The 72,089-nt window shown below is 41.2% G+C and overlaps 1 protein-coding gene and 1 non-coding gene across 2 annotated transcripts; one reads left to right on the plus strand and one right to left on the minus strand.

Annotated features, from left to right (window-relative positions):
• Window positions 1–6,968: 6,968 nt before the first annotated feature.
• PTGDR (prostaglandin D2 receptor) lies at window positions 6,969–16,771 on the minus strand. Its single transcript, XM_056134397.1, has 2 exons — window positions 15,931–16,771; window positions 6,969–7,331 (listed from the first exon to the last, which is right to left on the minus strand). The coding sequence occupies exons 1-2, from the start codon at window positions 16,759–16,761 to the stop codon at window positions 7,092–7,094; spliced, it is 1,071 nt and encodes a 356-aa protein (XP_055990372.1). The 5' UTR covers window positions 16,762–16,771; the 3' UTR covers window positions 6,969–7,091.
• Window positions 16,772–44,969: 28,198 nt separating this feature from the next.
• Window positions 44,970–45,077, plus strand: LOC130042164 (U6 spliceosomal RNA). Its single transcript, XR_008795137.1, has one exon. It is a non-coding gene; the product is annotated as a U6 spliceosomal RNA (small nuclear RNA).
• Window positions 45,078–72,089: the final 27,012 nt, after the last annotated feature.

Here is a 72,089-nt window from a genome sequence, read left to right on the forward strand (position 1 = left end):
TCTTTCAGCTGAATTGAGAATTCTGCCCCCAAGAGAGAGTTTCCTGCCCCCATGCCTGGCTGTCCTCACCAGGGCGCCTTGGAGGGGGGCAGGTTGAGCCCCCCCCCCCCCCAAGCAGAGCCCCAGCAGCCAAAGACCTCCAGAACCAGCCACAGCTACGTTGAGACCACTCTCCACTCATCCAGACAAGCCTCATGCATGAAGGAACTGGGAGAGGAACCCAGACATGTGGGTCCCGGGGCTAAAATCTCCAAGCCTGCTCAGATCAGGACTGGGCCTTCTCCACCCAGATCCACCATCTTCCAGTAGGTAGGCGTCACACCCACCAGCTGCCGCCAGCGCCAGGTTGGTCCCATCAACGGCCAAGATGCAGAGACTATAAAACCCAGCTCCCGGAAGCGCGTGGCCACATTCGTAGCCACACGACATCTTATTATCTCATTTTTCCTTTGCAGAAAGTATCCTACCCACAGGGCAGAGTCTGGCAAACTTCCCGTGTCGTACTCAATATACCAAATACCAGTTACAATGATGGGTCTCATCCTCCTAACCCTGAAAAAGCATTGAATATGGCTCTTTTAAAATCTCAGGGCTAGGAAGAAGGAGACATTACTGGTGCCTGCTCAAGGCAATCAACGAACAACAGGATGATCATGATCGTGATCGTGATCATGATGGTTGACTAGGGTTCAATCCCTGGGACCCCATTTGGTCCCCTGAGTCCACTGGAAGTGATACTTGAGTGAAGAGCCAGGAGTAGGGTGTGGTCCCCAGACCCAAATCAATAAGCCAAATAAACAAAAAATCCCATAAATCATCTTTGAGGCTTTGTGTATTAAAATCTATGTCTCACTGAATTACATGGTAACATCTCACTACACTGTATTTAAATTTTTGGGTTTTGGGCTGCACCAGCAGTGATTAGAGGCTACTCTGGGTTCTGTGCGTATTTAAGGGCTATTCTCGGTAGTGTGCAAGGGGTCATGGGGTGACAAAAATCAAACCTGGCCTCCCACATCAAAGCGTATGCTCAGCCTGTTGAGTTCTCTGGCCTCCACACTGTAATATTTTTAAATTGTCCTGTGTTTCCAATTGGATTCTAAGCACTTCCTATCAGGTAAGGGTCATTGTAAGATTCACTTAACTTTGCTTAAAATATATTTTATCAGTCTTCACTTAACTAGACATTGTACTTGATGGCTTTAGCATTTTAGTAGCAAAAAGGAAAAAAATATCATTTCTTTATCTTCCTAAATTTGATTTCTGATACTCATAACAAAAGCCATGATGGAACAGGGACTATTCTCAGTGGTGCTGAGGTTTATGAGTCATTCCCTGCCATCTGTGGCTTGGTCCCAGCTGTGCTCAAGGGTTGAGATGTGTTGGATCTATCTCGGGATCACACACATTGTATGATGTAATGTGTTCCACCACCTTAGCTATCTCCCTTGCATCAAGGCAAATATTGTTGAGACTAGACTAATTCCTGAGTACAGGTAGATTTCAAAAATTCTCTGGAAGACTGAATTTTCACCTTACTGATATCAGGAAAGACCTCCTGATTTGCTTCCTTGATTAGGCATTTGCAGAAAGGCAGGGATTGTAGTCCACACCTTATCTTGAACCCAGCTTTTCTCTGACTGAACGCAGTATTGAGACTACCTAGAACTGCAATCCTAGTGTTGTAATTACAAGAGAAAGCAGGAAGGATTCTGTTTCAGGAAGACATGTTCTTTATGCAATGCTAAATTGTCTAATAAACAAAATTTTATCTGGTTAATTTTGCTGACTATGAGTGGCTATTACCTGAGTAAAACTGAAACATTTTAATTTACTTAATGTCTACAACAACAGCAAGAATATCTATATCCATAAGGAATTTTATCAGGCATTTATTATTTTCATCTTTGGATAGCCTATAAGAAAAAAAAAACTCATGTGCTACAATGAGAATATTCCTGTCATTTTTACAGAACTTCTGAGGAAGTTTTAGTAACCTCTTTTTGAATTTACTTATAGTTGGAAAAACACCTTTTACTTAAAAATTATAATATATTTATAGCCTTCTGTATTATGTGTTTGTTATTATGGGGAAAATGGTGAATTTGGAAGCTGCAAAGAAAGATGTAACAGATGATGCTTTTCTAAAAATAGTTGAAAAGGTCACATTGCAACAGCTTAATTTATTAAAATATGTATTTTATTATACAGAGAACTGTAGCACTGTTGTCCCATTGTTCATCGATTTGCTCTCCAGTAACGTCTCCATTGTGAGATTTGTTGTTACTGTTTTTGGCATATCTAATATGCCATGGGGAGCTTGCAGACACATAGATGGATTAATTAAGTATACATGGAACACTGTCTACAGGAAATCATTCCTTCATATCACATAAGGAAAAGGCACTAAAACAGAAAGGATTAAATTTCTGTTGAAATACTTCACATCAATAGCATAGTAGCACTGTCCTTTCGTTGTTCATCGATTTGCTCGAGCAGGCCAATAACGTCTGCATTGTGAGACTTGTTGTTAGTGTTTTTGGCATTATCGAATACATCATGGGTAGCTTGCCAGGCTTTGCTGTGTGGGCGAGATATTCTCAGTAGCTTTCTAGGCTCTCTGAGAGTATCATTCTTAATTTGGCCTCCCTGCCAAAAGGCAGATTCATACAGAGCAAGACTAATTTTCCATAAGTAAATTCGTTTTAAAAATCCAAATTAAAATGATGCAGGAAGGGAAAAACCCTCATTCTTCCAATGAGTGGAGTAATATGGCACTGCATCCATATGCTGATTATCTTTAAATTGCCATACCAGGCTTATTTCTGTTCTTCTTTTGTCTGTTTAAATAACATAACTTTTAGGGTTCCAATCTATAATTTTAACAAAATCATTAATATAAAAGTTTGCAACTAATCCTCTACAATTTTTCCGAGAGATCCAATAATATAAAATGTTTATATTCTCCAGATAGATATATTTGCAGCCAAAATATTTCCTTGTTTGGGGGCTGGAGTGCTAGCACAGCAGGCAGGACGTTTGCTTTGCACACAGCTGACCCGGGTTTGATTCCCAGCATCCCATATGGTCCCCTGAGCACCGCCAGGGGTAATTCCTAGTGCAGAGCCAGGAGTAACCCCTAAGCATCACCGAGTGTAACCCAAAAATTAAAAAAAAAATAAAAAAAGTTTTCTTATTTTAAATAGGTATCACTTCATCGTATCAGGACACACCCCTTAGTAAAGGTAGATTAGCAAGGTAAGTTCAATAGGTTAGATTTTGAGTAGAGGCACTTATTGTTTCATTAGAGATATGATAGCTAAAAAGAAAGCTTCCGGGGTTTTTCAGATTGGTTCATCGGGGCCCTATTTTCTGCCCCTGTTGGAATCGCCTCTTGTTGTGTTATTGGAAGGCCACTACGCTGAGGGAGTGCATTCTGGTCCAGATTCAGATCACTGATCCGGAGTTTTTTCATCTTTTCCGCTCCTCTCGGAGAGCCCGGCAAGCTACCAAGAATATCCTGCCCACATGGCAGAGCCTAGCAAGCTCCCCGTGGTGTATTCGATATGCCAAAAACAGTAACAACAAGTCTCACAATGGAGATGTTACTGGTGTCCGCTAGAGCAAATCGATGAACAACGGGAGGACAGTGCTACATACAGAGAACTAAAATATTAAATATCAAATGTAAGGTCACCTTTAGGTATAATCTCTGACAATGTTTTTGCAATTGAATAAACACCCTTTGGCTTTCTTTCATAGCACTACACTGTCAGACTTAGGTCTTATAAAGAGACAGCTACAGAAACTAACCACATCTCAGATTACATCTTCTCCTGACCTCAGTTCCTGGAGAAAGTTAAAAGATCAGTAAAGGCTGCTTCTATAAGAATGCAGCAACTGCCTTAAGAACATTATAGAGGGCTGAGAGAAAGTACAGCAGGTAATGTCTTGCACACAGCTGACCGAGACTCAATCCTTGACACACCACATGATCCTCAGAGTCCTGCTATGACCACTGGAGATCCCCAGAGATCCCCAGTGCAGAGCCAGGAGTAAGCCTGACCAGAGCTGGTTTGGACCCTAAATATTTCCCTTCCCTTTGAAAAAATGAAAAAGAACATTAGAGAAAACACATAGTTGGGAGTCAGGTATAAGTAATTACCTGTAGCTATACATAGCTAAAAATCAACAGAGAAATATTCTAAACAGTCTACTGTATATTTTCTTATTTAAATTTTTAAAAATTGTTTTCTTCTTCCCTTCTCTTTCCTTTTCCTTCACTATTCTCTCTCTCTTCACACCTTTCTCCCCCATGCCCACCCACACTGACCCTCTCTGTCTGTTTCATTCTCAAACTTGAACATGCTTGAGAATCACCCAGAGGGTTATCAACCCACAAGCAGCTGGCTCCCCTGACAGAGGGTCTGATTCAGCAGGCCCGGGGTGACACCAGAGAATTGCATTTCAAACAAGTTCCAGCAGGTGCTGATGGTGCCTTTTGAGTCACAGGTCCAGAGCGTGGAGATTTTCAGTTCAGAGAGCATGAATTTAGCATGGCAAGTGTATGCCTGGTTCATCCGAGTGCTTGGGTTTTATGGGATTCCTTCTCTGTCCTAAAACTTGAGTAATACCTGGTCTACTTAGTTTCTGACGGACTTTTGGAACCAAAATAACAGTTCTAACTGTTATCCTTTATTAAATTGACTGAACAGCCTAAAATTAAAACCCCAAAATATTCCAGAAACATCACAGAAATCAGTATCTGAAATTTCTGTTCAGACACCCTGGGGATGTAAGAAAAAACAAGAGAGAAAGATAAACTCCCCCAATCCATAAAATTTCCTCTTTTCTGCTCTTGTTTCTAAGTACACTGAGTCTAAGAACAGAAAGAAACTAAACACATTTGAAAGGACAACCCAGGCAGCTCTGAGTCCCAAGCTGAAAGCCTCCTGTTCTATCTCCTCCCTGAGAGTCCACGTATCCTCTCTCCCTCCCAGTACTCCGGTTCAGTGCTCATCTTTTTCCTTCATGCAGCAGAGAATTCCTGGGCCTGCACATGCAGTGACTTTATATGCTCTCTCCTCTCCAAGTAAAAAGAACATGAAAAATAGATTCCTTTATCTAGCAAATGTAGCCAAAGCCAGTACAGTGGGACCAGGTATGAAGCTGCTCTATTCCCAGCCTTACTCAGCAGCCTGGTCTGATACATAGAAGCAGGACTGCATGAAACCCTACACCCACTGGCACCCTACTGGGTGCCTCCACCTGCCAGGTTCACATGGATTTCATCAGGTAGGGTATTATATGCTGTAATAAACAGAAAGGGTCACTTAGTTCTTGGATAAAGCTATACAAATTCGCTTAATAGTAATAGAAATGCTAACAGAAGGGTACAGAAAACTGTTCACCATTAAACTACTAGGGGATGAAAGACTGTAGGCCACTGTTTACTCAGAAAAGTCCAACCTCTTCTTTCATTTGAACAAAAGTCATCTCCTCCCAAAATATAACAAAATTATGTTTATTGATTCCCTTGAGACCTTTTAAAATTGGCTTAACAATATTTATGCTATTACTTCCAAAATGAGAACATGACATATGCACTTTCTCTGACAATGAAACACAGACATATGGACACACTACGTTCAATGGACATTCGACTTTGAAAACCACTACATTTCCATCATATCGTACTCTCAATTGTTTCTGATATTTGGCCATTTCACAGTTTAAAAAATTACATGTGCAAATACAGGTTAATGCCATCACTGACATAAATCAGAGGTAAAATAGAGGTTGCCACAAAGCTGTAAATAAAGCAAATACTCCTAACTTTGGAAAGGATGGCTGTGTGGGGAGCTCAGGAGATGGCTCTCTGTCCTGGCAGCTGTGTCCATGAGGCATGCAGGGACTCTAGTATGCTGACATCCCTCTTAAGCTTCCCCATTTGTTCTTTCATCAAAGAAGACAGCTCATACAGGCCCAGAGGTTTCAACATCTTTCTAAAAATGCTGCGCTTACAGTTGAATCTAACAGCTTCAGCTGTATTTCCCCACTTTTTCCTTTTGGTTATAGTGTTGTTAACCTTTGTAAACATTTAAATGTACCACTAAAGTGCTTAGGTGTGCTTTAGCTGAATCATATTCAGCTCTGAGTTTGAAAGCATGTCACTCTCAGGATGCTCAATTAGTCCTGAGGATATCCATAGAGCAGAATAGGGCTGTTGGTAGGAGGCTGTTGCCTGTTAAAGTCCTTGCCTCCACCCTGGGCCAAATGCCCTACTGCTTCTCAGAGTTATGGCTATGGGTGGATCTCAGGTAAGTTAAATAACACTGCTTTCCAAAGAACTATAAATCTTTCTCCTCCAGTGAATCGATCGATATGATAAAACTACAAAAGAAAGGTCCCCAAAATTGAAGTAACATTTTGTCCCTCACTCCCAAATTTGACTCCTATGGGCATCCCTGCATCAATATACAAAACAAAAAAATCAATTCTTCTTTTCAGATGTGGGACATAGTTACATCTTATCTTGAACCCCCTTATTTTAACTTCTTTCCATTATAGGCAGGAAGGTGCTCCCAGATGGTAAGTGGAGCAGGTCCTCGGGGCTGCCTGCACTATTCTCTTTCCCACCTCAGTTCTCCGAGTAGAACTGAGTTCTGTGAATTCAGGTAGGCCTAATTCAGGTGGCAAGGGACAGAATTAAACAGGGACAATTCTTATATGAAAGAAACAAGTAACTGCACTAGAAATGGAAAAGGTAAGAATTTTTAAGAATGTGCATCATGTATTGCCAACAATGGTGCTCCTATTGGATTCCAAGGCCCAGAGGTCTCAACATCTTTCTAAAAATGTTAGGACACCAAGCACACACGTTGAGATAATTAGCCTTATCACTTTAAGACTAAACTTGTCCATGAATGTGGAGTGACAATAGAGTTAGGTATAGCAAATGTTTTTTGCAAATACAGTTGAATGTTTTGTTGCAGAAAATTACCTTGAAGAAGTTAAAATGCAGATTTTTTTCATCATGTTGTTGATGTAAAATGTCAGTTCTGCAGCTTACCAGAGAGCATAAAATATTGTCACAAAGTGGATTCCACTTTTGTTTGGCAGGAATGGTTGTACCAATGCCTATGTGTAAGAGGCCTTATGAAGATCTTGTGGAAAAACATCCGAAATACTGATGTTCTGAAAATGATGAAAATCCAGGGGTCCACGATTGAAATCACAGAGAAAAAACGTAAGGCAAGGAGGTCGTCTGATTCATTATAAGCTTCACTTTTCTCAGCGTCAACTTTAAATGCTCCATAGTAAGCACGATACTGTAGAAAGAAAAAATGTTCATTATAATATGAAAATAGTTCATGATAGTGATAAATTCACTTTACTTAGGAAACATCCCTTTTCTCTAAGAATAAGGCAGCTCCTCTTGAAAGAATTATTTTTTGATAAACTTAGGAGCAGCTAAAACTGACGCAGATGAGGGTTGCAAGAGAGGTGTCTGAACGGTTCCGGGCACACATGGAAGGTCATGGAAGTGGGGTGCTCCAGAGAGACCCAGAAGAATGTCCCAAAGTTTGTCTTAATCTGCTGTGAAGCTGCAGGGCTGGAGCTCCCCACTCCCATCCAGCCATGAAGGGGAATAGCTGAAATAGGAAAAAAGCAGTTTGCAGACTCCTTCTACTGATATAAAAACAGATTCTCTTTCCATAGACTGTTATGTTTCACTCTCTTTCTTACTCCTTCTTCCTATTATCATCTAATATTACTACATAAGTATAAGTCCCTCCTTTGGAATGTTATATGTATTAAGATGTCAATGAAACAGAAGTTTTTCATCAAGGTGTAGGGGACTGGAAACATTCCAATGAAAAGCCAGATTTGCAAAAATGATATGTTAAATTCACCTAGGTTATTCTTCCTATTCTTTTTAGTGGTTGGCTCCCTTTGTTTGGACTAGGGAAAGGGAGAGAGAGAGAGAGAGAGACAAACAGCAGTCAAACAGAGAATTAAGTCTAGGTGTCTATGCCCAGCCATTTCTATTGTCTTGATCTTCTCCTGAGATCACTACATTTCCTCACAGCACCATCCATGGCAGGAAGCCATTAAATCAACACTATCTAGACCTGCACTACCACTTTCTCCCATGCTATTAAGCCAGCCACTTTTTCTTGATTATATTATATTCCATGTGCTATTGAGATTCAAAACCATACTGGGACAAGTGGAATCTAGTGAGACAGATAATTTGTAAACAAAGCATTTGTTTAAGAGTGCACAGAATAAGTGCACAGATTAGGGCAATCAAGGAAGATCTCTTGGAGAAGGCATACTTTCCCATGTTTCCTTATATTTCTATTTTATTTTCTATATTATTTCATTTATATTTCATTTTATTTCAGCATATTTGCTGCTTCTACCACATGCATTTAGAAAAGCATATTCTCTGGAAACCGTTATTATCATAGCTTAGTGATGACTAATGTCTACCTAGGACTACTTTTTCCAGAATCTTTCCTGACAATTTTTACTTTATTAATTTCAGCCTCATAAAAGTTCTGTAGAATACAGTCATTACCTCTATATTATAGATATAGACACTGACTACATGTCCCAAGTCCTATCTCCTATCAAGATTCAACTCAATCAGTACCCCTTTCATATGGAATGTAATGTTTTCCCTTTCAGGAAGCCTCTCTTGTGTAGCAACTTAGCATATCAGCTTTAGAGTTCAACTGTCTGAGTATGATTGAATCCCCTTATTGGAGTTAGATTTAAATGATGCTGTGAGTATTGACAAAGGTCCTAGCATATCATTAGCATGTAACACAATAATTAGCTATTATCATTGTATCGGTTAGGAGGAACTCCTTCTAACCTCCCTTATGGGTTAATCCTCCTTTCCATCCCTGCTGTTATAATATATGTGGACAGAGGTGATGCTGTCTTTATTTTTTTTATCTCCCCCAGAAATTGCAGTCTTGAATGCTTTAGGGATCAGATATGTGCTGGATGGATAAATGGATGACAAAACGCTTTACACTTAACTAGATTTCAAAAGCTTTTTATGAGCTTGTCTTTACATTTGTTCCCTTTTTTCCTCCTCAAAGGATAAGGGTAGTAAATTATAATTCTAATTATTTGAAAGTGCTTGACTGATTGGAATCTGATTAAGTAAATGAAACTTAAATGGTTCTAAAAATTTTTTAGGGTTTTTTGGGGACCACATGCAGCTGTGCTCTGGGCTTACTTCCAGAGTTGCACTTGAGATCACATCTGGCATGACTTAGGGGGCCATTTGGGGTGCTGGAGAGCAAACCTGAGTTGACCCGAATCCAGGTTGACCACAAGCCAGACAAGCACCTTTTTTGTTGTACTGTCTCTCCAGACCCCAAATGAACCTTTTTGTTCTATAAAGCACTTACTCCTGTGAAGTCTATTACATTTTATTAGACTATTTGTATTTTCAAGCTACTTGATTTGTCTTGGAAGTCTTTTAAATGTCTTATATCTTAATATATTTATTTGTTTGAATTTACTAAAAATATTATAATAATGTATAATCCACAATATTATCAATGGATATATTCTATTAATTTACACAAATTATTTTGAATACAATTTAGACCTTTGAAGAAACTTATCAATAGTATTTTCTAGAATACACTTTATAAATTGCTTCTGTTCAGAGATGGCTAGAATAAGGAATAATTGCAGAATGAAAACCTGACATATTTAAAGGAGATTTCAATTTACATGGAATTTAACCCTTTGTTGGATTTTAAAGTCTCCCCCAAAATGTTGGGCTGGAGCAATAGCACAATGGGTAGGGCATTTGCCTTGCACGCAGCCGACCTGGCCGACCCGGGTTCGATTTCTCTGCCCCTCTCAGAGAGCTCGGCAAGCTACCGAGAGTATTTCACCCGCACGGCAAAGCCTGGCAAGCTACCCATGACGTATTTGATAATGCCAAAAACAATAACAACAAGTCTCACAATGGAGATGTTACTGGACCCGCTCGAGCAAATCAATGAACAATGGGAGGACAGTGTAGTGCTACAGTGCCCCAAAATGTTACTGTGATCTATCTACCTCCTCGAGATGTGCTTTTCTTGGCTGGGCATCCCAGCTACTGTCCTTGATTTTCGTTCACTCTTCTCCTTAGTTCCTTCATCACTATGCCCTAGAAAATCTGTTTTTCTTTTCCTTTAAATCCACTTATGACCCTTTACCTCTGAGCTAGTCTCTTGCTCACCATTCCAGGCTTTGGCAGCTGCCTGTGGAAGGAACATCCAACAAAAGGAAGCTCACACAGGCACTGAGTTTTCTGCTGGACATCCTCTCCCACTTTTCTGACTTATGTGGGTTCTGATTTGCGCCATTACGCAAGTTTGTACTTGTCCCCACTGGCTAAGAATCCTCTATTATATCTAATCTATACATAAAAACCCATCATCCATTCCTCCCGTCTCTGCCCATCTCCAAAACATTTTGTGGCTGTTTAAAGTAAATTTTGATGATTATATATGTATTAGAGAAAGTGCTTCAACTTGTATTCCCTATACTTTTTTCCTACTGTGTCAAATTGGAAATTTGGAAATCTAACCTAGTTAAGTATCTTGCTTTAATCAGTGTGAGAGCACTGTAGCACTGTCCTCCTGTTGCTCATTGATTTGCTCGAGCGGGCACCAGTAACGTCTTCATTGTGAGACTTGTTACCAGTTTTGGCATGTTGAATACTCCACGGGGAGCTTTCCAGGCTCTACTGTGCGGGCGGGATACTCTCAGGAATCAAACCCAGGTTGGCCGTGTGCAAGGCAAACTCCCTACCTGCTGTGCTATAGCTCCAGACCATCAGTATGATAGAAGATTTGAATTTAAAAAATAATCACACTCAAAGAAATTTTTAATGGAGCTGATGAAACAATATTTATTCTAAGATGCTTTTCAAAATCTGCCCTCTTCCACAAGACACAGCTTTAATTTTCCCAGTCCCCAGATCAATACCTTAGAACAGTAATTTTCAGAGTGGAGCTCTCCAGAATCCTTTTAGAGTGTCCACAGGTTCAAAGTTATTTTTATGAAGCAATGTTTCTCAGATTTTCTATTTTCATCCTCTTCTATGTAAGTTTACAATGCACTTTATGGAGGCAACTTGAGTGTGATAACAATAACAACTCCCCTGACTGACAGAGTATGTGCTTATATATCCTTCTTTATGATTTCAAGATCTTTCTATGGTAATAGGTTTAGGATATACATGTGTATTTTTAAGAATATGTTCTCATATTCTGAGCATTTCCCCTATTTTTTCCCCTTTATTTTATTTTATTTTTTTTAAAGTTGTAGATTTACAATTTTTTGTGCTTTGGTTTCAATTATACAATGATCAGATACCCATCCCTCCACCAGTGCCCATTTTCCACCACCATGGATAATATCCCTCCCACCCCCATCCCCCCATCCCCCCGTCTCTGTGGCAGGGCAATCCCCTGTGTTCTCTCTCTCCTTTTGGGTGTTGTGGTCTGCAAAAGAGGCATTGAGTGGCAAACATGTTCAGTCCATAGTCTACTTTCGACATGCATCTCCCCTCCTGGGAGGATCCTCCAAACATCCTTTATTTGGTGCTCCCTTCTCTATCTGAATAGCCCTTTCCTCTAGGATACCCGGCTGGCCTCTAAGTTATGGAGTAATCCTCCTGGTGCTGATCTCAGCTATTCTTGGGTATTAATCTCATACTTTGTTACTTTATATCCCCCAGATGAATGCAATCTTTCTATGTCTATCCCTCTCTTTCTGACTCATTTCGCTTAGCATGATACTTTCCATATTGTACCACTTGTATGTAAATTTCATGACTTCATCTTTTCTAAGAGCTACATAGTACTCCATTGTGTAGATGTACCAAAGTTTCTTTAACCAGTCATCTGTTCTTGGGCATTCAGGTTTCTTCCAGTTTCTGGCTATTGTAAAGAGGGCTGCAATGAACAAACAAGTGCAGATGTCACTTCGACTATACATTTTTGCCTCTCTGGGATATATTCCCAGGAGTGGTATTGCTGGGTCAAATGGGAGCTCAATTTCTAATTTTTTGAGAATCGTCCATACTGTTTTCCAGAAGGGCTGAACCAGTGGACATTCCCACCAACAGTGAAGGAGTGTCCCTTTCTCGCCACATCCACGCCAGCATCGGTTGCTTTTGTTCTTTTGAATGTGGGCCAGTCTCTGAGGTGTGAGATGGCATTTCCCCTATTTTGTCTGAAGTCATCTCTGTAACTTTATTATCATTAGCTAAATAATTTTGAAATCTGAAACTTTACCTGCAGAAACTTACAAAGCTCTCCCATAGTTATTATGCAGAATCCAATATCAATGCATGTAGTTGTTATCTGCATTGGTCACAGCATGGGTAAGGAAACTCTATTACTTTGGAGAAGGGGTTTATAAATTTTCAGTAAAGGTCAGACAGCAACTATTTTAGGTTTTATGAGCCAACACAAAATGAGTGAATATTTGTTAAGAACTATAACAGGAGCAAAAATACATTCTATGTAAAACACAAGAAGTAACTATATTTCATTAGTTTTTCAATAATGTTTTAAATTCTTATACATTTAGAATATTAATTTTTATTGATAAATTCTGATAGATATAATCCAAGTAAGTTAAAGCTCCAGGATCCTTAATAGTTTTTAAAACTAAAAAAATAGTTCTTAGACTAAAACAAATTTGGTAGTCACTACATTAAATCACCACACTCTCTCTTTTGAGATCATAATTTTCATAATTTTCTACTTTTACAGGCAATAATAATACATAAAAGTTACAAGCAGTAATGCTAATTTTTGAGATCAGTGACTTAGATAGGCTCCTTATAGATGCTCACTGGGTATTTTATCTTTGTTTTAAAAAACAGGGGAAAAGTTGGAAGAGATAAACAGGCCACTATCATAGTGGTAGTATGACGCCTTATCTGAGCACAGGTCACACACTGAAAGCCTTATCTTCTCTAGGAGAGAATATATCTTGGGGAAAATGCTGCCTGCATTGCACACCTTTTTGTAATTCATGTCCTTCAATTCTCACAATCTCTTATGCGTTATTAAATTTCTTTTAGTGTGTTTTAGTGTGAACACATACTGTGTTCTTTCTTTTGTATATTGCTGCTTTCTACATTACTCTTATAAAAATATTTAATATCAGGACATGACATCTATATTTTGGCTTTGTTTGCATTTATCTCAGTATTGATAAGTAAAGCTGTTAATGTAGAAAACAAAAAAAAATGTAGAAAACAAAAAAAAATCTATAAATGTTTTCTGTAAATATTTTTGGTTTTATTGGTCAAAGGGAAATGGATATTTGATAGATAGACACTAAGAGAAAAAACGTGATTTTTATTAATGGATTCCAAATTATAATTATTGAATCCAATTTTTAGTCCATTTTTTTTTTTTTGCTTTTTGGGCCACACCTGGTGATGCACAGGGGTTACTCCTGGCTCTGCACTCAGTAATTACCCCTGGTGGTGCTCTGGGGACCATATGGGATGCTGGGAATCGAACCTGGGTCAGCTGTATGCAAGGCAAACGCCCTACCCGCTATGCTATTGCTCCAGCCCCACTAATTTTCTTTATATATATATATATATATGTATATATATATATATCTGTCTAAGGAAAGGAATGAAAGTCTTCCCTTTGGAACAGTATTTGACTTAACAGACGATAGAAGTACACTTAGCCTATCATCAAATTGATTGTGAACATTCATCTGTAAAAACTGTCCTTAACTTTACAGTTGTGTTTGTATTTTGGGGCCATGCCAGTCAGTGCTCAGGGCTTACTCCTAGCACTGCTTCCAGAGTTAACTCCTGGAGGACTCCTGGGATCATACAGGGCACTAGGGACCAAACCCAGGTTGGCCTCATGCAAGGAAAACACCCTACCTGCTGTACTATCTCTTCAGCCTCTCCTCAGTTTTTTATTAACCATATATTCAGTATTCATGTGGTAGTCATTTGGTAGCCATGTGTAGCTGATGGCTGTTATATTGGAATATTCAGATTTGAACTAGTTTTATTATGCAATGGTTCATTGAATATAGAATACAAAGTTTAGGAAATTAAAGATACTCACTTTATACATAATATTGATTAGTTTTTCAAAAGAAGTTGCCATACTCATTAATTGTCAATGGTTGCTATTTTCTCAGTGGTATTTCCATAACACTTTATAGTACATTGGATGTTAAGGATATTTATTGTGGTTAATTCACTACATGGGCTGGAGTGATAGCACAGCGGGTAGGGCATTTGCCTTGCACATGCCCTACCCGGCCAACCCGTGTTCGATTCCTCCACCCCTCTAGGAGATCCTGGCAAGATTTCAAGAGTATCTCACCCGCATGGCAAAGCCTGGCAAGTTACCCATGACATATTCAATATGCCAAACACAGTAACAAGACTCACAATGGAGACGTTACTGAGCCCGCTCAAGCAAATCGATGAACAACAGGAGGATAGTGCTACAATGCTAACTCTACAGTTAGATAAAAACTGCAGGACAGATTTGCCCTGTGCATTGTGATGTCCCAACTCTAACTTTAGAGTGTGGCTCTCCAAATGTGGTCATCAGCTTCCACCTAACCTGGGCACCTGTGAAAGAATTACTATAAAAAAAATCAGATTTGGAAACTGCAGGGAATTGAGCATAGTCATCTTTTTTAAAAGTCTGGTGAACGACTGAGAATGCTCAAGTTTGAGAACCATTGTTTAATATGGATGTCTATATCCATATTTATATACTATGTAGGAGTGGATTTATTTGCTGTAGGAAAGAGTTCTGATCCTAACTTCACAGACAACTCTTTCCCCACAAATTAAGAGTTATTTTTTGTTTGTCCTGGGAAAGCAACATCACTAACGTCAACCCTGCATAAGAAAATAAGTAACCTTGCTATTTACAGGAGTGTCAGAACTCCAAAGACGCTCTGTGGACAATGAACTTATTCAAACTTTGTTGTTCAAGTTGAACCAATAACCTGGGGTTGGGGAGTGAGGGACAGGGGCAGGAGCAATGATGAAAAAGTACCTTAAATCTCAGTTCCTCTTTGGCGTCTTGGCTGGGAGTCCAGGAGCAAAGAGCTTCAAAAGCACCAGGGTTTTCAAAACCCCACTACCAACCAACACCCTCATCAGTTCATTAAAACCCAAGATGATGACATTCCTATCACCTAACTTGCCAAAACAGCAACAAAACCTGCCAAGACACCTTCTATGGGGACGGAGAGATACACATGGGTCTCCGCAACATCACCAGTCCACCGCAGCCGTCCGCAAAGCAGGGCCCACTACTTCTCCCCAGTCTAGTTCAAACCTACGAGTTTAGGTTAGTCACTCCCCTCTAGAAATCTCCGTGCAAGAGGATCCCTTTGCTCATTCCCTCTGCACACTTGCCTCTGAGAGCGGAAATCTCAGATGCCACACATCCATTTCTGAAGGCACAGAAATTACTGTCCAGTCTGCTGAAATTGCAAAAAAACACGCTATCATCAGCCGACTAGTACTGCCCAGAGGAACGAAATCTGTTCCCTACTATTCTAAGATACAAAAATAATCACCCAGAGACCTTCCCAAGGGCAGGCAGACAGAGGGACACTGTCACCTTGAGACATTTTGCCCTTCCTCTCCAGGGTTTCCTTTTCCTCTCTCAATAGTTGGGGGTTCTAACTCCTCCAGTCTGGGGAAGTGAACCTGATCTGCCGAGCTCAGCTCAGGCATACGCTCTCCAGCGCAGGGGTGGGCAGCTCCCTTAGGCGCTAGGAGGGTCCACATTCTCCCTCCCCTCCTCACCCCAACGGCGGCGGTGCCGCCGCGCACCGTTCCCCACCCCTATCGCCCCTTGGTCCCGAGCCACTCACAACTAAAGGCAGCGAGCACATGGTGAAGAGCACCGTCATGAGCCCCAGCAACAGGAGGTGGTCCAGCTCCTCCAGGGGCTTGGCCGCAGCGGGCTCCGCCGGGTCCTTGGCGCAGCCGCGCGGGCGCCGCCGCAGCCGCCGGTGCATGGCGTAGAGGTTGCGCATGGCGCTCAGGTTGCACAGTACGATGGCGAGGATGAGCAGCGCCATGAGGCTGGCGTAGAGCACCGAGTAGCCCAGCACCGAAGGCGATCGCTCCTCGTGGACCATCTGGAAGAAGCACCAGGTGCCGGGGCAGTGCTGCACGAACTTCCCGAAACCCACTAAGGGCAGCGCGCAGAAAGCCAAGCAGAAAGCGCCCACCGCGGGCGCCACCAGCGCGCCCCGGCGCAAAGTGATGTGCCGTCGGTAGAAGAAAGGATACCCGAGCGAGAGCCAGCACTCCAGGGCCATGGCCAGCAGCTGCATCGTGGAGGCAAGCCCGAAGAAGGTCATGAAGAAGGCGAAGGTTTGGCACAGGGAGCTCTCGGCGCCGCTGGGCGCCAGCCCCCGCAGGCTGCGGTTCTGCGCGTACGAGACCAGCACGAAGGGGCTCACGAGTGACTTGCCCAGCAGGTCGGTGACCGTTAGGCCCCACACCAGCACGTAGAAGACTGAAGGCGACCGGCGCTTGGAGCGCGGCGGGCACGACCCCAGTCCCGAGCGCGCCAGCAGCCCCAGCGCTAACAGGTTGCCCAGGAGGCCCGTGCTGAACAGCACGCAGCTCATGGTCGCCGTGTTGCCATTCTTCACCTGGGTAAAATTATGACACTGGTGAAGCGACGGTCTCATGGCGAGGCGACGCGGCGGAGCCGGAGGGAAGGCCAGGAGGCTGCAGAGGGGACGCCCCGGGCCGCTCCTCCTCGCAGGCCTCCGGGTGGTGAGGCTGCGCCCCAGAGGAAACTCCGCGGATCTCTGGGTGTTCCGGACAGCTGGCGCTTCCTATTTAAATTCTCGGGTCACACCCCTCCTCTAGGGGCGGGATCCTACCCCGCAGCTAACTCGTGCAGGCTTTGCAGAGTTGTGTTGAGCTGGCCTGCAGTGCTCCTGGAGCCTGGGGGAGACAAACATCCGGTCCAGAATCAGAGCAACCCAGGCCAGCCCTGCATTTGAGGCAAGAGAATGAGAAACTAGTAGCCACTACGGAGGAGTGAGTATGAGGAGGTGATGATGGGACTGTGATGGTGGTGGAACTTTGGGAGTGGACAAGAGAACACAAATGCACCACAGCAGGGAGACCTAGAAGGCGCCACCAATTTTTTTTTTCTTTTTGGGTCACACCCGGTGATGCACAAGGGTTACTCCTGGCTTTGTTCTCAGGAATACTCCTGGCAGTGCTCAGGGGACCATATGGGATGCTGGGGATGGAACCTGGGTCCTCTGCGTGCAAGGCAAATGCCCTACCCGCTGTACTATCACTCCAGCCCCAGCCTCCACCTTTTTGAAGGTTGAAATTAATGTATTTAGAAGGGGGTAGGTGTAACTGATATTGCATGCCACTTAAGTCTAACATAGAATTGTTTTCCTTGGGACCTGAAAGATGGTGCAGCAGTTAAGAGAGAGGGACTCATGAGTTCAGCCCCAGGCATTGCATCAGCGAGTAGTCCCTGTTCACAGCCAAGAGCCACCCAAGCACTTCTTGGTATGGTTTACCCAGAAAACAAAAGCAGATTTTTTTCTAGACTGAAACAGGTATGGTTATCTTAATTGCACACACCAAGAAGAATGAAGCCTTGGACGGTTAGGTGATCTCACAGAGCGAGTATTCAAACCCTTGAGAGACGAGAGTATTCAAACCCTTTGAGAGACGTTGGCCAGATTTCAGGAAAGGCGTTCCAAGAAAACCAAGAAAAGATGCTATTGGCTTGGGCCTCATGGCTTACAGAGTGTTTATAGGGTGTAAACCACTGAATATTGTCACCAGCTAGAGCTGGGTTCATGGTCTGGATTCATTGCTTACTAAAGAAGTAACCTAGCCAGGCTGTGACAGGGGGATGAAGAGCAGGTTCAAAGGAAGTACTCAGTGCAGTTTGTCACGATTCTTGAGCTTTTAGGAAGGATGCTTAAGTGGCTGGTGTTCAATTGCCAGTTTTTAGAATAGATCTGGAAACCAGAAAATATTAGCAATAATTTGTTTTTCAACTCTGACTGCTAGAAAACATTTCTCCCCTTTTGACCTTTAACTTGGCTCCATCAAGAGGCAAGAGAGTTTTCTGCTTTGCTTTATTTCTTGTGTAGCAACTTGAGACCCTGGGAGAAAAATTGGCATTGAGTCTGGAAATTGGGTGGGACAACCAGGGCCTATTAAAGTGATCAAGTAGATAATGCCGTGGTGTTAGGCTTAGTGCCTAACAGATGACAAACTCAGGGAGTGGGGTGGGCAAAACTCTTGAGTTTTAGTTATGAAAGTCTTAAGCAGAGCCAGAGTCTCGTCTCTTCAGACAGAAAGCTTGGCCAGTAATTAAGTTTATGGATGGAGACAAAAAGTTCACTCTTTGGAATTAGACAATTCTAAACAACACCACTAGTTGTTTATACATCTCTCTAAATGTACCCTCATAAATAGAATATGAAACTCATACCAATCTCATAGAGCTATTATGGAAACAGAAGGAAACAGAAGGGCTTGTATGGAGTTGTACTGATAACAGTGATAACATCTATAGGTCTTTCATGTGCCCGGCATGCTCTTAACCCAGTATTGATTCCGTTAATAAGAAGCTTCACGCAGGATTAGTATCCTTATCTTCTACTTTCTCTTCGTGTCCCTGCCTTTTACCAGACTTCTAACCACTGATAATGTTGAGCATAGAAAGTGTCACTTGATGCCATAGAAAAAAGGAGCAGATCCTCTAAACAAAAGGCACAAAAATTAGATGAAATCTGAGTTGTCATTCTGGGTGGATGTGCTTGCACACAAACACACACACACACATTCACACACTCTCTCTTTATACTTGTTCACTGTTTCTTAACATCTCACTATTATAGCTATATAAGATCAATAAAATCTTGTTTAAGATGATCCCTCTAAAGACATTGGAAGAGTAGTATACTCTGAATCACACCAAGTTCAATCCTCTGCAAACTTATATTTGTGTTACAGCATCTCTACCACCATACTCCATTCCAAGGAAGAGAGGAGGCAAAAACAAAACCCCATTGTGACCAAAGGTATAATTGTAGAATGCTCACATGATATGTGTGTGTGTGTGTGTGATGCTTCAAAGGATGGTGACTTCAATGGTACAATTCAGGAAACCACACATTTCCTCCAGGCCAGTGAAACTGGCCTTTGCCTTCGGATTTCCGATTGCTTTCCTCACTGCCAGCTCTTTTGTAACCTGCACCATTCTCAGGCTTAGTTTTGGAGTCTTTTCCCCTTCTACTTTCTACTAAGAACTCCTATAAAGGTGCTCTAGTTTATGTATCATGTGTCTTTTACATTTTACCTTTGTGCCAGGCATGGGAGAGATGTTTGTGGGAGTGACATGTGTGGGCATGGGACAGGAGGGGTGGGGGGAGCAAACAGAAAATAAAGGAAAGGGCAAAGGACTTTTGCATGGTTTATATCAGCTTTCAGGGTAGCAGACTAGGCACTTCCTTTTTATAAGAGGGAAATATTTATCTACTCTTTTGGGGTAAGTGGTGATTAAATTATTTAAAAAATAGGAATGCCGGAGATTATTCAGAGTAAGTTAGAGAATTGTGGCTCAAAATTTATTTTAAATGAAATATATGAAGAACACATACATTTTAAAAGAGAAACCTTTAATGAAAATCACTTGGGTCCAGTTACATGATAAGTTTATCTCCATCATCTGCAAAGCTGTATTAAACTGCCCTATTGGCATGTACAGAGAAATAGCTCAGTGGGTTGAGCAGATGCTTTGAATGGGGGAGGCCTGGGTTTGAGCCCTGACACCACATAGGGCCCTGAGCACCAATCGGAATGACACCTAGTACCAGGAGTAGTCCTTGTACCAGAGTTTCTCTTGCATTATCTTACTTTTCAGATAAGGAGAATGAGATTCAGACTAGTAATTTCTACATCTCCATATAACTAGTAACTCTTGAAGATAGATGACATTCAGGCCTTTTGGATACCTTATGAGTGTATTTTGAAGAAATATTTTTAAGAAACAGAAGACAAGAAAGTGAGAAAATAGGGAGCCTGTCATTTCCTGTATTTGTTCAGAAGTTAAACAGAACTGCTGTTGCATATCAATTTCCTGCTTTGCTTTTCTTTGTGCAATGTCTATTGGCCATTTCTGCATAAAAGTCCTTGCAGCATCTTGTACTAAGATTTGCAGATGGCTGAGTGATGTCTTCATTTGGGGAATGGGAGAGGGCACCCCTGGCGTTGCTCAGGACTTACTCTTGGTTCTGTGCTCAGGAATCACTTTTGGTGATGCTCCAGGGACCACATGGGGATCGAACCAGGGTCGACCATGTGCAGGCAAGTGCCTTGACTATCTCTTTCACTCTAAATGTTGATTTTTGTTTAATTCTGATTTGTGTCTTTTCAACAACCACTCCCACCACCTTTTGTTCAGCAATAAATTTTATTTTGATGGTTATCTTTTCCAGTCAAAGGGAGAGAATAAACCCTCCAGATAACCCGGGAAGTAGGCATGCCTGGACAAAATTTAGTTGACTTGTATACACATATAAATCAAGATTAAGCTCACTTATGTCCAGGACTCAGAGAAAATTCAATTTGGCTTAGCTATAGTTTAATTTCTAAAGATCAACATTTTAAAAGTATTGTTAGGTGATTACCTGGGAGTAAATAGGTCATGAGACAATTCACTTGCAAACCCAATTATAGATTATGATGGTTCGCTTATTACTGTAATAGCCCAGTGGTTTTCTTGTGGTTGTAAGAGAAGTAGTTGGCAGGTGTGGTAGGGACTGGTTTCTTGAGAAGTAGGCTCTGAGATCATGTATGTATGAATCATGTAGGATGTTTATTAGGGAGTGCTCTGAAGATCAACACTAAAGGGAAGGAACAGAAGCAAGATTGGATAAAGAGAGAAACTGGCTCCAACAAAATTTCAATAAAGGTTTTAAACAACCGTAATGAAAACTTAACTGACAGGGACCCCCAGAATTTTCCTGATTTAGGGAATAGGGGACTTGGTGAGGCCCTAGTTACCAGGAAACAGCACATGGCCCTTAGTACAGCAATTCTCTTGAGACAAAATGGTGGGGTTGATAGGGCTGGAGTGATAGTGTGGCAGATAAGGTACTTACTTACCTGTAGGCCCAACCTAAGTTCAATTCCCAGCACACCATATAATCCCCTGAACCCTGCCAAGAGTGATCTCTGAATGCAGAGCCAGGAATAAATCCTGAGCACAGCAGGGTGTGCCTTCCCCACCCTCCCCCCAAAATGAAAAAGACAGTGGGGCTGCATTAACACCTAAGGGCTGTGTGTCTGCATCAGGAAGACTAAGTCACTAAGTGCTGAAGTAGATTGTATGGTCCTTCAGTACAATGTTGGTAGGTTTCTCGGCTGAGATACAAGGGTAGTGGGCCCTTACCCTCTATCTATATATACCTTCCTCAGGTATAAAGAAGTGTCTCTAAATATCTCTGTAGATAGCGCCAGCCAAGTTAGGACTGTGTACATACCAACATTTCTTTTTTTTTTTTTGGTAACAATTTTATTTAACTAGTCTTTCAGTTAAATAAATTATAGTACATCCATACAACAGAATAATACAGAGCAATGTAAAAAGAATTTTTTAAAAAATGAACTATCTGGACATGCAACAACCAGGACAAATTTTTAAAAACATCCCAACATTTCAAAGTTATTTTGCTATTCATAGAATTTTTTGCTCTAGCTTTCCTTAGCATAGTCTTAACTTTTAATTTTATCTCTATGATTTCTTAACAGTCTTCCCCATAAGTTTCTCATCCTCATCCTCAAACTTGACATTCTTGGGATCCCTCAAATGCTCCATAGCATTTGCTATAGTATATGGTGTTGTGTATTTGTTTGTTGGGGTGTGAATGATTCTAAGGCAGGGTCTATGTCTTATTCAACTATGTCCTCCTGTATCCTAGCACATGACGACAAAACGCTAAAAAACAGTAGACATGAGCTGGCGAAGTTAAGGCACTTGCCTGGTATACCGACAATCCACCAATCCCAGTACAATCCCTAAGGACCACCAGGAGTGTCTCCTGAACACAAAGGCAGGAGTAAGCCCACTAAGTGTGGCCCAATTCTCCCATACCACCAATAAAAGAAAAAAAAAGAACACAGTAGACTTTTAGTAATTGTACTCCTTGAATCTTAAACAATTTTGAACTTACATTCTAAGAAACAAGAATATTTTGTCTTTATTAAACTACCCGGCAGAAACCCTGGTTACATAACCAGGTTACATAAATAGAATGATTTTTGTTTACCTGGATGTGACTCTGAAGGAAAACCTAAAGGAAGTAATTGAGGCTAACTTGTAGTTCATAGTTTTTTATGGTCATGCTAAATACATAGAAGATGAATAATGTAAAATAACATAATTTTCACAAGAAAGTGGAAATTTATTAAGAACAAACAATTGGAAGTGTTGAAACTTTCAACTTTAAAACATTATTGTTACATTTATTTATTTGCCAACATGGTTTGGTATGAACCTCAGGCAATCACAAGCTAACATCCGAGCTCACAAAGCTCTGCGGAGAAGCGATAAAGGAAAACCTCAAAGAGAAAAGAGCAGCAGTTTTGGCCAATGCGGCAGAAGCCGGGAAAAGTATTCGTAATGCTCACCTGTCCTTCACCAACTACAAGACCAAGATGTGTGCCCTCCAACAGCCTGATGGATCTATCACATCTTCCAGAAGGGCAAGGAGAAGATTAACACGACTTCTACTTGGATCTCTTAGATAGCCACATCTACCTGCCCACATACCAAATTCCACAGGATGGATATGTCGTTCCCAACATTCTCCCTTCTGAAATCTGACACATCATTTTGTCGGTACGGAAGAATACAGCACCCGGTCCAGACAAAGTCAGACCTGAACACATGAAGAATCTGCCACCAGTACTCGTCAATACACTGACTCGGCTCTTCACAAGCTACCTGTCTGAATGCAAGGTTCTGTCCCAATGGAAAACCAGCAGGATCGTTCTGTTGTACAAGAAGGGAGACATCCGTGACATTGGCAACTCGCCTGATCTGCCTTTTGTACATCATCTACAAGTTGTTCACTTGAGTCATCCTGAATAGAATAAGCAGAACACTAGACAAAGGACAACCATGCAAGCAAGCCGGGTTCTGAAAAGATTTAGCATGATTGACCATATCCACACGGTTATCAATCTCATTAAGGTTCCATGAGAGTTCAAGATGCTGCTCTGTCTAACGTTCATCCATTTAAAGAAGGCCTTTGATTCTGTTGAGACTGATGCAATCATCAAAGCCCTAGCCAAATAGGGCATTCAAACTCAGTACATCAGTATCCTCTGCAAGCTGTATTACGATTACACCACCAGGATCTCACCATTCTACAAGGAAGTAATCATCGAGGTCAAGAGAGGGGTTCGGCAGGGTGATACCATTTCACCGAAACTTTTCAGTGCCCCCCTCAAGAATGTTATGTGATAACTGGAATGTGAAGGAGTGGGAGTGAAGATAGATGATCGGCAAGTACACCACCTCTGCTTTGCTGATGATATCATTTTAATAACACCAAATATTAGTCAAGTGGTACAAATGCTGGCCGACTTCGACCATGAGTGTGGAAAGGTTGGACTGCAGCTGAACCTCACCAAGACAATGTTCATGAAAAATGAACTAGTCCCTGGCGTTCCATTTGCTCTCAGCTGAACGAACATCTTTGAATGCAGCAGCTATGTGTACCTGGGTCGAAAACGCAAGATGGGGAACAACTTGGCGCCAAAACTGCACAGGAGGAAGAGAGCATCATGGAGCACCTTCAAGAGCATCAAAGAAGTTGTTAAGAGATTGAAGAACCTTTGACTCTGGGCAAATCTTTTCAACTCTATCATTTTTCCTACACTAACATATGCCTCAGAGACCTGGACCCTATGAAAACTGGATGAGAACGCTATTCAGGTATCTCAAAGAAGAATTGAAAGATCTATGCTTGGAGCTATCTCACACTTCACTCAAGTGAGAGAAGGAATCTGAAGTTCTGACCTCTGTTGACAATCAAGAATCAGGGATGCTGTCTCATTTGCCAAGGCATCAAAAATCAGATGGGTGGACATGTAATGCTATTTAGAGATGACCGCTGGACGAGAGCTACTACCGACTGGAGTCCATGGGATGTCAAAAGGACGCATGGCTGCCCACCTACAAGATGGTCAGACTTCTTTGTCAAAACCCTGAACAAATGGTTTGAGGCTCTTTGTGTTTTGGAGCGAACAGATGCCATTGGGCTACACTAGAAGGCGACAGGGATGAATGGAGACGTTACTAGCATCCATTCGAGCAAATCTACAATCAAAGGGATGACAAGTGATGACAAGTGACTTTTAATAAGATGGGATAAAGAGGTAGAAATTATTTGGTTCAAATGTGTCTGTGATCATCTCCAATTCACATAAAGATAAATACCTTTTTATTTTTAAAAAATTTTTATTAGTGAAACACCATGAGGTACAGTTGTAGACTTAAATTTTTTTTTTATGTAGGAGTACTGCTATTTATTCAGTCACCTATTAGGCTGATTGAATTTTTCATGAACTCCACCATACTTTTTTCCCCATTTTTTATAATTTTATTTATTGAATCACCGTGAAAGCAGTTGCAAGCTTTCAGGTTTAAGTGTCGGTCATACAATGAAACACCTATGCCTTCACCAGTGACCATTCTCCACCTCCAAAAACCCCAGTATACCCCCATGTCACACCCTCCTTCTACATGTGGGGCAGATGATTTCCAAATCACTCTCTCTATACTTTGATCACATTCGACCACACCCACCATTCTTATTTGGGATTTTACCCCAACACTCAGATCTGCCGAAAAGGCAACAGTAGACAATTTTTTTTCTATTGCTGGTCATGAATAATATATGATGTTTCATGGTTGCAGTAGTGGCTGCGCAATTTTGAAATTCCGAAATTTTAACAATTAAATCTGGAGAGATTTCCTGCCAAAACCTGCTCGGTTCCAAGATCTATTCCTAAGCCTCTGGGATCATGGCCATTAAGCAGCTTGCTCAGGAGCCAGAGAGGCTGTTCATGGGCGGTGACTCACGGTCTCATTGGGGTGGGGAGGAAAGGGCTGGCTCCACCCCCATCCCATGAGGCTCCGCGTGTCTCATAACTGCATGCCCAAACCTCACTGTCCAATGGTCTATGATGGATGGCAGCCACCAAGCCACCAAGGGGGAGCCAGCCAAGGCACAAAATCTATTCTCACCTGGGGTGGCCCAGAACAGGTAATCTACTCCTTGGCCCACATGCATTTCTGCCAAAAGCCGTTGGGTTTCGAGATTTGTTTCTGAGACTCTGGGATCATGGCTGTTAAGTAGCTTGATCAGGAAACAGAGAGGCTGTTTGTGGGTAGCGACTCAGGGTCTCGTTAGGATGGGGAGGAAAGGGCCAACTCCACGTCATCCTGTGAGGCCCCGCGTGTCTCATCATTGAGGGTCCAAAACTGACTGTCCAATGGCCTCTGGAAGATGGTGGCCACCAGGCCGCCAAAGGGGAGCAGGCGGAGGGATAACACCCTTTCCCGCCTGGGGTGGCCCGGCAACAGTAACCTACTGTGTGCCCCACACGCATTTCTGCGGAAAGCTGCTGGGTTTCAAGATTTGTTTCTCAGTCTCTGGGATCATGACCATTAAGCAACTTGATCAGGAGCCAGAGAGGCTGCGGCAACTCGGGGTCTCATTGGGACAGGGAGGAAAAGGCCGGCTCCTGAGGCCCCACGTGTCTCATCACTGAGGGTCCAAACCTGACTGCCCAGTGGCCTCTGGAGGATGACAGTCACTGGGCCACCAGGGGGAACAAGCAAAGGCACAAAATCTATTCCCACCTGAGGTGGCCCAGCACTGGTAGCCTACTGCAGGTACTGGACACATTTCTGCCAAAAGCCGTTGGGTTTCGAGATTTGTTTCTGAGTCTCTGGGATCATGACCGTTATGCAGTTCAATCAGGAACCAGAGAGGCTAGGCCTCCAATTATATAGCTGAGCCGGAGGTGGTTTGTGGTTGTGTCTCCCACATACCTAACTTTTGGCCATTTACTTTCTTGGAAAACTTTGCCCCAAGGTTTTGGAGTCTGACCAAAGGCACAGCAGCAATTTTGGGGTATATAGAAGTCTGAAGGCGACATGAGGCTGCAGATGCACTCGTCTCACAGGTTCAGATTGACCTGCTGGCAGCACCATACCCCCAGACTTACAAATGTTTGTGCTTGGGTTTCAATTATACAATGTTTGCGTACCCATCCCTCCACCAGTGCCCATTTTCCACCACCACTGATTCCAGTATCCCTCCCACCCCTCATCCCCCCATCCCACCCTGCCTCTGTGGCAGGGCATTCCCTTTTGTTCTCTCTCTCCTTTTGGGTGCTGTGGTTTGCAAAAGAGGCATTGAGTGGCTATCATGTTTGGTCTATAGTCTACTTTCAGCATGCATCTCCCATCCTGGGAGGATCCTCCCAACACCCCTTATTTGGTGCTCCCTTCTCTATTTGAACTGCTAAGATAAGTACTAGGAGGTTCACTCCATGGCTTGGAGGTCAGCTGTACATGCTAGGGGAAAGGGCAGCTCAGATAAATACCTCGTAATTAGAGAATAATCTAATCTGAAGGAATTGTCAATAGAAAGAATAGACAATAAATTTCCAGTAAATATGGTAAGACAGTAAATATGATAAGGTGGTATAGGTCAGGACATTGATTTAAACTTTATAGTGTGAATTAAATAAATGGAGAATTGTTGATCTGATCAATGAGACATTATGATATCTGTATGTCATATAAACCACATCTGTACTTTCGTTTTTCAATTGGAAAAAAATTACTGTGGTTAACACCCAAATGACTTAAATTTTGTAGTCGTGACTCTCACTGGGGAAGGACTTCAAATGCATGATACATCTGATCTCATTTATTTATATCTCAACAATTTTCAAACTTTGTTTTCAAAACTTGTAAACCTCAAGAGTCTGATTCGTTGGATCTAATGACTGGATTCAGATTGACTTGTGATTTGTGAAAATAATTTAAAAAATTAAGAGTAATAAATTATGACAGAGACTAAAGAAGGGATTGCTCTTTGGCTTAAAAGCTATCACATTAGCTTTCTGCTCTAGTTTGCCTTGTTAAGTATGACCTATTTCAATAATGCCTGATGATTTGATAGGACTAGAATCTTTTATTAAGTGTCTTACCTATGGAACAAGGACTTACTAGTTGATCAACAAACCTGTTTCCTCCTCCTGGGAATTCAGGTAAATTAATTTTATGCCCTTCCTGAAGCTATGTGTCAACCTATTGCTAAATTATAACTTCCACATACTTTTCTTCTTCTTTTTCTTTTTTGTTTTGCCACACCCATTGTTGCTCGGGGCTTACTCCTGGCTCTGAAATTAGGGATCACTGTTGGTGAGGCTTGCAGGACCATATGGAGTGCCAAGGATCAAACCAAACCAAGGTTGGCTGTGTGCAAAGCAAGCACCTTACTATCTGTACTGTCTGTCCAGCCCCATTCATAATTTTGTTCATAGCCTTCCTCTATCAACTAGGTAAAGAATTTTGAGAATCTAGAAAGAAATAGATCAGTTTATGGAATGACCACGGAGCAGATTTGCTGCTGCCAAGAACATACATTGTGGGCATTATATGAGTAAAAATTACTATTGTGTTAAGTGTATGAACTTTTATAATTTTCTGTTACAGAGCTGGCTTTAACCTGACTAACCTGATTAGTACAAGAATGTTGGCTTAATTTCATAAGCTTACATTTCAAGGTCATATCAACTACGGAGAGGCTGAGATATATTCCCTCTGGTTTGTCGTGTCACCATTTCTAATAAAATTGGGGTTATGTTGTAAGGAAGTGGAAAAGAATGGGAGATTGGTGGTCAACAAGTAGTTGCTGCCATTCTATATAATAACTCAGATATTTCTGAGAAATCAAGGGAGATCTGAGGAAAGCATATCTAACTTGATAAGTAGGAACTTGCTGATGACCTTTAGAGCCCAAGAAGGAATGATTATCATATTGCAAAAAATTAAAGGGTTTATGGACTCTGAGTCATTTGGGTCAGTAATTAAGTCTGGCTATAAAAGATAAGAAATAAATAAAAGGTGTTTATGATCAAGAGGAAGAAAAAAGCTTTTCCAAATGGAGGGGAAATGGTAACTGTTTTGAGAGCTGACAAAACAAAACTAATGGAAAAGGAGAATGTAAAAATGCTGAAGAAAGAGAAAATTATTAAGGAAGAAAAACCAAAAGATGAAATATAGTGACAAAGGAATGAACAATGTGGGGTAGGGAGGGTGATCTTTCTCCACCTCAGGAGTTAAGAATGTAAAGGTGCGCTGGTGGAGGGATGGGTACTTGATCATTGTATAACTGAAACCCAAGCAAAAAAATTTGTAAGTCTATAACTATACCTCATGGTGTTTCACTAATAAAAAAATTAATTAAAACAAACAAAAAAACAAACAAACAAAAAAAGAATGTGAAGGTGGTACATGTAGACCAGGAGTTGTTCTTAAAGGTGGAAGCATCTGATAGAACTGACGTTACATAATATTATTTGTTCATTTAAAAAATACCTAATATATGTGTTGTGTAATCCCATCAGTGGCCAAGACTCAGAGACTATAAAATCCAGCTCCCAGATGAGACCAGTGCAGTCTCCTGCCCCCGCGCCTGGCTGTTCCTCGCCAGGGCCCCTTGGAGGGGAGCGGGTTGAGCTTTCCTCCCCACCCCGACCAGGGCTCCAGCAGCCGAAGACCTCCAGGACCAACCACCACCATGCTGAGACCACTCTCCGCACACATGAAGGTACTGGCAGAGGGACAAAGCCACGCGGGTTCCGGGGCCGAGATCTCCAAGCCTACTCGGATTGGAGTCAAGCATCCTCCACTCAGATCCTCCAAATTCCAGTAGGCGGGGGTCACACCCACCACCTGGCCCCCTGGTGCCGTGTAATCCCATCAACGGCCAAGACTCAGAGACTATAAAATTCAGCTCCCAGAACCGCTCAGCGCAAATCTTATCAGGACATCTTTTTATGACATCTTATTATCTCATTCCTACTTTGGACAAACTTGCAGGCTATTGAATGTAGCCTGCCCACAGGGCAGAGTCTGGCAAACTCCCCGTGGCGTACCGAATATGCCAAATACCAGTAACAATGATGGGTCTCATTCTCCTAAAGAGCCTTGAATATAATCTCAGGGCTAGAATGAAAGAGACGTTACTGGGGCCTGCTCGAGGCAGTCAACAACAGGATGATGAATGAATGAGTGAATATGTTATTCTAGTTTGAGTTGATAGCTATAATTTTTACATTACAATTGAGTTTTACATTACAAAGAGAAAAAGTGAGTAATTTAAAACTGATTTTACATTAATTACTGTGGTGAAAATATGAAACTCGTCTCCTGTTTTCCCCGGATACAGAACTTAATGGCATTTCCCAATCTTGCTTAAATGCAGATATAACTGTTGACTGAGAATTGATTCATAAAATGTTAGTGGAAATGATTTACACCATTTGTGAACTCATTCCATGAAAACTAATCATTAATGATCTTCCAGCTACTCTTTTCTCCTGCTGGCTGACTATAAGCAAGCAATCCCTGATCGCTACGTGAGTGCAAACATTTATTGTGTTAAGTCTCTAAATTCTGAGATTTGTTATGGCAGCTAGTTTTTTCTGCTCCTAAAGCATCAAGTTATTAATCAGATGGGAATTTGGATTACTTAATAATGATGTTGCTCTCTGAACTGAGATATAGCAAAGCCTTCCCAGCCTCTATTTCTATACACCAAGTTTTAAGACATATTAATTTTCTTAATACCTTTGCTATAATTATAGAACTATTGGATTAATATGTATATCTATTTCATGTTACTAATATTGAATATTCAAGTAAAGTTCTCTGAGAAAATTTTCTGAGAGGAGGTGAAGTGTATGAGGTGTTTGAAATGTGGCAATGGAAAGTGAAAGAGCATGAAGCCATAGTTTTTCTGGTCTCACACCTACATTCTGACAGCACCAGGGGAATGCAACAAAGCAGCCTGTGCAGTGATATGCTGATGTATACTGGAGGGAAGTTTTCCAATATGCATGGAAGTGCCAAGTTACTTTAAATTCTAGAAACAGGAAAAGGAGACTAAGAACTACCCCTGTGTGCCTACCTGATATTCTATAGGCAGCAAAAATATTCTTCAATTCAGAGTCCATTCTTGTTGTTGCAAATGGCAAGACTTGACATTTTAAAGCAGAACAGTATTTCATTGTGAGTATATATGATATAGATATACATACTATATATGTATGTATATCTATATCATATATACTCATATCGCTGGAGCGATAGCACAGCAGTAGGGCGTTTGCCTTGTACGCAGCCAACTTGGCTGACCCAAGTTCGATTCCTCCTCCCCTTTTGGGGAGCCCAGCAAGCTACCGAGTGTATCTCGCCCGCACGGCAGAGCCTGGCAAGATACCCGTGATGTATTCGATATGCCAAACACAGTAACAACAAAGTCTCCAATGGAGACGTTACTGGGCCCGCTCGAGCAAGTCGATGAACAATGGGAGGACAGTGACAGTGACAGTGATATGTATATAGCATTTAAAATTTTTGAAATTTGAAGCACTGTGATTTACACTATTGTCAATGACAGGTTTTTTTTTTTTTTGCATAACACCACACCCTCCAGAAGAATGTCTGCTTCCCTTCATTCACCATTATCTTTGTATTCACCCACATCCCCCTGACTTGGTGAGTTCAGTTCTGTGTATATGACATTTTTATCCATTTATCACTCAATAGGCATTTAGGTTGTTTTCAATTCTTAGATATTGTAAATAATGCTGCAATAAATGTGGCAGTGTATTCAGTTTAGAATTTTTGTTTTCTTTGGGGGTGGGGGTTAGTTACCCGTGTATTTTAATGAAATTCCTATTTTTAATTCCCCCACCCCTGTCCATCCCTCTGTTACAGGGGTTATGCATATGCTTGTTTCAGGTGCCTACACATGGTCATGGTCATTGTGGTGCTTACCACAGGTCACACATCAGGCTGCAGTACATGAGCACAGGACTGCAGGACTCATTGATCCCCCCCCGAATCTTACCCCCGAATTGTGGTACTGTCATACATGCCCACCAGAAGGCTCATGTTCTTTTTGTGGTGCCTGATGGGAGTTGCTGCAGTGCTCACACGTGGGCGTTTTAGGGTTTATGATTCGGACCACCACAGACTTGCACATCCTTTTAGTGGAGGTGCTCACCAGGGATTGATTCCTTCAGCTACAGTATTTGCACACCTGGTTATGGGGCAGCTGGAATTACCTGTGATGCTGGGATCACAGACAGCAGAACACCAGGTATAAACAGCAGAGCTGCCTGAGTCACATTCAGTGAATATTGGGAATACTGGAGATCAAACTCACAGCCTCACATATTACATAGTGTCTAACTTGACCACTATCTTCAGCATTTGGCTCTCCAGTTTTCCTAGCACCATTTATTGAAATATTTTCCCCTTGCTCCTTTGAAGATCTTAGCTCATTTGTCATAGATTAGTTGTCCATATATCTGTGGTTTTGTTTTGGGACTCTCAGTTCTCTTAATATTGATTTGAATGTCAATTTTTATTCCTATTTCATGTCGTCTTAATTACTATTATTTCACAGTATTGTTGGATCAGGGATACCTCCATTCTTGTGCCTTTGTTTTTTCACTAATGTTTTTGTTACTTGAGGTCTTTTATAGTTCCAAACAAATTTCATGAAAGATTGTTCTATTTCTGTGAAGAATACCACTGAGAATTTGGTAGGGGTTGTAATATTGACCTTATATGTTAATTAATAAGATAGCCTTTTAAACATTATTAATTTTTCTAACCCTTAGGCACTTCATATCTCTCCATCTCTTAGTATCTTCTATCTTTTTAACAATGGCTTATTACTTATAGATCTTTCACTTGTTTGGTTAAATTTATTGTCAGATTTTTTTGATTCAAATATAAATGGTATTGTAATTTTTTCTAGTTTCACTATTTGCATATAGAAAGACAACATGGTTTTTATGTATTAATACTGTAGTCTGTCACTGTGCTGTTTTTAAAAATTTCTAAAAGTCTTTCATTTGACTTTTTGGAATGCATATCATTATATCATGATAAAACTGTAGTTCTATTTATTTATTTCCATTATTCCTTATAAGATCCCATTCTAGTCTAATTACTCTTGCTTCTAATACTATATTGAATAGTGGTTAAAATGGACTTATCTTATTCTTGATCATAGAGGAAATTTTTTTTGTTTCTCACCATTAAGAATGATAGTAGCAGTCTATTTGTTACATATGGCCCTAATTATGTTGATTTACGTTTTTTCTATACTATTTTGTTGAGTTTTTAAAATCATAAATTAATTTTGTTGTCTAATGATTTTTTTATTTACTGAGATGATCATATGATTTTTGTTCTTTGTGGATATGTCATTTTCTATTTAGTGTTTTGTGTCTATCAAACCATCTTTGCATCATGGAATAAATTCTACCTGATCATGGTATAAAATGCTTTGAAAATATTGTTGAATTTTATTTCATAGTATTTTACTGAAAATTTTTGTATCTATATAACAGAGAGGAGTCTATAGCCCTTATCACAATCACCTTTTCCTTCTTCTCCTTTTAGTTCTTTGAAAGTTTTAAAATTTTCTAACAAAGCCGATACAGCCGAATAGAAGGGCCACATGGAGGGCTGGCTCCACAGCCCCCGGAGAAAAAACCAGGTTCCAAAAAGAGCTGAGATCATCAGGAAGTCCCAGATGGGGTAGGTGCCACATCCCGCCTCCCCCAAATGGAACCCCGGTGACCAGAAGCCTCTACAAGCATAGCTCGAGTATAGACATCTCTCTATATACAAAGTGATCAATGGGAAGTAAATCACCCAACGTTTCTCCCTGAAAATCAGAGTTAAGTTTGGAGCACGGCCACAGTCCCAGAAGCACAAGGACTTAATGCAGAACCCAGCAGCTTGGAGCAGAAAAGTGAACGGACTATGCGTTAATCCAGGCCATCATGTCTGCCCGGAGGGGAAAGGGTGTTGCCCCATTCGCCCTCTCTTCTCTGGAAAGAAGGATGGCGGCCGCATGGGAGCCTTGTGGACAGCAGGTATGAGCCGGGGGTGTGGGGGCAACTAAAACCTCATGGGAAGGGGGGCGTTCCGGTCCGTCCTTCACGCCCTGCTGAGGTCACCAGTTGCCCCCCACGAGCGGCTCTCCAGCACGGCCCCAGAAGCACAAGGACTTAATGCAGAACCCAGCAGCTTGGAGCAGAAAAGTGAATAGACTATGCGTTAATCCAGGCCATCATGTCTGCCCGGAGGGGAAAGGGTGTTGCCCCACTCGCCCTTTCCTCTCTGGAAAGAAAGATGGCAGCCGCATGGGAGACTTGTGGACAGCAGGTATGAACCGGGTGTGTGTGGGCGACTAAAACCTCATGAGAGATACAGCCAAAGAGAAGGGCCACATGGAGGGCGGGATCCACAGCTCCCGGAGGAAAAAAAAAACAGGTTCCAAAAAGAGCTGAGATCATTGGGAAGTCCCAGATGGGGTAGGTACCGCATCCCGCCTCCCCCAGATGGAACCCCGGTGACCAGAAGCCTCCACAAGCACAGCTCGAGTATGTGGGAACTAGAACTTTTTCTCAAATCTGCCGGGACTACAGCTCCCAGGTAACCTCTGATTCCAGAAGTCACGCCCACAGCCCGCCCCCCAGCGCCATCTTTACAGCATACAGCCGAAGAGAAGGGCCACATGGAGGGCGGGATCCACAGCTCCCGGAGAAAAAGAAAAAAACAGGTTCCAAAAAGAGCTGAGATCATCGGGAAGTCCCAGATGGGGTAGGTACCGCATCCCGCCTCCCCCAGATGGAACTCCGGTGACCAGAAGCCTCTACAAGCACGGCTCAAGTATGCGGGAACTAGGACTTTTCCTCAAAACCGCGTGGCCGCTTATGCGGCCGCGCGACATCTCTCTATATACAAAGTGATCAATGGGAAGTAAACCACCCAACGTTTCTCCCTGAAAATCAGAGTTAAGTTTGGAGCACAGCCACAGCCCCAGAAACACAAGGACTTAATGCAGAACCCAGCAGCTTGGAGCAGAAAAGTGAACAGACTATGCGTTAATCCAGGCCATCATGTCTGTCCGGAGGGGAAAGGGTGTTGCCCCATTCGCCCTCTCCTCTCTGGAAAGAAAGATGGCGGCCGCATGGGAGCCTTGTGGACAGCAAGTATGAGCCGGGGGTGTGGGGGCGACTAAAACCTCATGGGAAGGGGGGGGCGTTCCGGTCCGTCCTTCACGCCCTACCGAGTTCAACAGTTGCCCCCCACGGGCGGCTCTCCAGCATGGCCACAGCCCCAGAAGCACAAGGACTTAATGCAGAACCCAGCAGCTTGGAGCAGAAAAGTGAACGGACTATGCGTTAATCCAGGCCATCATGTCTGTCCGGAGGGGAAAGGGTGTTGCTCCCTTCCGCCCTCCTCCCTCTGGAAAGAAAGATGGCGGCCACATGGGAGCCTTGTGGACAGCAGGTATGAGCCTGGGGTGTGGGGGCGACTAAAACCTCATGGGAAGGGGGGCATTCCGGTCCGTCCTTCACGACCTACCGAGGTCACCATTTGCCCCCCGCAAGCGGCTCTCCAGCACAGCCACGACCCCAGAAGCACAAGGACTTAATGCAGAACCTGGAAGCTTGGAGCAGAAAAGTGAACGGACTATGCGTTAATCCAGGCCATCATGTCTGTCCGGAGGGGAAAGGGTGTTGCCCCATTCGCCCTTTCCTCTCTGGAAAGAAAGATGGCGGCCACATGGGAGCCTTGTGGACAGCAGGTATGAGCCGGGGGTGTGGGGGCGACTAAAACCTCATGGGAAGGGGGGCGTTTCGGTCCGCCCTTCACGGCCTACCAAGGGCACCAGTTGCCCCCCACGAGCGGCTCTCCAGCACGGCCACGACTCCAGAGCACAGAAACCAATTTCTTAACTATCTGACTTTCAGTAGAAATACTTCCAGGGTCAATAAGTAAAATAGCAGAAATCCAAAACCAACATTTTATTCTTGAACCCAGCTGTAGAAAGCAAATCACTTCACAATGCTTTTACAGCATGTCTGATTTGGGGGTGGGGGGGTAAACTCTAAATAATAGTGTTGAATCTTTTATTGAAACAATGAATCTAATCAAAGCAGATAGAGTGTTAACTAGAATTCATCTGCCTCACAGGGACTGGGAGGGGTGGGGGGTGGGTTCTTATTGGGGTTCTTCATGGTAAAAAAATAAGTATTGGTAAAGGGAAATGTGTTTGATATTTGCATGACTGAGACCTAAACCTGAAAGCTTTGTAACCTTTCCCACAGTGATTCAATAAATAAATAAATAAATAAATAAAAATAAAATAAAACCTCATGGGAAGGGGGGTGTTCCGGTCCGCCCTTCACGCCCTACCGAGGTCACCAGTTGCCCCCCACGAGCGGCTCTCCAGCACGGCCACAACTCCAGAGCACAGAAACCAATTTCTTAATTATCTGACTTTCAGTAGAAATACTTCCAGGGTCAATAAATAAAATAGCAGAAATCCAAAACCAACATTTAATTCTTGAACCCAGCTGTAGAAAGCAAATCACTTCACAATGCTTTTTCAGCATGTCTGATTTTGGGGGGGGGGGGTAAACTCTAAATAATAGTGGTGAATCTTTTATTGAAACAATGAATCTAATCAAAGCAGATAGAGTGCTAACTAGAATTCATCTGCCTCACAGGTACTGGGAGGGGTGAGGGGTGGAGTTTTATTGGGGTTCTTCATGGTAAAAAATAAGTATTGGTAAAGGGAAATGTGTTTGATATTTGCATGACTGAGACCTAAACCTGAAAGCTTTGTAACTTTTCCCACAGTGATTCAATTAATAAATAAATTTTAAAAAATTTTCTAACAAAGCCATCTGGACTTGGACTTTTGTTTTGTGGATTTTTTTACTACTGACTCAATAGTAGTATTTGTGATATGTCTGTTCATGCTTTCTATTTCTTCCTTTGGTGGTCTTCATGTTTCTAAAATTCTTTCTGTTTCTTCTGTGTTGTTCATTTTATCACCATAAAATTGTTCCAATAATTACTTACAAATGTTTGTATTTCTATGAATATCCGTTATTTATTTGTCCTTTATGATTTATTTATTTGTGTTTTTTCCTCCTTATTATTCTGGCTAGAATGATTTATTCTGGTTTTCAGAATTTATTATTTGGTATTTATTGTATTGTTTATCACATATATTTACTATTGGTGCTTATTTATTATTGGTATTTATTAATATTGGTATTGACATAATTATTATTGGTATTGGCATTATCAGTATTGATACTGGTATCATTGGCATTATTGGTATTTAATATTGGTTTTTATTATCTAATATATAATGTATTTATTGTATAATATAATTTATCATTATAATTTATTATAATTAATATATAATTTATTATATGTTATATAAATTTATTTTTCTGGTATTCAGAATTTATTATTTTGGTTTCTTTATTTTGTTAATTATCTTAAAGAACCATCTCATGGTTTCATTGTTGTCTTTGATAGTTATCTTTAACCTCCATCTTGTATATTTCTGTTGAATTTTTAATATTTCCTTTTATCTACTGACTTTTGGTTTTATTTTTTTCTTTTAGGTGTAAGCTTAGATTTTATATTGGTTATTCTTCTGATTTACTGGGATTTTCCTATTTCTACTATAAATTTCTTTCATAGTACTGCTTCTGCAACATCCCATAGATTTTGTTGTTGTCTTTATTTTTATTCAAGAAATAGTTTCCTTTGAGACAGGAGTGCTGTGCTTTCTTTGCCTGTGTCTATTCCTTTGCTCAACAGTTCAGTTTCTTTTATGTTATGGTTAGAATTGTTCATTGCTTCCCATCACCACATGAAGGATCTTGGTTTGAACTGACAATTCCTTATGTATATACATATATATATATATATATATATATTTCAAATATCTTTCCCCATTCCAACTTAGAAAATGTAAATACCTCTAGTTTGCCTCCAGCATAACTCAGTGCACAGCTGCTCTAGCATCTCCATTCTCTCCACACTGCAGTATCAGAAATGAGGTACAAGACCTAGGAAGATTTTACTTCAGATTTTTTAATTTTCCTATGGCTGTTTTTCAAAGACCTTTTTTTGTTGCTCTGTCATATAAATGATTTCCACTATTTTTCTTTTTTTTTCATTTTATTTATTTATTATTTTTTCTTTCTTTAAAATTTTTTTTTATTTTTTTTTTATTAGTGAAGCACCATGAGGTACAGTTGTAGATTTGCAAATCTTTGTGCCTGAGTTTCGGTCATACAATGATCAAATACCCATCCCTCCACCAGTGCCCATTTCCCCCCACCCCCCCTCCCACCCTGCCTCTGTGGCAGGGCATTCCCCCTTGTTCTCTCTCTCCTTTTGGGTGTCGTGGTCTGCAAAAGAGGCATAGAGTGGCAATCATGCTCAGTCCATAGTCTACTTTCAACATGCATTTCCCCTCCTGGGAGGATCCTCCAAACACCTTTCATTTGGGGTTCCCTTCTCTATCTGAACTGCCCTTTCCCCTAGAATATCCGGCTGGCCTCTAAATTATGGAGTAATCCTCCTGGTGTTGATCTCAGCTATTCTTAGGTATTGATCTCATATTTTGTTACTTTATATCCCCCAGATGAATGCAATTTTTCTGTCTATCCCTCTCTTTCTGACTCATTTCGCTTAGCATGATACTTTCCATATTGTACCACTTGTATGTAAATTTCATGACTTCATCTTTTCTAAGAGCTACATAGTACTCCATTGTGTAGATGTACCAGAGTTTTTTTAACCAGTCATCTGTTCTTGGGCACTCAGGTTTCTTCCAGTTTCTGGCTATTGTAAACAGTGCTGCAATGAACAAACAAGTGCAGATGTCACTTCGACTACACATTTTTGCCTCTCTGGGGTATATTCCCAGGAGTGGTATCGCTGGGTCAAATGGGAGCTCAATTTCTAATTTTTTGAGAAACGTCCATACTGTTTTCCAAAAGGGCTGAACTAGTCGACATTCCCACCAAGAGTGAAGGAGTGTCCCTTTCTCGCCACATCCACGCCAGCATCGGTTGCTTTTGTTCTTTTGAATGTGGGCCAGTCTCTGAGGTGTGAGATGGTATCTCATTGTGGTTTTGATCTGCATCTCCCTGATGATTAATGATGTAGAGCATTTTCTCATGTGCTTTTTTGCCATTTGGATTTCTTCTTTGAGAAAGTTTCTGTTCATTTCATTGCCCCATTTTTGGATGGGGTTGGATGTTTTCTTCTTGTGGAGTTCCACCAGTATTTTGTATATCCTTGTTATCAACCCCTTGTCAGATGTGTATTCGGCGAATATCCTTTCCCATTCTGTAGACTGTCTTTGTATTTTGGTCACTGTTTCTTTGGAGGTGCAGAAGCTTCTTAGTTTAAGATAGTCCCATTTATCTATCTCTGTTTTTACTTGCTCGGCCAGTGGCGTGGCATCTTTGAAAGTACCATTAGCCTCAATGTCATGGAGGGTTTTGCCAACTTTGTCTACAATGTACCTTATGGTGTCTGGTCTGATGTTGAGGTCTTTAATCCATTTTGATCTTATTTTTGTACATGGTGTTAGGCAGAGTTCTGAGCCCATTTTTTTGCATGGAGCCGTCCAGTGATGCCAGCACAATTTGTTAAAGAGGCTTTCCTTACTCCACTTCACATTTCTTGCACCTTTATCAAAGATTAGATGATCATATGATTGAGGGGAGATGTCAGTGTATTCAACCCTGTTCCATTGGTCTGCAGTTCTGCTTTTGTTCCAGTACCACGCTGTTTTAATTATTACTGCTTTGTAGTAGAGTTTGAAGTTAGGGAGGTTGATTCCTCCCATTTTCTTTTTCCCAAGAATTGCTTTAGCTATTCGTGGGGGCTTATTGTTCCATATAAATTTCAGAAGTGTTTGCTCCATTTCTTTGAAGAATGACATGGGTATCCTTATAGGGATTGCATTGAATTTATACAATGCTTTCGGTAGTATTGCCATTTTGACAATGTTAAGTCTCCCGACCCATGAGCAGGGGATATCTTTCCATTTCCTCATGTCCTCTTTTATTTCCTGAAGTAGCGTTTTGTAGTTTTCTTTGTACAGGTCCTTTACTTCCTTAGTTAAGCTGATTCCTAGGTACTTGATTTTCTGGGGCACAATTGTGAACGGGATTGTTTTTTTCATGTTGCTTTCTTCTCTCTCACTGTTTGCGTATAGGAAAGCCATGGACTTTTGGGTATTGATTTTATAGCCTGCAACTTTACTATACGAGTCTATTGTTTCTAGTAGTTTTTTGGTGGAGGTTATTGGGTTCTCTAAGTATAGTAACATATCATCTGCGAATAGTGAGAGCTTGATTTCTTCCTTTCCTACCTGAATGCCCTTAATATCTTTTTCTTGCCTAATCGCTATTGCAAGTACTTCCAGTACTATATTGAACAGCAGTGGAGAGAGTGGGCATCCTTGTCTTGTCCCTGATCTTAGAGGGAAGGCTCTCAGTTTTTCCCCATTGAGGATGATGCTTGCTGTAGGCTTGTGGTAGATGGCTTTAACTATGTTGAGGAAAGTCCCCTCTATACCCATTTTGGCTAGGGTTTTCATCATAAAGGGGTGCTGGACCTTGTCAAATGCTTTCTCTGCATCTATTGATATGATCATATGCTTTTTATCTTTTCTTTTGTTGATATGATGGATTATGTTGATTGATTTCCGAATGTTGAACCATCCTTGCATCCCTGGGATGAATCCTACTTGGTCATGGTGTATGATCTTTTTGATGAGTAGTTGGATTCTATTTGCTAGTAGTTTGTTGAGGATCTTTGCATCTGTGTTCATCAGGGATATCGGCCTGTAATTCTCTTTCTTTGTGGTATCTCTGTCTGCTTTTGGTATCAGTGTGATATTTGCTTCGTAGAAACTATTCGGAAGTGTTTTTGATATTTCAATTTCGTGGAAAAGCTTAAAGAGGATTGGGAGTAAGTCTTCTTTAAAGATTTGGAAGAATTCACTAGTGAATCCATCCGGGCCAGGGCTTTTGTGCTTGGGGAGACTTTTTATTACCATTTCAATTTCCTTGATGGTGATAGGTCTGTTCAGGTATTCCAGGTCTTCTTGGTTCAGCCTTGGGAGTCTGTAGGAGTCTATGAATTTATCCATTTCCTCGAGGTTTTGATGTTCCGTGGCATAAAGCTTCTCAAAGTACTCCCTGAGGATCCTTTGAATTTCTGTAGTTTCTGTTGTGATGACCCCCTTTTCATTTCTGATTCGGTTTATTAGGGTTTTCTCTCTCCCCTTCTTTGTGAGTTTTGCTAGAGGCTTATCGATCTTGTTAATTTTCTCAAAGAACCAGCTCTTGGTTTCATTGATCTTTTGGATTGTTTTTTGGGTTTCCATCTCGTTAATCTCTGCTCTGAGTTTTATTATTTCCTTCCTCCTGTTCGGGTTGTGCTCCTTTTGTTGGTCCTTCTCCAAGCTCTTAAGCTGTGAGGTTAGTTTATTTATGTGGACTCGCTCCTCCTTTCTGAGGAATGCTTGTAGAGCTATAAACTTTCCTCTTAAGACAGCTTTTGCTGTGTCCCATAAGTTTTGGTAACTCGTGTCCTCATTGTCATTCGTTTCTAGGAATCTTTTGATTTCCTCTTTGATTTCCATTCTAAGCCACTCGTTGTTCAATAGCGCACTGTTTAATTTCCAGGTGTTTGATTTAGTTTTCTGTTTTTGTGTGTGATTTACTTCTAATTTAAGTGCATTGTGGTCTGAGAAGTTTGATGATACAATCTCTATCTTCTTAATTTTATTGGAGATATGTTTTGTTGCTCAGCATGTGGTCTATCTTGGAGAATGTTCCATGTACGCTTGAGAAGAATGTGTATTCAGCCTTTTGAGGATGAAGTGTCCTGTATATATCTACTAAGTCCCTTTCTTCCATTGTTTCACTCAGATTAAGTATGTCCTTGCTAAGTTTGAGTCTGGTTGATCTATCCAGAGGTGACAAAGCGGTGTTGAAGTCTCCCACTAGTATTGTGTTGCTATTGATGTCTTTTTCCAAATCTATGAGTAGTTGTTTTAAGTACTTTGCTGGTCTCTCATTAGGTGCATATACATTTATTATTGTAAGTTCTTCCTGTTGTACAGATCCTTTGATCACTAAGAAATGGCCTTCACTGTCTCTTATGACCTTCTTCACTCTGAAATCGATGTGGTCTGATATTAAGGTGGCTACCCCAGCTTTTTTATGGGAGCTGTTTGCCTGTAGGATTGTTTTCCAGCCTTTGACTCTGAGTCTGTGTTTGCTTTGACTATTAAGTTGTGTTTCTTGCAGGCAGCAGAATGTTGGGTTCAATTTTCTAATCCATCCAGCCACTCTGTGTCTTTTAATTGGTGAGTTTAGCCCATTGACATTGAGAGAGATTATTGTTATGGGATTTTGTCCCATTGTTCTGTTGAAATTAGGTGTATTTGAGGGGCCTGTCCTGTCTTAAAGTAGCCCATTTAGTTGTACTTGTAGCCATGGTCTTGAGTCTATGAAGTTCCTGAGCTGTTGTTTGTCTGTGAAACTGTGTGTTGTTCCTTCTATTATGAATGAGAGTCTTGCTGGGTAAAGTATTTTTGGAGAGGCATTTATTTCATTGAGTTTTCTCACTATGTCCCACCACTGTTTTCGGGCCCTGAGGGTTTCATCAGAAAAATCAGCTGTGAATTTTAAGGATGCTCCTTTGTAAGAGATTTCTTTTTTCAATCTTGCTGCTTTCAGAATTTTGTCTCTGTCTAAAGTTTTGGTCATTTTGATCAGGATGTGTCTTGGGGTATTTTTGTTCAGATTTCTTCTGGCTGGTACCCTCCGGGCCTCCTGAATGTGGTCACAAGTTTTCTTCAGCTCTGGAAATGTTGTAGCAATGATGTCTTTGACAGTTTCTTCTTCATCAGGGTTTTCTTCCTGTCCCTCTGGGACTCCAATAATTCTTATGTTACCCCTCTTGGCTTCATCACGATCTTCTCTTGCCATCTGTTCCCGAACTGTGAGTCTCTTTTCCATTTTCTGCTCTTTTCTGGCGAGTCTCTGAACTTCATCTTCAAGCTCACTGATTCTGTTCTTAGCAGCTGTTACTCTGCTTCTGAGGCCTTCCACTGAGGTTTTCAATTCGCCTACCAGGGTTTTCAGGTCCGACATTTCCGATTGCATTTTTCTCATTTCTGCCTTCAAATCCTCTTGTCTTTTATTGGCATTGGTTTCCATTGTTTCTTTTAGTTCCCTAAGCATCCTAACTAGCTCCCTTCTGAATTCCTTGTCAGAGAGGTTGTCTGATACTACAGTACTGTTGGTGTCTTCTGGGCTTGCCTCTTCAATAAGAAAGTTTGGTGGGCTTTGCGTTGCTTTACCATTGTGACCAGTGTGCTTTAGTCCTTCACGTTCACTGTTACTATTCTGGTTGAGTGAGGAGAGAGTTCCCAGATCCCTTCAGCTTTGTTGCCGCGGGATCTGATGTTGCCTCAGTTCCCGTTCTGCGCAGGCCAAGGGAGAAAACCAGCAATTCTAGGGGATCAAGCTAGCTGCGCATTCCCTGGGGGAGTCTCAAGCCGTGGAGCAGGCTGTACCTGGTTGAATGAGGAGAGACTGCCAGCAGCCGTTCAGTTTTGTTGCCAAACAATGGGCCTCGGTTCGTCCAGCACAGATTATACTATTCTCTCTTATAGTGGGAAGGGATTATGGATAAGTTTTTGTCGATGGTAGGCACCCTTCTACGTTTCTGAGTTTGACGTTCTTCTCAGTCAGGCGTTATTCTTTGTTTTATAACAGACATTGAGTGAAACTTTTGGAGGAGGTGCTATTTGGAAATGAACTTATACAGCTGTTTTCAAACAGGTGTTTGTTGGAACTTGAGTAGGTGAGTGGGTTGTTGTTGGATTGCAGTAGAAGAGGTGGGAAATGTTTGGTTGGTATTAGGCAGCAAGTTGTGGGATGGGAGTCCTGAGTACTTGATGTGAGTGATATAACTGCGGCCGCATTAGTGGCCGCCCGCCAAGGAGAAGGCCACGCCCACTTTAAGAGGCCATGCCCCTTTCCTGGTGGCCACGCCCTGAGCCTGTCCCAGGCGACACCCACCCAGGATCCTGGAATGGAGGAAGGGTGGTCTACAGTCTCCCCACTGGGCTTCAGGCGGGAATCTGAGGCACGGCTGGGGGGGCAGGAGCACTTCCCGGCTGGACGCCGCCGACCCACCTGGAGGGGAGGAGCCGAGGGACTGGTGGTTGGGTCCCTCGGAGATGGACGGGCGCTTTCCCCACTGGGCTTCAGGCGGGAATCTGAGGCGCGGCTGGGGGGGCAGGAGCACTTCCCGGCTGGACGCCGCCAACCCACCTGGAGGGGAGGAGCCGAAAGACTGGTGGTCGGGTCCCTCGGAGATGGACGGGCGCTTTCCCCACTGGGCTTCAGGCGGGAATCTGAGGCACGGCTGGGGGGGGGCAGGAGCACTTCCCGGCTGGACGCCGCGGGCCCACCTGGAGGGGAGGAGCCGAGGGACTGGTGGTCGGGTCCCTCGGAGATGGACCTCCACTATTTTTCAAACATTATTCGTTCATAATATTATGCATTATAATCTACAGATATGTAGCACAAAATTTTAGAGTTCTAGGGTGGTTTTTCTGTAATTAAACTATTTTAGTTCTTTTTGGAAAGTTATCTATTCTCATGCATTTTCTTGAACATTGTAATCATAGTTACTTTAAACTTCATGGTAGATTATTATATATCTTAAGTTTGTTTTTTTTTTGTCTTGGCCCTATCTTTTGGTCCTGATAATTAAAAAAAAACTTTTTGTGTCACGCTCAATGGTACTTGGGGCTTACTCCTAATTATGCACTCAGAGATCACTCCTGGTGGTGCTTAGAGGACCATGTAGGGATCAGATATCAAACCTGGGCCAGCTGCATGCAAGGCAAGCACCCTCTCACTGAACTATTTCTATCTCTTTTGCTCCAGGTCCTGATAAACTTTGATCAAATGCTGTATATTATGGAAAATACTGTAGATATTTTGATCAATTTATCTTTCTTCACAGTGGGCTCATCTATCCTTTAGTGAATAACTAGGTTGAGTACAGATTATTCAGGGATTGAGTTGACTTGAGACTTCATTGTGCAGCTACCTGGGTAAGAAAGTGAGCAGAGGCTGAAATGCACCCTACAATTCTACTCTCTAAAAAAATACTCTGCACCCTCAGTTATTGTGGTGCTTTCTTGAATTTGAAATTTTATGTCCTAAGAAGCTTCTGAAGCTAAGTAACTGAAAACAGCAGTACCAGTTCATTAAAACAAGACAAAACATCAAAGTTAATTACTATGCATTAAGTCTACATTTATTAATACATTTGTTTTGAAAAATCTATTGCCTTAAAATGTATGATTATTTCAGTGCAGGACTCACAGGAATTTTTAAGGTGATTGGGGTAAAAACAGTAATCAGGCAAGTTTTTTCAAAAATCCCACCTCTGAAATTATATTGAACATTTCTAAGCTTACTTGGTTTCAACATGATGGGAACAAAGAGAACTAGAAGAATATTAAGTAGTTGGAACTTCACTCATACTAGAAACTAGGACACGTTTATCATCTGATAAAAATTCTTTAAACCTGCAGCATAGTAACATGAGCTTATTAAAAATGCTACATTAGTACTTGCTTCGGCAGCACATATGCTAAAATTGGAACGATACAGAGAAAATTAGTATGGCTCCTGCACAAGAATGACACGCAAAATTCGTGAAGCATTCCATATTTTTTTGTTGGTGCAGATGTGGTGAGAAAGGGACCCGCCTTCACTGTTGGTGGGAATGCTGACTGGTCCAGCCCTTTGGGAAAACAGTATGGACGATTCTCAAAAAAATTAGAAATTGAGCTCCCATTTGACCCAGCAATACCACTCCTGGGAACATATCCCAGAGAGGCAAAAAAGTATAATTGAAGTGACATCTGCACTTGTTTGTTCATTGCAGCATTCTTTACAATAGCCAGAATCTGGAAAAAACCTGAATGCCCAAGAAGAGATGACTGGTTAAAGAAACTTTGTTACATCTACACAATGGAGTACTATGTAGCTGTTATAAAAGATGAAGTCATGAAATTTATATACAAGTGATACTACATGGAAAGTATAATGCTAAGCGAAATGAGTCAGAAAGAGCAGGATAGACACAGAAAAATTGCATTCATCTGGGGAACGTAAAGTAACAAAATAGGAGACTAACACCCAAGAATAGCCTAGATAAGTACCAGGAGGTTTACTCCATGGCTTGGAGGCCAGCCACACATCCTAGGGGAAAAGGCAGCTCAGATAGATAAGGGAGTACCAAATAAAGGGTGTTGGGAGGATCCTCCCAGGATGGGAGATGCATGCTGAAAATAGACTATAGACCGAACATGATAGCTACTCAGTGCCTCTTTTGTAAACCACAGCACCCAAAAGGAGAGAGAGAACAAAAGGGAATGCCCTGCCACAGAGGCAGGATGGGATGGGGGGATGGGGGGTGGGAGTGATACTGGGATCAGTGGTGGTGGAAAATGGGCACTGGTGGAGGTATCGGTGTTCGATCATTGTATAACTGAAACCCAAGCACAAAAATTTGTAAGTCTACAACTGTACCTCATGGTGTTTCACTAATAAAAATTTTAAATAAATAAATAAATAAAAATACTACTTTACCTATTTAAATCACTGTATTTAGAGACATTAGGGCACCCAAACAAAAAAAATACCATTTAAAAGTAACTATTGCAGTAATTTTTGACTTAGGAAGCACAAGTTACTTTGGTCCTGGGCAACTTTAAGGCTTATAAAACATTTTACATGAATAAAGAAATGAGAGAAACTAACATGAAACAAAACAGTGAAAAGTGTTGAAGCCCATACCATGCTTTTCAACCCTGTGTTTTCAAACATTTTTCAAATGGTGTTTCTTCTACACATTTATTAACGCTCACACAATTGATAGTAGCCCTGTCCTCCCATTGTTCATCGATTTGCTCAAGCTGGTACCATTAATGTCTCCATTGTGAAACTTGTTGTTACTATTTTTTGCATATCAAATACATCACGGGTAGCTTGCCAGACTTTGCCATGCAAGCAGGATACTCTTGGTAGCTTGCCAGGCTTTTCGAGAGGGGCAGAGCAATCGAACCCAGGTCAGCCAGGATCAGCCGTGTGCAAGGCAAACACCCTACCTGCTCTGCTATCTCTCCAGCCTTCAATTGATAGTAACAGGACAGATTAAACATATCTATAAATGGATATACACGGAAATATCATGTTAACTGAAATGAGTCAGAAAGAGAGGAACAGACATAGAAAGACTGCACTCATTTGTGGAGTATAGAATAACATAACATGAGGCTGACACCCAAGAACAGTAGATACAAGGGCCAGGAGGATTGCCCCATAGCTGGAAGCCTGCCTCATGAGCACAGGGGGGAAGAAAGATGGAGTAGAGAAAGGATCACTAAGAAAATGATGGCTGGAGGAATCAGTCTGGATGGGAGATGTGTGCCGAATTTAGATAATGGACCAAACATGATAACCTCGCAGTATCTGTATTGAAAACCATAATGCCCAAAAATAGAAAGAGAGAGTATGGGGAATATTGTCTGCCATGGAGGGAGGGGGAGGGTGGGGAAGGCGGGTATACTGGGAAGATTGGTGGTGGGGTATGTGCACTGGTGTAGGGATGGGTGTTTGATCATTGTGTGATTGTAACCCAAACATGAAAGCTTGTAACTTTCTCACAGTGATTCAATAAAACTAAAAAAAAAAAAGAAAGAAAAAAGAAAAAAACATATCTAATTAATAAGAAAATGTGAAAAGAAGACTCTCATGATGCTTCATTCTTAGTCTAATGTGCATGCCTTGTCCTGTCCAGAGGACTTCTCTCTGCCCTACTCCTTTCCCATTGGGTGTTCTCCTGATGATCACAGTAACAATCATCAGGAAAGTATGGACCCCTTTTCCTTAGGCCTCTTCTGTTCTCATTCCCTGCTATTCCCTGTGAATCTGGCATCAGAAAGGGGAAAGGAAATGCTCTTGGGCTGGCTGTTGTGTCTCTCTAGCTATTCTATCTAAAAGTAGAATTTAAGGTGTAAACCCCCATACCCACCCCACCCTCTTGTTATTTTAAGACCCAGGAGTTAAAGAACTCAGAAGGTATTTTATTTTCTTAGAACTGAGATTTTGATCATAAAAAAAATCTCTAAAGTGTCTGAGCAAGTGAAAACAGAGATAGATAAATGGGACTATCTTAAACTAAGAAGTTTCTGCACCTCCAAAGAAACAGTGACCAAAATACAAAGACAGTCTACAGAATGGGAAAGGATATTCGCCGAATACACATCTGACAAGGGGTTGATATCCAGGATATACAAAATACTGGTTAAACTCCACAAGAAGAAAACATCCAACCCCATCCAAAAATGGGGCAATGAAATGAACAGAAACTTTCTCAAAGAAGAAATCCAAATGGCAAAAAAGCACATGAGAAAATGCTCTACATCATTAATCATCAGGGAGATGCAGATCAAAACCACAATGAGATACCATCTCACACCTCAGAGACTGGCCCACATTCAAAAGAGCAAAAGCAACCGATGCTGGCGTGGATGTGGCGAGAAAGGGACACTCCTTCACTGTTGGTGGGAATGCTGACTGGTTCAGCCCTTCTGGAAAACAGTATGGACGATTCTCAAAAAATTAGAAATTGAGCTCCCATTTGACCCAGCAATACCACTCCTGGGAATATATCCCAGAGAGGCAAAAATGTATAGTCGAAGTGACATCTGCACTTGTTTGTTCATTGCAGCACTCTTTACAATAGCCAGAAACTGGAAGAAACCTGAATGCCCAAGAACAGATGACTGGTTAAAGAAACTTTGGTACATCTACACAATGGAGTACTATGTAGCTGTTAGAAAAGATGAAGTCATGAAATTTACACACAAGTGGTACAACATGGAAAGTATCATGCTAAGCGAAATGAGTCAGAAAGAGAGGGATAGACATAGAAAGATTGCATTCATCTGGGGGATATAAAGTAACAAAATATGAGATTAATACCCAAGAATAGCTGAGATCAGCACCAGGAGGATTACTCCATAGCTTAGTGGCCAGTCGGGCATTCTAGAGGAAAGGGCAGCTCAGATAGAGAAGGGAACACCAAATAAAGGGTGTTTGGAGGATCCTCCCAGGAGGGGAGATGCATGTCGAAAGTGGACTATGGACTGAACATGTTTACCACTCAATGCCTCTTTTGCAGACCACAACACCCAAAAGGAGAGAGAGAACACAGGGGATTGCCCTGCCACAGAGGCATGGGGGGATGGGGGGATGGGGGTGGGGGGGATATTATCCATGGTGGTGGAAAATGGGCACTGGTGGAGGGATGGGTATCTGATCATTGTATAATCAAACCCAAGCACAAAAAATTGTAAATCTACAACTGTACCTCATGGTGTTTCACTAATAAAAAAAAAATTTAAAAAAAATCTCTAAAGCTTACTATTTGGGTGTGGCGGGGCTTCTTTTTTCCTTCCACCTCTTCTCTAAGGCAAAGGGAGCAGGAGCAAGTGTTATCTGTTTGTTCAGGTGCCTAAAGGAACTGACTTCAGAAGTATCTCTCCACATTAGGTATCATGCTAATCAAACATAGCTAGCACCTTTCAGCATCCAGTTTAGCTTACATTGTGCTTAAGCTCTATCAATTATTTTCTTCCTCCCTCACACCAGCTCCATTCCAATCTGCTTGCCCACTCTCTGTTAACTCCATGGTCCAGCTATTTGGACTAGGTTTTTTTTCTTTCTGTGTCACATGCAGCGATGGTCAGGGGTTACTTCTGGCTCTGCACTCAGAAATTACTCCTGGCGGTGGTTGGGGGACCATATGGGATGCTGGGGATCGAACCCAGGTCAGCCGTGTGCAAGGCAAATGCCCTACTCGCTGTACTATCATTCCGGCCCCTGAATTGGTTTTCATTTTCTGAACTTGCTCTATCCTTTGTGCTTTCTTTCTTTGCTCAGCTTCCCTCTGCCTACAGTGTGTTCTTCTACCCTTTTACTTCCTCCACTGTTGAAAGTTTATGTATTCTCTAAGGTTCAGCTCATACATTATTTTCTTGATAAAGTTTTTTTGGTCTATGGTTTGGGTTCTGTGTCTTTTCCACTCTCTTCCTATAGTCTCTACAGGCAAAACAAATAAAACACAAACAAAAACAACTTAATAAAAAGTAGCAACTGTATCATTTATGGTCAACTCTGGTTCCTTCTACTATAAGTTAGATGTTAGAGATGGGTCATTGTTCTGGGAATCTTTGCAATCAAATTCTCTACCACTAAGCTAAACCCCCATATTCTGAGCATCTTTAAATCCCTGCTGCTTCAAACATTCTATAAATAGTGACTATTTTAATAAATTAAATAATAAATGAGAGGAAGGGATATGGGGAAGTTTGAAGGAAGAAACATTTAGATATGGGAAAGACAATTGGGAATTTTATTTAAGATACATTAAACTTGAGAGTTCCAGTGGGATTTTCAGGTAAAGAATCTACAATATTTAATTTAATCCACATCCTATTGGAGTTCCAATCCTGCTCATATATCTTGAAGTGAGGTTAACTGGGATCATTCAATTATGAAACTGTATCATTTAAGCAGTGGCAAGAAAGTGATACCACACTTAAGTAAAGAAACTGAAGAGTGGTTAAATGGACACATCACAAAGTTGTTAAGGGAAAATAACAAAGATATTTAAGCGCTTAGGAACTAGCTACATACATCTTAGTCCTGGAAGGGCAAAAGTGTTACTGGAAATGACAAGAGTGGAGATGGGACTGTGCTTTTTTTAAATTTTGTTTTGTTTTTTGTTTTTTGGGTCACACCTGGTGATGCACAGGGGTTACATGCAGCGATGGTCAGGGGTTACTTCTGACTCATACACCCAAAAATTACTCCTAGTGCTGCTCGGAGGGTCATATGGGATGCTAGGAATCGAACCCGTGTCGGTCACATGCAAGGCAAATGCCCTACCCACTGTGCTATCACTCCAGCCCCAGGACTGTGGTTTTAACTGTAGTAGCTGTGTGGTGTGTGGTGAAGAGGAAAGGGGTAGCAAAGGCAGCTACTGCAATCTACAGTCATCTAGGAAAAAGTTGGAGACATAACCCCCCGTGTCCTTTCTTTCCTATATACTCCAAATTCCTACCTGACCTCCAGCAGATAAGTTCATCTGGAAATTAGTGATAAAGAAAAGCTTCTTGTTACTACTATCCTTGACCATCTTCTTTCTGGGTACATGTGATCAATAGAAAAACACAGAAAGTGGATCAGTAGGGTAAACCATGACTATCTAGAACACAGATGATCTAAAGCAGGCCACTAGAGTTTGTTGGCAGTTCTTCCACATGCTATGCTTCTTAGCAGATATTGCTAAAGATTCTAAGGCTGAGGATAGGCTGAGCAAAATAATGAGTTTCAAAAAGATGAGTGGGAATTGTCATTGAGTAGATATGTTAGAAGTAAGATCTTGCCAGCAATGGAGTATCAAGCATATGTTTGAAGAGTAAAGCTGTTTGTAAAGAATTTAGAGTGAGGACAGTAATGAGAACATTGCAGAGGACCAGAAGGTTGGCAGTGGCTGGTCTGAAATAAAGGAGAGCACAAAGGTGAAGTTCCTGCAATGAGCTCTTATAAGGATGGTATCACAGAAATGGTATGAGGGTTACTTGCTAGATTAATTGCACCAGTTAAACCCAACATGACTTTTTTCCCCCAAAATGACTTTTGTTGATTTTGTACTGATTGTTTTAAACAATAATTTAATTCTTAAGTCTTTACCCCCAGCACCACCTACATCTTGTCAGCATTAGATTCAGCCACCTACTCTTTTCTGGGAGCATTGATGTTATGAAAAGTAGACACACTCGGTCTTTACCTCACGATCTCAGAAGATGTCTTTACACTTCTTTTTTGGCTTGGTTTTGTTTTGGGGCCACACCCAACAGTGTTCAGGGCTTACTCTTAATTTTGCTCTCAGGGATCACTACTGGCAAGCTCAGGGGACCATATAGGGTGCTGAGGATTGAACCTGGGTCACCAATATGCAAAGCAAACTCCCTACCCACTGTACTACCTCTTGGGCTCTGGTCTTTCCATCCTTGTCTGCTCTTTAAACTGTCTCAGAGAAAAAGTTTTCTTAGATCTTCTGAACTATCCTCAGAATCCTTAATCTCTTTATCCTCCACCTCATAAAGGGCTTTGGTGCTTCCACTCTTTTCTCTCTACCACTTTCCACCAATGTCCCTCTTGTATCAAGTGAGCCTAAAGAGGGAATTCTCAAATTTACCCATCTTTTGCAACTCTTGTCCTCTTTCTCCTCACTGTGGGTCCCCAACTACTAAGCAAAGGGGTTTGTGTTTGCTGCCTTCTAGTCTCACTGCTTACTGTCTTTCTATTTACTCCTCTCAGTTTTGACTCTGTGCTCTTGAACTTACAGTCTCTAGAGGCCAAAACTAAATATTCCCTTTAAAGATCTTTTCTCAGTGCAAGGCTATGAAGTCTCTGAGAGCTTAAAAACTGCGAATGACTCATATCTTCTTGAAATTCTTTCCACTTTTCTTATTCATGATCTAGGGTATTCTTAGATTTCTTGCCTCCTTTTTTCACAAAGTCTATACTCCACTGGACAGAATGTGGCTCTGAAATCAAACTTTCTGGGTTCAAATCCTAGCTCAATCACTTTCAATCTGTGTTGTGGTAAAATTAGTCATTGGATTCTGCCATCCCATGGTTTCCTCACGTAAAACAAAAATGAGAGTGGTCCCTGTGCCTTTAGATTATTTGTCATTCAGTGAGTTGGGTCATTCAATGACTTGATGAATATTAAGCACTTTGCAGGCTGCCTGGCTTGTAATAGGCACATAGAATTAGCTCTCAGCACTTTGATCTCTCTCCTCTTGTCTCTGATATCTTTTCTTTCAGCAAGCATGCATCATTTCCTGGACTTGATCCTGTGCATCCTTGAGAAATCTCATAATCTTTATGTCATTATTCTGGCATTTTACGCTGTATTGTTTAATTCTCTAATTCACCAATCTATTTTCTTTACAAGATTTTAAGTTCCTTGATAAAAGAATAGTAGGTGTTGGTTAGTAAATGATTATGAATGAATTAATACAGGAGTATGGGCTCTAATCCAGTGATGAGAACACTGCATTAGATTTAATGGAAATGTCTTAAAGTATATAGGTGATCTCTAAAGAATATTGAACAGACAATCAGATATGGTGATCGAGCCAAGGAGCAAATGGCTGGGAGAAGCTCAGCTGACAGAGAAGGATATCCTCAGATGATCTCTATGAGGAGAAGTTTACTCTGATGGCTCAACCAATCTTCTTGGATCTTCATCAATGAGAGGAGATTAATCACCAGGGAACAGCTAGATTCTTTATTGAAGAATTATGATATTTCTTATGAAAATCAGAAAAATCTTCACATTTTATATGGACAGACTGAAGATGATAACCTAATTGTTTAAGGAATGCTGGACATTTCTTGGGGAGTTAAACGGCCTATTCAGCTGAAAATACAAGGCCCTCCCGTTGATCGTCGATTTGCTCGAGCGGGCCCAGTAACGTCTCCACTGGAGACTTTGTTGTTACTGTGTCTGGCATATCGAATACTCTCGGTAGCTTGCCGGGCTCTCCGAGAGGGGCGGAGGAATCGAACTCGGGTCGGCCATGTTGGCCGCTTGTAAGGCGAACGCCCTACTCGCTGTGCTATCGCTCCAAATCCCTATGTTGAAGTCACCAGATGTCTTTTCCAAAGGATTCTGACTATTGTAAAGAGTGCTGCAATGAACAAACGAGTGCATATATCACTTTGACTATACTTTTTTGCCTCTCTGGGATATATTCCCAGAAGTGGTATTGCTGGGTCAAATGGGAGCAGCTGTTCGAAAAGATGAAGTCATGAAGATTCTGCATGGAAAGTATCATGCTAAGTGAACTGTCCTCCCATTGTTCATCAATTTGCTTGAGTGGGCCCAGTAACTTCTCCATTGTGAGACTTGTTGTTATTGCATTTGGCATATCGAATGCACCATGGGGTGCTGCCATGCGGGCGACATACTCTTGATAGCTTGCCAGGCTCTCCGAGAGGGGCAGAGGAATCGAACCTGGCTTGGCCAGGCCGACTGAGCGCAAGGCAAACGCCCTACCACTGTGGTAAATGAGTCAGAAAGAGAGGGACAGACATAGAAAGATTGCATTCATCTGTGGAATATAAAGTAACAGAATAGGAGACTTACACCCAAGAATAGTTGAGATAAGTGCCAGGAGATTTGCTCCATGGCTTGGAGGCCAGCCGCACATGCTGGGGAAAAAGGCAGCTCAGATAGAGAAGGGAACACCAAGTAAAGGGTGTGGGGAGGATCCTCCCAGGATGGGAGAAGCATGCTGGAAGTAGATTATAGACCGAAAATGATTGCCACTCAATACCTCTGTTGCAAACCATAACACCCAAAAGGAGAGAGGGAACAAAAGGAAATGGCCTGCCACAGAGGCGGGGTGGGATGGTGGGAGGGATACTGGGATCATTGTGGTGGAGAATGGGCACTGTTGGAGGGATGGGTACTCGATCATTGTATAACTGAAACCCAAGCACAAAAATTTGTAAGTCTACAGCTGTACCTCATGGTGTTTCACTAATAAAAATTTTTGAAAAAAGAAAAAAAAGAATATTGAACAAAATTCATATAGACCATTTGGTAAAAAGATAACATGAGAAAAGCAAAGGAATGACCATGTGACTTCTTCATAGATTTTTTTAAGGAATACTGTCAATGAGAGAAATAGGAAACAGAAAATCATAACTCAGTAAAATAATTTGATCTTAGTAAAATACACAGGAATAGAATGTGAGCCAGGGTGGCATGAGAACAAATGAAGTACAAAAAGTAAAAATAATTATATATTGAGCCCATGTTTTTTTAGAAGCTCAGAAAAAACAGATTGAGTTTGAATTTGGCTTAATAGGAAAGAAGGGTAGAAAAGATTGGTACTGATTTCACATACAGTGGGTCTTCACTAAATAAAATGAAATAATGTGTAAGAAATGAGTTTGTCATGACAAGCTCTTTTTCTGTGCACAGTAAAATTTCTTTTTATATATATTTATTTGGGCTGAAGCAATAGCACAGCAGGTAGGGCGTTTGCCTTGCACGCAGCCAACATGGCCTACCTGAGTTCAATTCCTCTGCCCCTCTTGGAGAGCCTGGCAAGATACCAAGAGTATCTCGCCCACATGGCAGAGCCTGGCAAGGTACCCGTGACATATTCAATATGCCAAACACAGTAACAACAAAGTCTCAAAAAATGGAGATGTTACTGGGCCTGCTTGAGCAAATCGATGAACAACGGGAGTACAGTGACAGTGACAGTGATATACTTATTTATTGAATCACTGTGGGAAAAGTTACAAAGCTTTCAGATCATTGCATTTCTCAAACATGCAATGATCAAACACATTTCCCTTCACCAGTACTTATTTTTCACCACCAAGAACCCGAATATACCCCCCTCCCAACCCCCCTAATGCCTGTGAGGCAGATGAATTCTACACAACTCTCTATCTACTTTGATTACATTCATTATTTTGACAAAAGATGCACCATTATTGTTTAGAATTTCCCCCCAACAATCAAAACTGCTGAAAAAGCATTGTGAAATAATTTGTCTTCTACAGCTGGTTATGAGAAAGAACCATATGATGTCGTGCGGCCACGATAGCGGTCGTGCAATGTTGGATTTCTTATATTTTACTTATTAAGTCTGGAGGGATTTCTGCCAAGAGCCAGATAATTACAAGATTGGTTTCTGTGGCTCTGGACTCATGGCCGTGCCAGAGATCTGCTCATGGGGGGGCAACTCATGACCTTGGTAGAGCGTGAAGGACGAGCCAGCCCTTCCCATGAGGTTGTAGTTGCCCTGTCATCGCTGGTTCATACCTGGCTTTCCAATAAGCTCTGAGGCAGCCACCATCTTACTGCCCGGGGGAAAAAAGGTGAAAGGGAGTGACACCCCTTCCCTCCCGGGGAGGCATGGTACCGTGGATTAACGCATAGTCCATTCACTTTTCTGCCACAGGCTGCCTGACTCTGCATTAGTCCTTGTGCCTCTGGAGCCATGGCCGTGCCAGAGAGCCGCTCATAGTGGACAACTTGTGACCTCGGTAGGGCATGAAGGACGAGCCAGGAACGTCCCCCTTCCCGTGAGATTGTAGTTCCCCATCACCGCTGGCTCATACCTGACTTTCTAATAAGGTCTAAGGCGGCTGCCATCTTGCTGCTCGGGGGGGGGGGGGAAGGTAGATGGGAGCGACAACCCTTCCCTCCTGGGGAGGCATGGTACCGTGGATTAACGCATAGTCCATTCACTTTTCTGCTGTAAGCTGCTGGGCTCTACTTTAAGTCCTTGTGCCTCTGGAGCCATGGCCATCCTTTTTCAGATTCTTGAAAGCCATGGTAGAAAGAACTCATGGAAAAAGAATTCACCCACTTTGCAGATGTTGCCTGCACTCGGCCACAGTTTCTTATTTCACAGTAAAATTTCAACTGTCTGAAATCCAGCCTATTCAAGGGCCTTTCTGGAACAACTTTCATTAGATAATTATTGTGAATATTAATCTTCAGTGCACACATAAATTAGCATACATAGAAATACAAGAAGTAGAAATGATACTGAAGACAAAGTGCTTGCTTGCACATGGCTGACCTGAATTCAGAGCCCATGTAAGGATACCTGTGATCCCCCAGCTATGGATCCCTGAGAGCAGTGCCAACAGTAAGGCATGGGCTATGGCTCCCCAAAACTTAACACTGAGATCTCTGAAAAATGAAGGTTTTCCCATTTTTCCACTTTCAAAGGATTCACTGCAGCATCATGGTTGATCTCTGCCATAATTTCTACAAACCAGTGCATCTGGGACAAGCCTGAGTGAGAGGAAACAATGATGCAGTGGTGAGCCATGACAGCTCTGTGCAAGTGACATTTTTGAACCTGTTTATTTAGTTGCCTTTTTCCTGCCTCCATCACCAAGATCCATTATTTGCAAGTTAAAATACATGAAAATCCAAGCACAAGGCAAATGTCATAGCTTTCCCTTGGGTTATCATCACTATGTGACTTTTCCTTATAGAACTGACGTCATGGGAAGACCGTCCCATGGAGGAAGGATTATGTCCTTCTTGGCTGTACTTCTGTAGCCTGGTCCTGTTCTGATCATAGGAATTGTTATTAGGAGATCAAGTCATCCAGTATGAATTTTCCTATGTCTAGTAAGACCTGATGGGAACATGAAACCCTTCCCACATTCCTTACATATATATGGCTCCAGTGTGAATTCTCCTATGTAGAAAAAAAATGATGATTTAGTAAAGGCCTTCCACACTCCTGACATACATATGATTTCTCTCCAGTGTGAATTTTCCTATGTATAGATAGTTGTGAAGATGTGAAGATGTGAAATGCAAATTCCTTTCCACACTCCTGATATATATATGGTTTCTCTCCAGTGTGAATTTTCCTATGTATAGATAGTTGTGAAGATGTGAAGATGTAAAGATGCAAATTCATTTCCACACTCCAGACATATATATGGTTTCTCTCCAGTATGAATTCTCATATGGACAGTAAGGTCAGAGCGTTGATTGAAGGCCTTCCCACACGTCTGACACTATTGAGGATACTTTCCACTACAAATTTTCATATGTGCAGTAATACAAGGCACAGGGAAGGCCTTCCCACATGTCTGACACTGATATGGTTTCTCTCCACTATAAAATTTCATATGTACAGTAAGGCCTGAGGGTAAAGTGAAAACCTCCTCACATGTTTGACACTGATGAGTTTTCTCTTTACTATGAATTTTCATATATGCAGTAATGTGTGAGGGGAAAGTGAAGGTCTTCCCACATATATGACACTGATAAGGTTTCTCTCCATTATGAATTTTCATATGTGCAGTAAGGTAGGAATGCCGAGTAAATTGGTTCCCACATTTTTTACATTTATGAGGTTTCTCATTACTATGAATTCTCCTGTGCCTACTTATTTGCCCAGATTGAGAAAAGGCTTTCCCACATTCCTTATAAACATAAGGTTTGTCTCCAGTTGTCTTTATAAACATAAGGTTTGTCTTCTTACTAGTCTCATATGACTAGTAAGGCCTGAGGAATAACCAAAGGACTTCCCACATTTCTCACATATATAAGAATTCTCTTAAGTATGAATTTTCATATGTCTAGTAAGGCATGAATACAAAGTGAAGGCCTTTCCACATTTCTGACATTTATGAGGTTTCTCTTTACTGTGAATTTTCCTGTTCCTAGAAAGTTCACCTGATTGAGAGGCCTTCCCACATTCCTTACAAACTTAAGGTTACTCTCCAGTGTGAATTCTGCTATGTATAGTAAGGTATAAGGATCGATGGAAGACCTTCCCACATTCTTCACATGAATGTGGTTTAACTCCTCCATTTATGTGAGTATGGGCATGGCACAGTAACTTTTGACTCAACTTCTGTTCTCACTGCTGACCTTCCTAGAATTTCTGTTCACTGTGGATTTCTAAAGGAACACCAGGGTGCGGAGAACACAGGAAGGCCCCCCCCCACAATTCTTACAATTGGACGGGTTCAATACATCATTAATTTGTTTGTGGGTCTGTCAGTGTGAGGGACTTACTATAAACAGTGCTCCTCTCCTACAGACCATGGGCTGCACCACTGGGTGGGTTTGTGTTCGAGGTCTGTGTAGAACAGGCTGTGAGAAGCTTCTACCAGGGGAGGGCTTCTTTTAAGCGAGGTCACTTGCTTCCTTCCGATCACCCTCAGAAGACATCCTGCATATCTCAGCATCCCCATGGGGATGAACACAGCATTGCTCACTCAAGAATTTGTCACAGTGTGCAGGGTCAGAGACATTCCACTGGGACTGGCTGCTTCCCATTTGCTCGTATTCAATGACCCCTTTCCCAAATCAAACTGTGGCAGTGGCACGTCCTTAAGCTGCGGTTGGAGTTCTCTCTTCCATGGCCTCAGGCTCATCTTCTAGCCAGGAGATCACTGCAGACTTCACCTCGGAATGCCCTGAGGACAGCATAACCATTGTCTTCTACTTCTGTAATTCCCGAGGACTAGCAGGAGGCTCCGTGGAAACACCTGAACAGACCAGGGAGCCTTTGGTACAGGAGAAATCGACAATGAGGGAATGCTCTGGAACTTGACAGGTGAAGCAGAAATTCTTTTTCCCACTCCTCATACTTCAAAAATGGCAGCTGACTGCATGACAAGCTCTTAAGCTTAAAGATTGGCACATTCAACAAAGGTAACTTTATCTTGATTCAATATACTATGTGACTAGGACACTGATCGCTCCTCATATTTGTCACCAGTGTGGAGTTTCTTTTCAGTGTTCTTTCCCTGTGTTCTTTCAAGATTCTGCGTTTGTTTTCTTCCAATATCTCTGGTCACCCATTCTCAGTTTCTCTTCTTCAGCATCCATTTTTTAAGTATGTCTCTTCTCATTTGGCTCTTGAGATTTTTTATACTTGGCTCTTTCTTTCATGCCCAAGGTTTGGAATCAATAGAATAGAAGTAGGGGAATTTTTTTCCCTTGAACAGTAGCAATAAATTCTCTATTCTGCTTCTCAAAAATTCTCAGCCTCTGTTCTAAATAAATATTAAATGGTAGGGTGGAGCTAAAAAGTATTGCTACATAACAGAGCTATGTATCTCAGAATCATACTGGGTACTAGAAGCCAATGAGTTCAACTCAGTATGTGAGTTAAAAATTTCAAGCTATTTAAAGACAGTTTCTTTTCTTAGTTAACAGGTTTGTGGTCATGCTGAACCCATGTTTCACTAAATATGATGAATGGAATGCAGTTTAAGATTTTTGTTCTGGAACCTATAATCCCGGATAAACTGTCGGCATCTATTTTTGTAGCTAGAACTGTTGGTAGATGTTTTTGAATTTGAATATTATTATTATTATTATTTTGCTTTTCAGGTCATACCTGGCGATGCTCAGGGGTTACTCCTGGCTTTGCACTCAGGAATCACTCCTGGCAATGCTCAGGGGACCATGCGGGATGCTGGGAATCGAACCCGGGTTGGCCGCTTGCAAGGCAAATGCCCTATTTGCTGTGCTATCACTCCAGCCCCTGAATTTGAATTTGAATTCCTCATTTAATGTTACATCTATCAGACTTCCTTTAAATTTTAAAATTTTTTCTGTGTTTGTACTTGAGAAAGATCTAAAACTCAGTAAGATAAGTTCACTTTAAGAATATCTTCAAGCTGTTGATTGAAGTCATATGTAGATTCACCATGTACTGATAATAGTTAAGTCTTTCTCAGACATATTATATGTATTGATTGCACACTTCAAATATAATTTACTGACATAAGCCTAGTACAAATTGTATTAGTTGTAAGCATAGATAGATATAGATAGGATAAAGATATATAAAAATACTCACATGTAAATTTAATTGAAACAATAGCAATATAATTTGTATGAGATCCATAATCTATAAAGTTGAACAGTATCAAATGTGGATTAAAAATTTTAAATACTTACTGCACTTGCACTATTGTGCTTTCACAAAATTCAGAAATAGTCTAAATTAGAATGTGTACATGTCATCTATCTTTAGTATTATATGCCATTTTATGCACATATTCCTGCTGATGCCTGCTGGACTACCTAACCTGTAGCACACTGTCTTGCCAACACTTGCATGATACGACCTCTTAGCAGACTTGACCACTGATTAGTTAAGTTTCATTTTGTGTGTTTGTTTGTTAAAACAATCACTACACCTTTATTTTTATTTATTTATTAATTTATCTATTAATCTACTTTTATTAAATCTTTATTGAGGTACTTTATTGTGTTTTACAATATGGGTAATGCCAGTTTAATGCATCATTTCAACATCCATACCCACCTCAAAAGCATTCTTAAGATGTGAGAGATGATAGTATAATATTATGCTAATACACAAAAAATAAATGTTGATATTAGTGAGAGAATGAAGCATTGCTAGAAGAAAATCGCTGAGTATATGAAAAAGAATGAGGTCATGAAAAGAACTTTGTCTCCAATTCCATGCTTCTTCCAGGCCCTGACTTCACACAGGTCAGTTAAACCAAGTCCTGAAATAGGGCACGGTGTTCCAGACACTCTTCTTATATCAATATGAGCAAGCAACTCCAATTTTCCATTCCCTCTTACATTTGGTATCTAGAAATTTTGTCGCATGTGAATTTGATTTTCTGCTCTGTTGTTAAGTTGATTTTTAAACTCTTACTTCATGCTTTCCTACCTGGCTATCTCAGTCTTCCATTTTACTGGAAACAGTGTCTTCTAGAATAATTTTTCTCGTGGGAATGTATGATTTGGTTCCTTCCATACTAAAAAACTTTGATGGTTTAGTTCCCATCAGAATGCAATTCAGGTTTCTTATAATAATAGACAAAATCTATCTTTTCTCAACTTGATTCTAGCTGTCCATCACTGCAGCTTCAGATAACACCAGTCATTTCTCAGATAATTTTCTCCTGCATCCCCAACTCTATATTTGTATATATTGTATTTATGTAGTCTTATCAGAAAGGCATTCCCCCATCATATATTTCTCACTTGCTAGTCCTTTAGAACACATTTCAGAATCCAATGCCTATGCAGAATCTTTCCAACTCCCTTATCCTCAAGACTAGTTTAATTACATATCTATGCTCAGCTCTGGTAAAACTTTTCTCATTCATTTCTTATTTTTTAATGTAGGAGTGTTGCTATTTATTCAACCATTGATTAGGCTGATTGAATTGGGCATGAACTCCACCTCATTTTTTCCCTTTTTATAAATCTATTTATTGAATCACCATGAGAGTAGTTACAAAGCTTTCAGGTTTAAGTCTCAGTCATACAGTGATGAAACACCCGTCCCTTCACCAGTGCCCATTCTCCAACACCAAAAAACCCAGTACACCCCCCATCTCACACCCTCCCCCTACCTGTGGGGCATATGATTTCCACATTACTCTCTCTCTACTTTGATTACATTCAATATTTTGAGACCAGATCCACCATTATTATTTGAGATTTTACCCCAATACTCTGGAGTGATAGCATAGTGGGTAGGGTGTTTGCCTTGCACGTGGCCGACTGGGTTCGATTCCTCTGCTCCTCTTGGAGAGCCTGGCAAGCTACCAAGAATATTCTGCCCACATGGCAAAGCCTGGCAAGCTACCCATGACATATTCAATATGCCAAAAACAGTAACAAGTCTCACAATGAAGATGTTACTGGTGCCCCCTCGAGCAAATTGATAAACAATGGGAAGACAGTGCTACGGTGCTACAGTACTACCCCAACACTCAGATCTGCAGAAAAGGCAACCGTAGACAATTTGTTTTTTATTACTGATTATGAATAGCATATGATGTCGTGTGGCTGCAGTAGTGGCTGCACAATTTTGGAATTCCAAAATTTTAACAATTAAATCTGTAGGGATTTCTGCCCAGGCCTGCTGGGTTTTGTAATTTATTCCTGAGTCTCTGGGATCATGGCCATTAAGCAGCTTGATCAGGAGCCAGAGAGGCCATTTGTTGGTGGCGACATGTGGGTCTCATTGGGGCAGGGAGGAAAGGGCTGGCTCCAGCCCCATCTCATGAGGCTCCATGTGTCTCATCACTGAGAGCCCAAACCTGACTACCCAATGGCCTCTAGAGGATGGTGGCCACAGAACCGTAAAGAGGGAGCAGCCGGAGGGACAGCACCCTTTCCTCCTTGGGGTGGCCTGGCACTGGTAACCTACTGCAGGGACCAGATGCATTTCTGCCAAAAGCCACTGGGTTCTGAGATTCATTTCTGAGTCTTTGGAATCATGGCCATTAAGCAGTTTCATCAGGAACCACAGAGGCCTTGCCTCTAATTACATAGCTGAGCTGGAGGTGGTTTGTGGGTGTGTCTCCCACATACCTAACTTTTGGCCATTTACTTTCTTGGTAAACTTGGCCCCAAGTTGTTGGAGTCTGGCCAAAGGCACAACAGCAATTTTGGGGTAGCTAGAAATCTGAATGCACCATCAGGCTGCTGATGCACTTGCCTCACAGGTCATTCATTTCTTATAATCATTAACACAACTCAGAGAACATTAGATTCTTGGAAAATTAATCTTGGAAAATTAATCTCTATGAATCTTTTCAGAAGACTCATAGGGATTATGATACCACTTCCTATATTTTCTGAATAAAGAAATGTATTTCCTTTGTGTCATTTGTTGAATCCACCAGTATGCTTGTTATGAACATTCATTTTCACTAGTCTGTGTATTTTCAGGATCTTTTTCCTCTGGTAGTGAATTTGAGTACATTTGTATATGTTTATTTATTATTTTCTTCCTTTGTTTGTAAAATAGCTTTTCATATCCCTTTCCCAGTTTTTGACTGGGATGTTGATTTTTTTTATATTAGTTATAAGTGCATGTTGTAATTAAGAATATTAACCCTTTGTTTCTCATATGCTTTGCAATTATTTCCTAGACCTATGAATTTTTAGATGATTGGCTAAAAATTGGCTAAAGTTAGATTACCTTTTTTCATCATTCAAATTATTTATTTTAATGTTCTATTTATTTCACAAGTGGTGATACATTTCAATACTACCCTTTCCTAACTATTTTTGAATTTAATGTTCATATTTTAATATTAATTAGAACTTTTTAGAAAAAGATTAAAGGTAGGGGCTGAAGCAATACTACTGAAGGTAGGTCACTTGCTTTGCACGTGGCCAACCCGAGTTTGATCCATGGTACCACACACATATGGTCCCCTGAGCAAGGCCACAAGTGATCCCTGAGCACAGAACCAAGAGCAAGGACTAAGTACCACCGAGTATGAACCCAAAACCAAACAAAAGGATTGAAGGTAATGAATTAATAAGGGAAAACTGAGTCTTTTATGGGTTATTTTAATTGACTTGGTGTTTTGTGGAAGGGGAAAAAAAACATTATTTTCCTTTGCTACTAAGAACCAAATGAGGAAATATGTTTAAATTGAAACGTGATTTTCATTTAGACAAAACAAATAATTTTTAAAAATATATCTTCATGTAAGTATACTTCTGAATAAAATATTAAGCATTGTGTTGTGTGTATTGTGTGTATGCGTGTTTGTGTAGTGTCTCATTTCCTCTCTCTCATGCTTGAATCTTGTCCAGAATCCAGATGAATACTCAAGGAGCTTTCAAACTTAATGGCTTCATAAATATTTTTTAATTCAGGCTACCTTGTTTTTTAGATAATCTGCTTTTAGGAAAACTTTCCTCCTGTGTCAGAAACTTCAGTCCCCAAGCACTTACATTTACACAATACCATATACCTCTTAAAAGCTACTTGATTCCCTTTTACCAAGAAAATGAGTTTGTCTTGGTTTGTGTTCAGTGTTTCAAGCATATTACTGTCATTATCCTTATTTTAACCTCTTAAATGAAGACTTTCATTTGTTTGTTTTCTGCACACATTATTATGGACAGAAAGTAGGAGGAAATGATCCTGCACTGACCACTATCATTTAATGCACTAAGTGATTTTGAACTTCATTTCAAAAATTCACATTTGTATTAATTTTATTGTTGCTCCTCCAAGCCTAATGTATAGTACTGATGCTGTTTTACCTTTGAGAACACTGCAAACTACCACATTTGGGCTAAGAAGAGACAAAATTCAGAAATTAATGGTATTGCAGTTTCCAGTAACTTCAAAACTTCTTTTCCAAAAACTTCTTGTATCAACCTACCAAATTTTATCTATCATTAGTGTTTACATACCTATCAGGATTATAATATACTATAGATACAGCAACATAAGACTGTGACATGAATGCTTTCATATTGATTGGACTATGCTGAGAATGTGTAGCTCCTCTTCAAGGATTTATGCATTGTTAAGTGAAAGGAGAGAAATTTTTGTTTTCTTTCCTTTATGTTTTTATTTTTTGACTCTCTAGGACACAAATAGTAAACCTCAGAACATCTCAAGCCCAGGAGTTCAGAAGAGCAAGGAAGTTACTTTCTAAAGCACAGCGGTAGGGCATTCGCCTTACAAGCGGCCAACATGGCCGACCCGAGTTCGATTCCTCCACCCCTCTCGGAGAGCCTGGCACTCTACCGAGAGTATTCGATATGCCAAACACAGTAACAACAAAGTCTCCAATGGAGACGTTACTGGGCCCGCTCGAGCAAATCGACGATCAACGGGAGGGCCTTTACCTTTACTTATCTTACTTTATACAACATTCAAGGTATGTTTCCTTTTCTGTGGGGAAAGTGTTCTGTCTTATACTAGACGCTATTCATATTTTCTCTCTGTCTCATATTAGAATTCCTCTTTGTATAGAATTTCTTCTCACTCACACAAAAGTGTTATTGAGGGAATCAGGATTAAATTGTATAATTTTATGTATTCACATTAAAATTGTATGATGTGGATAATTGTTATAACTGAAGTAAATACCAGGTATCTTTGGAAGAGCTAAAATCATCTGAAGCTAAGATGCTTTCTACTTTATTCACATTCTGACATTTTCCCCAAGGTGTGCTCAAAAACCATGAAGTGTCAACAACTTAATTTGGGGTATCCATATGCATTCCAGCCTTTTGAGTCAGCTCCCTGGCTCCAGGTTCTGATATTATTACCAGTATATGTAAGAGAGTTGATGGCTAGATTAAGATGCTTGAATGTGAGTCAATATTTAACTCTGTGCCATCATTGTGCTAAATGCTTTATGTTTAGTAAGTGTGAGTACTACAACAATTTTGAATAAAATTAAAAATTACCAAAAAATTTTGTGATTTCATGAATCTTATGTGAGATCCCTAAAAAGTATTTATCCAATTATTCATTCATCATTTTCGCAAACTAGTCAATGAGAACTACCTGCAAGGTACTGGGGTGTCTGGAAAGGAACTAGAACTTTTCAGTCTGCAATGTTGACAGATATGTTACAAAAAATTTAAGAAGTTAAGGTCCAAATGCCTGTGCTCAGTGCACATTTCTTGACTGGTCCCTGCTTTGTGCAGAACATTAAGGTTACATGGACTGGGAAGAATCTGAGCAGGAACTGAGAGTAGATGAGAGCAGGGCCTTTTGAAGTTGTAGGAGAGTCTTTCTGTGCAGAAGGCAAAGAAGACTAGTGATGCAGTGTAGTGCATCTCTCTTCTGTCCTCTTTCTGCCCACTGCCACTACAGTCACAGGTCACATGGGCTTCCGTTGAAAGAGTGGGCAGCAGATGGGTCAGAAAGACATGCAGTGGCAGGAGAAGAAAAAGAGGCAACAGATTGGGGTGAAGGATCCATAAGTGTCTCTGGTGCCACTCTCTTCCCAGATGCTTTGAAAGTGGGAATTTTGAAATCTTTTCCAACTTTATCCTTAACCTTAAATCATACCCAGGGCCAAACCTTTTCTTCGACCAACCAACCATGCATTCTACCAGTCATCAATCACCCAGTCTCAGACTCACAAGTCTCTCATTGAATGGTCTTTTATATAGAACACCTCCACCTCCTCCTCTTCTTTGTGGATTTCACAAGAATAAGAGTTAACATGGCTTGGTGTCTATGACTGAGTAAGAGAATGATGATCATGAAAAGTATTCATGAAATCCTTTTTCTTTTTTTAACCAAATTTTATTGTAGCACTTTAGCACTGTCCACTGTAGAACTGTCCTCCCATTGTTCATAGATTTGCTCGAGCAAGCTCAGTAATGTCTCCATTGTGAGAATTATTGTTACTGTGTTTGGCATATCGAATAGTCACGGTGAGCTTGCCAGGCTTTGCCGGGCAGGTGAGATACTCTTAGTAGCTTGCCGGGCTCTCCAAGAAGGGCAGAGGAATCGAACCCGGCTCGGCTGGTCCAGCGGCACGCAAGGCAAACGCCCTACCACTGTGCTATCGCTCCAGCCCACCTAATCTTATTATAACTAATTTTTTGAAATTTGTTTTCTTGTCCTCAATTCTAGGGTTGGGAAACTTAAAAATCTACTTGGAAAATTATCACCAACTTTTAATTTATTTATGACTATCACTGTATCACTGTCATCCTGTTGTTCATTGATTTGCTCAAGCAGGAGCCAGTAATGTCTCCATTCATCCCTATTGCATGCTAGTGTAGCCCGATGGCATTTGGGGACTCTTTTAGGGCCTGGGGTATGAGGACCGTCATTTGGTACTGCTTTTGGCATATCGAGTACGCCACAGGTAGCTTGCCAGGCTCTGCCGTGAGAGTGGGATATTCTCAGTAGCTTGCCAGGCTCTCCAAGAGGGACAAATAAACCAAGTTGAAATAATTTTACTTGGTTACAATGCTGTAACTTAATTGTTTTCTCCAATTCTCAGATTTAAGGTGTGCTTTTTCAAAAAATTTATTTATTGAATCACCATGAGAAAAGTTACAAAGTTTTCAGGTTTAAGTCTCTGTCATACAATGATCAAACACCCTTCCCTTCACCAGTAATTATTTTTCACCATGAAGAAACCCAATATACCCCCCCACCCCTCCCGATGCCTGTGAGGGAGATGATTTCTACTTAACTCTCTCTGTACTTTGATTACATTCATTTTTGCGACAAAAGATGCACCATTATTATTTGCAATCCCCCCCCCAACAATCAGAACTAGTGAAAAGTCATTGTGAAATAATTTGTTTTCTATTGCTGGTTATGAAAAACAATTGATTTTGGATTTCTGATATTTTAGTAATTAAGTCTGGAGGGATTTCTGCCAAGAGTCAGATAATTATGAGATCGGTTTCTGTGCATCTGGTGCCATGGCCATGCCTGAGAACTGCTTGTGGGGGGCAACTCGTGGCCTTGGTAGGGCATGAAGGACGAGCCTGTTCTGCCCCCCCCCCATCCCATGAGGCTGCAGTTGCCTCATCACCACCGGCTTATACCTGGCTATCCAATAAGCTCTGTGCTGCTGGGGGGGGGGGGGGAGGCGGGAGAGACGGAAAACCTTTCCCTCCTGGGGGGGGGATGCATAGCACCGTAGTTTAACACATAGTACATTTACATTTCTGCTGCAAGCTGCCGGGCTCTAAATTAGGTCCTTGTGCCTCTGGTGCCATGGCCTTTAAGGTATACTTTTGACATTTGATGTATGACTGGCAAACACTTACTACCTGTATCAGTATTTTAAGCACATTAATAGACAAGTAATAAAATATGATATGTTTATAATATGGTGTGAAATCATTGGATATTTTTCAGAGGTATGGGTAACAAAACTGAAAAATATACTCTATAAAATGAATATAATCTTTTATAAGCAATAATAAAATAACTTATTATACATGTATTTATGACTATAGAGATTTTATTTATTTATTTTTGAATTGGGGCTACACCTAGCTGTGTTCAGGGATTACTCCTGGAGTTGCTCTGGAGACTATATAATTGCTGAGGATCAAACCCAGTTGACCATGTGTAAGACAAACACACTGCCTGCTATCTCTCTTACCTCTATGTCTATACACATTTTTTAAAAGTGCTAGAAATGAACCATCAATTCATTCTTTTAATAACCCAAATAAGTTAAAAACACCATTATGGTGTATCTGGAAGAATTCCTGTGAAAGACAACTTGTATATATTTTTCTCACATAAAGTTTAGTTTTAGTTGAGAAAAGAAAATGAAAAAGATACACTTAAAAAGTAGATGTTCGACACAGCAACAAAGAAGAAAACCGCTGGAGGACCTCACAGCTCCCAGAGAATGCTCCAGGTCCCAAACAGAGTCGATATCCCATATCACCGGGAGGTCCCAGATGGGGTAGGTGCTGCATTCCGCTTTCTCCAGATGGAACCCCAGTGACCATGAGCCTGCAACCGGGTACCAGAACATTTTCCCCAAACTGCAATGTGGCCGCCCTGGCTCCCAAGCAACCTCTGATTTCGGAAGTCATTCCCACAACCCGGCCCCCAGCTCCATCTTTACAGCACACAGTAACAAAGAAGAAAACCGCTGGAGGGCCTCAAAGCTCCCGGAGAATGCTCCAGGTCCCAAACAGAGCCGATATCACCAGGAGGTCCCAGATGGGGTAGGTGCTGCATCCTGCTTTCTCCAGATGGAACCCCGGTGACCATGAGCCTCTTTAAGCATACGGGAACCAGGATATTTGTTCCAAACCACACGGCCGCATATGCGGCTGCCCAACATCTCCTTATATACAAAGTGATCAATGGAAAGTAAATCATCCAACATTTCTACCTGAAAATCAGGCTTAACTCTTTTGTAAACCACAACACCCAAAAGTAGAGAGAGAACAGAGGGGAATTCCCTGCCACAGAGGCAGGGTGGGCTGGGGGGGATGGGGGTGGGAGGGATACTGGGATCCATGGTGGTGGGAAATGGGCACTGGTGGAGGGATGGGTATTCGAAATAAATTTTAAAAAGTAGATGTTCTATTTGCATTCAAAGAAAGAATATAATCTACCTTCTATAATGAACTCTATCATAATGAACATGCAGGGATCTTTGGGTTTTCCTAAGCATTTATTTCCATGCAGTGCCATGAAAAAAAAATGAAGCTGCTATTCTTTAGGAAAGAAATTTTTGAGGAGGAGGGAGGTGGGTGAGGTCCCTCCTCACCCCAAGGACCCAGCTAGGCAGCCAAAATCCTCCAGAACTGAACCGCTGCCATGCTCATGGCCACTCTCCACATGCTCAGGCCGATCCTCACCCAAGAGTGAACATATTTGTGGCCCTGAGACATCTCATACCTCACACCACTCATATTTCAAGAGTAGTGCACCACATCTGATGGGGTTTAAAGTAGAAGGCAACCAATCTTAGAGTGAAATATAGATGATAGATAGATAGATAGATAGATAGATAGATAGATAGATAGATGTGTACAAGGCTCAACCTTTTACAATTTGTTAGTAATCTCTTATAGAAAGTCTTAATGGCCCCTGGGTGAAATACAATGATTTTCACACACTTTCCTCTAAGAAACCTTTTGTGGATCATTTTTAGTAGGTTATTCATAGCAAGCAATACAAAATAAATTATTTTGGTTCTGCTTTGGAGGCAGGGCTTGGGTTTCAAGATGGAAATATGATGGTGGGAAGGTATAATGGTGATGGGATTGGTGTTCGAATATTAAATGTAATCAAACATTGTAACTGCTTTATAAAAATCAAATAAAATAAAAAATAAAAAAACAGCAAAAAAATTTTGAGCAAGCAAAACTAGAAGAAAGTTTCTTATATATGGGAAAGTGTAAGAATTGCCCCTCTTTTTAAAATTCTGTCTTTTACATGGTATTTCTGAATTTGTTAAATCAGTCTATCCCCTCTCAACAGAAATAATGTATTTTTAATATATGGAGGTGGGTGTTTAGTTTCTATTTGGTAATCCTCTTTCAAGACAAGATCCTGAATAACAGTTACCCAAGAAAATTAATTGCAACTATAATTTGTTTCCCTCTAGCTTTATCAAAGACTAACAGTAAAATACAAGTTAAAGTTTATTTTTCCCCAAGATAATTAATCTAAAGTCTGGAGATTTGGGGGAAATTTTGTTTGATTAGTAAGTGGAAGAGGAATGCCAAACTTATTCTCTCTCTTTACTTATTTTCACCCCTCCCCTCCCCTCCCCTCCCCTCCCCTCCCCTCCCCTCCCCTCCCCTCTCCTCCCCTCCCTTCTCCTCCCCTCTCCTCCCCTCCCCTCCCCTCTCCTCCCCTCCCCTTCCCTCTCCTCTCCTCTCCTCTCCTCTCCTCTTCTCTCCTCCCCTCCCCTCACCTCCCCTCCCCTCCCCTCTTTTTCCTCTCCTCTCCTTTCCTCTGTCTCTCTTTTCTCTCTCTCTCTCTCAACACAGACACACACACAGACATACACACCAGCTCACTTGTTTTCCTCTTTCTTTCTCTCTGTCTTGCTCCTTTGTCTTTGGAGATGTTTATAAGAAGGGGACTTATAAGATCTGCAACCTCACCTGAAGCCAGTGTCTCCCTGTGATGTGTTCTTAGGTTGGACAAGTCAGAGATTACAGGAAGGCAACCAACTGACATATTGAGAGACTGGTACACTCCAGATTATATGGAACAGAGCACACAGGGCATATTATAAAAGCATGAATTTAAATTCAGCAGCCTTCTGAAATGAGGTCCAAGAGTACATTTTTACCAGGGTACCAAGGGAGACTGACACTACTGCTGAATGGCCAGAACTGCATCTTTATCAGAGAACTTCAGGACTGGAGCATTTTAAACATCTTGTCCAGTAACTCCTAAGATACTGATCTATGGAGTGTGCACATCCGAATCACTCAGGGAACTATTTAAAGTATTTTCCTACAGGTTCCAATTCAGTGGTTAGTGGGAAGTCCCCAGATATCTGTATTTTCTCAAAACTCCCTAAGTCATTTAGAACAACAAAAAAATCTTTGAACCATTATCTTTAAAGCAAAAATGTTACATGTTGGGAGGGTTCTATGACCTTTTTTAAATGACCTAGTAAGAGATGGGACCAGCTCTAAAATCCAATCCTCCACTCGACTGTTTCTCTGGTTGCCTGGGAGGTTGCTTCCAAATAGAAAGAAAATCAGTTTCCCACCACTTAATCAGCAAACAATTCTTAAGTATAAAATTAAAGTCAGATTCACTGATATTTAATGGGATACTATTCTATTGAAAGCATTTTTCTCTTGCTGGAATCAAGCCAAGGAGGTTTAATAATTGTTTCTATCCCATTCAGAAAGGAAGTCAGATGGGAAAGTGCACTATGGAAATGGAAACAGAAATGATTCACATTATACTGCCAACTAAGATATTTTGTAGTTTGTAAGGTCTTTGTTCCTGGGTTGGGTTTTTTTTATACCCAATGGAAATATTGATGATTTCAGTGGCTTCCATGTAAACAGTAACCCTAAAACTTACATGTTGTACTCTTTCTTCTTAGAATGCAAGGCTTTTATATTTATTTTAATTTTTATGTACGATATCTCCTATATTGGATTGCCTTTATTTGGTCACTTTTATTTCAGATTAAATAATGAAACTGCACAAAACCTCCATCTTCTTTCCCCTTACTGAGCTGTGTCAATTCATGAACTAGAACTGTGTTTGTATTATTCATACAATCTGAGTGACTCCAGATTTTTGTTTTTTTCTCTTTGTAAAGAAGAAAACCATCTATTAACAGTAAAGCGAAGTCTTAGCCCCATAGAAACAAGCCTGTTTCACACTTGAGGAAGGCAGAATTTTTTCTGTAATTTTGATATATGAATTTTGATATCGGCATCTCAAAGCTTAACTTTTCTTTTCCACTTACTAAAGACTGCTCAATTGCCCTGAAATTACCTAGGTTGTTCCTGGTATCAGAGCCCCCAGGCCAAAACACCCAGAGTCATTTTCTTGTTTAAAAGGTCAACTTGTGATTACTCCTTGGGTTTTTTCCTCTGGAGAAAAATCAGTTTCTATTCTATGAATATTGTCACTAGCCAAAGAATAAATACAGGAAGAACCTTCTTCATGATCACTTTTCCTTCTGGAGCAGACTTTAAGCAAGCAGTATGAGGTTAATTCTTATTTAAGAACATTACAAATATTTAGGGAGCTCCAGAGTTCAGTTGGTGTTTCTGGTGCAGAGTGGATAAGAGATCAAGCGCTAGGCATAGTTGACTTCTGCA

The sequence above is a fragment of the Sorex fumeus genome, unplaced genomic scaffold, assembly GCF_029834395.1.
Source record: "Sorex fumeus unplaced genomic scaffold, SorFum_2.1 ptg000098l, whole genome shotgun sequence".
NCBI classification, from domain to species: domain Eukaryota; kingdom Metazoa; phylum Chordata; class Mammalia; order Eulipotyphla; family Soricidae; genus Sorex; species Sorex fumeus.

Excerpts from the sequence above, each read along its gene's own strand:
- PTGDR (XM_056134397.1), bottom strand. The coding sequence starts at position 16,761 with ATGAGACCGTCGCTTCACCAGTGTCATAATTTTACCCAGGTGAAGAAT. Across the intron at positions 7,332-15,930 it reads TGTGCTCGCTGCCTTTAGTT|TATCGTGCTTACTATGGAGC; the intron begins GTGAGTGGCTCG and ends TTCTTTCTACAG.